This window comes from Gallinula chloropus (genome assembly GCF_964237585.1).
Source record: "Gallinula chloropus genome assembly, chromosome: 19".
Taxonomy (NCBI): Eukaryota; Metazoa; Chordata; class Aves; order Gruiformes; family Rallidae; genus Gallinula; species Gallinula chloropus.
In genome coordinates this window covers 12,833,494-12,904,321 of record NC_140104.1, presented here as the reverse complement: position 1 = coordinate 12,904,321, position 70,828 = coordinate 12,833,494, and the positions used below count along the sequence as shown (strand labels likewise).

Sequence of the window (70,828 nt, the reverse complement as noted above, 5' to 3'; positions counted from 1 at the left end):
AAACCTAGTAAAGAGGGAGTGGTCATAATGTGAGTTACATTGTTGGTGATATGAGCAGTTTATTGCTGCTTAGAAAAATCCAGTCATCAGTTTCCACACGGCATCCTTGAGCTCCTGGTTCCTCATGCTGTAGATGAGGGGGTTCAGTGCTGGTGGAATCACCGAGTAAAGAAATGACACTGACAGACCCAGAAATAGGGAGGAGATCGAGGGGGATTTCAGGTGGGCAAACACACCAGTGCTGATAAACAAGGAGACCACAACCAGGTGAGGGAGGCAGGTGGAAAAGGCTTTGTGACGTCCCTTCTCTGAGGGGATCCTCAGCACGGCCCTGAAGGTCTGCACATAGGACACCACAATGAACACAAAACACCCAAAAGCTAAGCAGAGACTGACCACAATGACAGAAATTTCCCTGGGGTAGGCATGTGAGCAGGAGAGCTTGAGGATCTGGGGGATTTCACAGAAGAACTGGTCAACAGCATTGCCCTTGCAGAGGGGCAGTGAAAATGAATTGGCTGTGTGCAGCACAGCATTGAGAAACCCACTGCCCCAGGCAGCTGCTACCATGTGGGCACAAGCTCTGCTGCCCAGCAGGGTCCCGTAGTGCAGGGATTGGCAGATGGCAACGTAGCGGTCATAGGCCATGACAGTGAAGAAAACAGAGCTCTGTTGTCATCAAAAACACAATGAAAAAGATTTGAGCCACACATCCTTTGTAGGAAATGACCCTGGTGTCCCACAAGGGATTGGCCATGGATTTTGGGATTGTGGAAGAGATCCAGCCAAGGTCAGTAAAAGAGAGGTTGAGGAGGAAGAAGTATATGGGGGTGTGGAGGCGGTGGTCACAGGCTATGGTGATGATGATGAGGCCATTGCCCAGGAGAGCAGCCAGGTAGATGCCCAGGAAGAGGCAGAAGTGCAGGAGCTGCAGCTCCTGTGTGTCTGCAAAGGCCAGGAGGAGGAACTGGCTGATGAAGCTGCTGTTGGACATCTGCTGTGGTCAAGTGTGGAGACCTGTCCAAGGAGGGAAAGGCAGTGAGAAGTTAGGGATCTCTTCTTTGAGGGAAACCTCTTCCAATTCACATTGACTGTCTGGATCCAGGAAGATTTTGTCAGGTCCCTTTTGGGAGGTCTGCTTTGTGCTGGCTTGCGCGTTCCACTGCTGGGAGGAGGGTCAGCTGTGGGCTCTCAAGAAGTCAGTCCTGCCTGGCAGCAGTCAGTAAATAGAAGGATGGTGTGATCTCAGACTAAATCCCCTGTGGATACGAATGAGCTTTTCAGAACTGTCACTGCAGTTTCACCCGAGTGCAGAGCAGAGCTTTGGAGCTTTGGTTTTCTCTGCCGGTACCTGAGGAATGTTTCTTCTGTCCGAACTGCCTGACATTGCTGCTGCAGTGCCAGTGAAACCTTCCCCTGATTGCAGAGTGGGGAGAGCTGCTTTGTCCATCAGCCCTGGTCTCAGATGTCCTGTGCTGGGCACTCTGTGATCACACCTGGTAGTTCCCTGTAGAACATCAGTGTTGGCACTACAGGGGATATCAGAGAGGTGCCAAATCCTCACTTCCATGGCATTTCTGGGGGCAGCTACCTCTCCTTCCCTGACAATGACTTTGCTGTCTGGAGCTGTCCCTGGAACTGCTTCTCTCTGTCCATGTAACCTCCTGCTCTGTGCTCACAGATCTCATTCGACCTGCCCGGTGCTCAGTTCTGCTCTGGAGACCCCTCCTGGCATCAGGGCACTTCTCCAGGGAACCTCTGTGTCTGCTCAGAGATGCTCTGACAAGTCCTAATGACCAAGGAGTTTGCACTGCCTGCTGCACAGTTATCAAGAAAAGCTCAGATCCCACTTCCCACCCAGTCCACAAGAGCAGAAAATTCCAAGCAAAGTCCCTTTCCCTGGACAGGAAAATGCATCCTTGGTGTTCTTGAAAAGTGTCTGGGAAGTTGCCAGTGATCCGCTGGAGCTGGGAGCAATCCTGTCCTACACAGCACACTGACAGCGGAAGGACTCTACTCTGTCCTTCCATGGGTCACACTTTCCACCCAGAGCTTCTTTGTGCACCAACGGGGATGGAAGCCCACCAGGCAGGCTGACTGCTGACCCTGGTAGGAGCAAAGTCCCTACCCAGGCACACAGCCCTCGTGGCACAGGGAAAGCCCTGGACACCCCTGGGTGCACACGCTGCTTCACAACTCTGCAACCATGCCCAGGAGAAGACAGCTGTCCTGCCCTCTCCCTCTGATGGGGCAGAAGGACATCCCTTCCAGGCAGCACTTTCTGGTCCTAGAGAGAACCTGTCCTCCTGACAGACCCCACACACTGCCCCATGTCCCAGCTTTAGGAGATCTCTCCAGGAACAGAACCTGCATTGCCCTGCACCCACAGACATACCAGGCAGACTGCTGTGGAGATTTCTCGTCCAGTGAGCTCTCAGCATCCATCAGCTCTCTCAGCCTCACAGGTCTCCCCTCGGTGCCTACAGGCAGTGTCCCCAGCCCTGTGTGCTTGGCAGAGGAGCTGCTCCTGGGCAGAGCTGTCTCTTGTCAGGGCAGCTGGGTTGCCATGAGCTCTTTCCATCCCAGGAGCCCAGCTGAGCTCACAGCAGAGGAGCAGGCAAATACGTCACATATTCCATTCCCCAGAGTGTCCTGTGAGGTGTCCCTGGAGCTCCAAGTAACTAACTTTGAAAGACACTAAGTCTTTACTGCCTTTCCCTCCCTTGGAAGGGGAGAAATCCTTCTGTCCAGCAGAGTTGTTTCTCCTGACCAAACCAGAGCTGGGCAGGAGAATCACCCTCACTCTGTCACCCTCAATGTGAAAATTTCTTCTGCATTTTGGTGTTGAACCTCCTATTCTCCAACTTGAAGCCGTTGCCCCTTGTCCAGTCTCCACAGATCACTTAACCTTGTAGAGGTATTTCTTTAATTAGCGGTTCCACCAGCAGTGAACCCCCTCATCTACAGCACGAGGAACCAGGACCTCAAGGATGCCATGTGGAAACTAATGAGTGGATATTTCTAAAATATAATAAACTGCTCATATCAATTTCTAAGCATCAACCAACTTATCATCTTCTTCATTATATTGCTGGCCCTGTTGATTCTATGAAATGTAATCATGGTGAATAGATTGATGGAGATGTCGCATAAAGACAACTAATATAACTTTAATATAAGAATTTTCATGTTTTTAAGAATAGATTTGTTTTGGATTTTAGTAGATGTGGTATTGCCCCAGCTGAGAGCTGAGCACCACACAGTCACTTCTTCCTTAAAAGGGAGTGTGGGGTGGGCAAGTTGTAGGGGAGAGAAAGGGAAGGGAAAGGGAAAAAAAACAAAACTGAAGAAACAAAACCCCGTAGGTTGAGGTAAGGATAGTTTACTAGAATAGCAGAAAGAGAGATATAACAACGATAACAGGACTTTGTAGCTATATATATGAAACTGGTGATACACAATGCAGTTTCTCACTGAACCACACAACTCAGGCCGTGCAGCCCAGAGCCGTCCAAGAACCCAACCGTCCTCCAAAAACTGCACGTCCTGCAGCTGCCTCCTCCTCCTCCCACCAGCACCCCCTTTTATGCTGAGCATTATGTGATTGATATGGAATAGCCCCTTTGGCCAGTTTGGGTCACCTGTCCTGGCTGTGCCCCCTTCCTTCTCCTTAGTAGGGAAATAGGAACATCTGAAAAGTCCTTGATTGCTTGGCAACAACCAGAAACATCAGGGTGTTATCAGCACTGCTCTCATCCCAACTCCCAAACACAGCATTCCATCCACTATTAGAAAAGAAATTAACTCCATCCCAGCCAACATCAGCACTCTGACATAATTTCCCTGTCGAAGGGGCTGGTTGAGGAGGTGTGGTCATGGCAAGTTGCAGCACTCTGTTATTGTTGTGTTTGTAAGGTACTCTCTATGCTATCACTGGGTGTGAGTGCAACTGAGGCTGTTATTGTTCCCCTTTTATGGTGCTTTTGTCAGAAAACTGTCCTTATCCCAACCCACAGAGACTCTGTCTGTTTCTCCTCATGACGTGAGGGAGCAGCATGTGGTGCTCAGCCATTGCTTGGGGCTGAAATACCACAGTTTCCAAGCCACAAGCAGTGAGCTTCTCTAAGAGAAAGTTCTGGGGAACTGTATCAAAGGCCTTGCTAAAGTCAAGGTAGACAACATCCAGAGCCCTTCCCTTGTCCAAGAAGCCGGTCACCCTGTCATAGAGGGAGATCCAGTGGGTCAAACAGGACCTGCCCTTATGAAGCCAAGCTGACTGGGCCTGATCACCTGGGGCTTCTTCATTAACTGGATAATGCTGCTCAGGATGATCTGCTCCATCAACTTCTCTGGCACTGAAGCCAAATTATAAGGCCTGTAATTTCCCTGATCATCCTTCTGTTCCTTCTTATATAGGGGGTTACGTTGACTGATTTCCAGTCATCAAGGACTGATGGAAAAGTGGCTTGGTGAACCCCCCTTGCCAGCTCTTTCAGCACCCTTGGGTGCATCCATAGAGTCCCACACATCTCTGCACATCTCTGGTGCAGCAGAACCATCTCCTCCTGGATTGAGGTGGGGTCATTCTGCTCCCTGTCCCTGTTTCCTAGCTCAGGGAATTGGATTCTCTCTGTACAACTGCTCCTATTACTAAAGACAGTGACAAAGATTTCATTAAGCACCTCAGCCTTGTCCTCATCTTTCAACAATGTTTCCTCCTGATAGGGAATGGAGGGTCTCCTTGGTCTTTCTTTTATTTAAATGGAGGACAGATGAATTTCTAGCTGGGCTTTGGACCAACAATGAGGAGAAACTCTCATCCTGATGTTCTTCCCTCAGCATTACAAAACCCACACTGCCCCAGGAAGAGCCTGAGCAATGCATGAGGGACAGGACCTGTCTTCCCTTGGCTGGGGGTCAGGGCTTGGCCTTTCTGCTTCATCAAACCAACCCAGGGCTTGCTCAGCATTTCAGCTGCTTGTACATTGACTTTGCCTACCAGACAACATGGCCTCCAATTACCTGTTCTAACGAGTCCCTTGGGAGGCTCAGCCAGCAGTGGCTATCAGTGGGACTCATTAATAGTTCAGGGTACTTTGGCTTCTGCTTTTGACATGGACTTCTTGTGTAATCTCCTCTCAGTACCTGAGCTTCAAGGACTCAGCACCAAATGCACCCCAGGGCTCATTAAAAGTAAAAAGCAAGCCCTAACGATCTATGTCTCTTCAATTAATTACCTTCAAGTCTTCAAGAGATGTACAGATCATTGAAGCTGTTTCAAAGGGAGCTCAGAGTAAATTTGATTTATTTTTAAGGGTGTAGGTTATTATTTTCACTGTAGAGGAGAGGTGATAACCTCTGACTGAGATTGATCCAGGGTGCCTCCTAAGGAGGTCTGGACTGGTCTGAAAAAGGGTCCGTTGAGGCAGTGGGGACAACCTTGCTGCACATCTCCACAAGCCCACCATGACTCTCACCAGCCAACTGGGACTTGCATCCCTTGTCCTTACATCAGGTCTCTCTGCTGCACTCCACAGTGGGGCATTACAGCCCCTCTGTACCAGCTCCCCTGCTTTCCTTAGAGAACTGGCTGCACACAGGCAGCACACAGGGAGTTATTTTCCCAACAACAAAAGAAACCTGACAAGATTCACCATTAAATCAAACACTCCTCACTCTGTGCCAAGTGCAATCTGTCACCACTGAGGTTCACCTGCCACAAAGCTTAACCCTGTGAGAGATGTTCTAGTGAGGAAGGAGACTATGAAATCACTGCAACTCAAGATCTGGCTAAAGACAGAATGAGTCATACAACTGCCAGAAAGGCAAGGGTTTAACTCCCTGAAACTCAGAGCAGCAGCTGGATGGTTGAGAGGTGTCTGAATGGTCCAAGGGGAAGGTGAAGGGAAATCTAGAGAGCAACCAGAAGCACTGCTGTGCAGATCCACTGTTGGAACAATGATTTCAGACATGGTCAATTGACTTTGGAAGTGTAGAAATATGTGACAGACAGGGGAGATTAAATGCACAGCTGTCCTGTTTCTGGCCAGGCAAGAGTTCACCTCCCCAAGCAGCCAGCAGAGGTGAGCTAAATTAGCAGAGGTGACCTGAGTTAGAAACAGCTGAGCTGAGTTAGTCCAGGCTGTTTTCCACACCACCTGACATCTCTCCCCCATAAAAGGGGCTGGTTGGAGAGGGACTCTCATGGTTTCCTTAATGGCAGTCTGAGTGTGGCTGTGGCATTTGGTTGGTCCTTGCATTGTGCTGTTCCTTGTGATCCTTTGGTCAATAAAGTACTCTGTGTTATCACTGGATGTGAGTGTAGTTTGCAGTGTGATGTTATCATTTTTTCACAGTGATTTTGTCAGTAAACTGTCCTCCTCCCAGCCCACGGAGGGTCTGTCTGTTTCTCCTCCAGGAGTGAGCATTATAACCTGACCCTTGTACCTGAGTGAGCTGGGAGAAATGAGGAAAGATTTCAGCTGCCTTCCAGGGGAGCACATCATCACCTGGCTACTCTGATGCTGGGACAATGGGGCACGCAGCCTGGAATTAGAAGGCAGGCATGCCAATCAGCTGGGATCCCTGTTCAGAAAAGGAGTCTTTGACAAGGTGATTGGAAAAAGTCTCAAGCCCTCAGGGTCTGGAGGCGACTTCTGTCAAGTGAGGGGGAAAGGTACCCGTTCAGTGAAGATGTCATGTGTTGGCCAGGCAAGTGCATGACCACAGAGCAGAGTATGCAGTATTTGAGGGGATTAGCCATGTGAGAGATGAATTACTATGATCCTGATGATCTGCAGCTACCCACCAATCCTGATGAAGTCAAATGTTCTTCACCCATGTGGTGTAAGTCTGTGTGGATTGCAGCAGCATCATATGCCAACTGACTGGCAGTAATTGATTGGGGAAAGGAAGAAGCACCGACAGTGACTGAGGAGCCTGGCCAACTCCATCTATTTGAAGAAAGTCTTTGTTCCTCTCTTGTCTCACCTGTGGATAAGTTGTCTTGAGAGGTCTGGCAACTCAAAGAGGATATGTCCTACTGCCCACCTGGGCAGACAACAATTTCATCCGTCTGAAGTAGGCCTTCCCCTTTCCAGAAAGAATCCCACACTACGAGGCATCCTGTGTTTCTCTCTGTATGACCATGTCAAAGACACGAGGAGGTGATAATGGGAAACCCACCTGTTGCAGTTTTGTGAGGCTGTGCTGCTGAGATGATTTCTTTAAGCAGCAGTTAGTTTTCTGCCAGCCTGAACTATAAACAACGAGCAATTCAAGGACCAAGTCGTGGCCGAGAGATACTCGAGCACCTCTGAGAATCACATAGAGGAGAAAACAACCCGTAAGCAGCTGCATTTTGCCACCAGAGGAGGAAGGGAGAAGATGTAACAAGCTGTGCAGACACAGGGCAGGGGAGGAGGTGCCTCAGGTTACAGAGAGAAAGATGCCCCTTCAGCAGCTGGAGAAACCCGTGAAAAAGGCTGAGACCCCACCTGCAGCCCGTGGAGGGACTGCACGCTGGATGGAGCAGGTAGAGACATACAGGAGATGCTGTGACCCTACGTTGGAAGAAGCCCCTGCCAGCACTCGCAGCCATGAGGAGAATCAGAGAGACAGAGATGAGTGAGAGAGAGATTTGCACTGGAACAGGTTTGCTGGGGGAGGCTTGGAACCCTGTGGAGGGACTGAGAGACACTGTGATTTATGACTGCACCCGTAGCAGTGACCCACACCAGGGCAGCTGATGAATAAAGCCCTGTGGGAAAGGACTCACGTTGGAGAAGTTCGTGGAGGACTGTCTCCTGTGGGTGAGACCCCACGGTGCAGCAGGGGGAGGGTGTGGAATGAATGCTCCCCCCGCACACCCAGGCCAAGAAGGAAACCAACTTGCAAGGGACTGACTGAAGCCCCATCTCCCAGTCCCTGCACCCCTGTGCTTCGATCGGAGGGAAGAAGGGAGTGAAATCATGACTAGAGTGAAGTCTGCTAAGAAGGAAGCTGGGGGGGAGGTTAGAGGTGTTTTAAGTTCCGAGAGAGGAAAACAGCTCATGAAGAAGTAGCTGAGAACCCCATTTTCCCCAGTCCCTGCCCCCCTACACTGCCAATGGGGTGAAGACGGGAGCAAAATTCTGACTAATGTCTGCTAAGAAGGGAGAGGTGGGGAGAAAATGTTTTAAGATTTGGTCGTGCTTCTGACTCCAGTTTCACTCTTTTTGTCATGTAGACTAAGAAATTAGACAGTTTTCCTTCTTCACTCTGTGTTGAGTCTGTTTTTCCCATGTTGTTGATGACAGGACAATCTCTCCCTGTCCTTACACTGATTCCTAAGCCTCTCAATGTATATTTTCTCCCCTGTCCAATAACAAAGGGGAGTGACACACCGCCTTTGGTGGGCATCAGGCCTCCAGCCAGCTCTAAACCACCACAATGGACCAAAAGATGTTCCTGTTCCAGAGAATCTCCTCTGAAAGCTGACCCCCTTCACACGCTGCTTGGCCGTAGCAGCAGCTGAGGAGAGAGATTTCATGGTTATTAAACTGTGTCATGTTTAACTGCTGTTTGTTGTCAGAGAAATATGTCTGTGCCTGTGAGCAGAGATGATGCCAGGAAAAGTGTTGGGAGTCCCAGGAAGAGCAAGGTTCTCCATGCAGGGTTGGATCTCAAGAGACTGCTTTTCCTGCCTGTCCAGATCTCCTTAGGAGACCTCTGGACCAGCACCCATTGCAGCATGCTGCTGAACTTTCTTCCATGGTCTGAAATATGACAGAAACATTTTTTCCTATGAAAAAACCCTCCATTGTGAAACTACTTTGAAATTTTCATCTCCAACTATTTTTAAATGTCTTATTTTTTTAAAGAAAATGACTTGAAGAGCCATGCTTCTAAGGGCTTCCTCTATGATTACTGAGCCCCATGGTACACTTTCTTCTGAGTCCAAGGACTTCAAGATACCAATAGGAAAGTGAAGAAACCTCTCAAGAAGTTCAGTCAGGAGTCATGCCCAAAGCACCCTGAAGCATTATCAGGCCCCACTGGGAGCCATTCCTGACAAATCTTCCCCATGGGCTCATTAGAGCAGACAACTGGAGGCCATGAGGACAAACACAGGCAAAGCACAGGCAGCTCTGATGCTGAGGACACCCTGGCTTGGTCTGACAAAGCAGCAATGCCAAGTGCTGACCCCCCACTCCTGGGCAGGGAGATGCTGACCCCCACCTGTGTCTCAGAACTCTTCCTTGGGATGTGGGCTGTGACACCAAGGGAAGGACAGGGGTATGACACATGGTGTCTTCCCCTGGCATGGGTTTATGGAGGCAATGATACTCTATGACTGTGAGGACAATGTGGTGTCTCTGAGGCCTCTGTGGCAGGGATATCAGCTCTAGTCAAGGAGACAAAGACCTGGCTGCCACCCTTGTCCATTTGCACCACAGGCCATCCCACACTGCCCCACTGTTTGCCTGTGCTGTTTGCCTGCAGGCTTCAGGCACCCAACCCCCTTCCCCACCTTAATCTCATTCCATGATGTCCCTGCCTGTTCTGCTGTCTTTCCCTCCTCATCAGCTCTTCCCACAAACACAAAGCCACCAGCTCATCCACATCTCCTCCAAGTGACTTTAAGCACCACAGCAGTGCCCTCAGAGTGACATTTCTTTATCCTCATGGCAAATCTGACCTTCAAAGCTGCAGTTTCACATGGACTTCCTTTCTTATGTTCTTTCCCTGTAGCACAAAGAGGGCTTCCCTCAGCCTCCCCTTCCCCAGGCTAAAGAAGCCAGGGTCTCTCAGCCTCTCCACACAAGACCCCTATCTGTATCTTGGCAGACTTTCTGCCCACATTACAGTTCCTCCCAGTCCTCCAGACTGGGGAGCCCCACACTGGGACTGACTGCTCCAGAGGTGGGCTCACCTGTGCTGAGTCCAGATGGACCAGAAGGGCCCTTGTCTGCGTGGCCACTCTCCACCCAGTGCAGCCCAATGTGCTCATGGCCAGATTCCAGTTCAGCACCTCTGACTGCTATGGCAGCCCCTGGAATGATCAAATTCTTCTCCTTGTGACCGCTTCCCCATCTAGTCATGTCTGAGCTGCCTTAATGTGCGGGTGTTGTGGTGGAACCTTTTGTCATGGTATCTCCCTTGAGATTTTAAGAGAAGGTTTAAGAAGATTTGAGAGAGAGAGAGAGAGAATGCAGCAGGGGAAGGGGGTGTGGATTTCCATCCCCCCAGCTAAGAAGGAAAACAATTCCGGAGGAACGGACTGAAACAACATTCCCCCAGACCCTGCCCCTTCCTGTGCCACTGTGGGGGAGGGATGATGGGAGAAAAATCATGACTAAAGTGAAGTCTGCTAAGAAGGGAGGGATGGGGGAAGGTGCTTTAAGACCTGGCTACTCTTCTCACTACCTGACTCTGGTGTCACTGGGTGTGTAGCTGTAGTGTAATAAATTAGTTTTCTTTCCTTTATTCTGTGTTGAGTCTGTTTTGCCCGCGACGCTAATTGCAGGGTGATACCTCTCTGTCCTTATGTCAAATCCTAAGCCTCCCACTATCTATGTTCTCCCCTTTCTGGCTGAAAAGGGGAGTGATAGGAGGATTTTGATGGGCATTTGGCCTGTAGACAGGGCCAAACCACTGCAGTTTTCAATAGACTGTGGAGGGGCATAAAGTCCCTGTATTACACATGAAAAACCTGTTGGGGAAGGCACTCTGGGTTGTTCCTTCTTCAGACAAAGGCAAACCCATTCATGGGATTGCTTTTGCTCAGGGACCTGGGCGCAATTGGTGGGGGATGCGAAAGGATGGGGAAGTCCAGTGTGTACCCCAAGGGGGTTTAGTTCTAGGAAAGGATAGCCAGGAAATTTTTGGTGTATAAATAAATCTGTCCATGGCAGAAGTTCTACATAATAGATCAATGATGTTCTGAATGTCCCCAATACTCTGAACATGTAAGATCTGGCTATGATGTAGACGGTGTAGAAAAAGGGGTGGATAATGACCTGGTTCTTGCCAGGTAAGAGTTAACCTCCCCAAGCAGCCAGCACAGGTGATCTGAGTTCACCTGGGCTATTTTCCATACCACCTGACACCACTTCCATGTAAAAGAAGCTGGTTGGGGAAGGGTATGCTCTTGGTGCCTCCAGAAGAGTTAGTCTATCTGTCTGTCAGGTATGCTGTGTTAGCAGTGGGTGTGGGTGTAACTGGCCACTCTTGTTCTACATTAATGGTGAATTTTGTCAGTAAACTGTCCTTAACCAGTCCTGTCACGGTGGGAAAGCATTGCCATTACAGACAAGTACTCCAGTTGTTCAGCTGATGAAAAGGTTCTTGTAAAATTTTTATTAATAAAAGAGTGAAAAAAAGAGGAAAATTATGGCTCTGTGGAAGCAGACGTGATGCAAAAGAGCACAGCTCATCCTTACACGGAAGAGCAGGTGATACTGCATTAGGAATGGGATGAACTTTGACCATGTTAGTATACCTTAGAAAAACTAGAGAGAAACCAAAAACTACCAACTAAAACCCCTATTAAATATGAACTGATGATAACAGGAGTTACATTGTCAGTGGTATTCAGAAGACAAGCAGTTTATTGCTGCATAGAAACATCCAGTCATCAGTTTCCACATGGCATCCTTGAGCTCCTGGTTCCTCATGCTGTAGATGAGGGGGTTCACTGCTGGTGGAAACACTGTGTAAAGAAATGCCAATACCAGGTCCAAAGATAGGGAGGAGATGGAGGGGGGCTTCAGGTGGTCAAACACACCAGTGATAATAAACAGGGAGACCACAACCAGGTGAGGGAGGCAGGTGGAAAAGGTTTTGTGCCGTCCCTGCTGCGAGGGGATCCTCAGCACAGCCCTGAAGATCTGCACATAGGACACCACAATGAACACAAAACACCCAAAACCTAAACAGGAACTGAACACAAGGACTCCAATTTCCCTGAGGTAGGCATCTGAGCAGGAGAGCTTGAGGATCTGTGGGATTTCACAGAAGAACTGGTCAAGGGCATTGCCATGGCAGAGGGGCAGTGAAAATGTATTGGCTGTGTGCAGCACAGCATTGAGAAACCCACTGGCCCAGGCAGCTGCTGCCATGTGGACACAAGCTCTGCTGCCCAGGAGGGTCCCGTAGTGCAGGGGGTGGCAGATGGCAACGTAGCGGTCATAGGCCATGACAGTGAGAAGACAGAGCTCTGTAGAGATCAAAAATAAAAAGAAAAATATTTGAGCCACACATCCTGTGTAGGAAATGGCCCTGGTGTCCCACAAGGAATTGGCCATGGATTTGGGAACAGTGGTGGAGATGCAGCTAAAGTCAAGTACAGAGAGGTTGAGGAGGAAGAAGTACATGGGGGTGTGGAGGTGGTGGTCACAGGCTATGGTGATGATGATGAGGCCATTGCCCAGGAGAGCAGCCAGGTAGATGCCCAGGAAGAGGCAGAAGTGCAGGAGCTGCAGCTCGCGTGTGTCTGCAAAGGGCAGGAGTAGGAACTGGCTGATGGAGCTGCTGTTGGACATCTGCTGCTGTCAAGTGTGGAGACCTGTCCAAGGAGGAAAAGGCAAAGAGAAATTAGGGAATATTTCCTTGAGGAAAATCCCTTCCACTACTTATGGAATGCTCTCAGGTTGACTCTAAGTATTCAGGGAGAATTTTGTCAGGTCCCGTTTGGGAGGTCTGCTTTGTGCTGGCTTGATTCTACCACTGCTGGAAAAAGGGAAGTCCTACAGATTGGGGTCCTGAAGTGAGGGTCATCTCAAGGTCAGCCCCACCAATGGACATGCCCAGAACCCCAGGTAACCAGTGGACAAAGTCAGCAAGGACAGGAGAGGAAACAGGGAGAAATGCTCCAGCCCAGGCGGGAAGTACAGGGACAGACAGACAGGTACTCAAGGGTTTTTCCTCACTGTGGGTTGGGCTTCCAAGGAGAAGGCTCAGCCTGAAACCCTGGCATTCTGTGTGCAGAGTCTGTGCTGGGTGACAGAAACCAGGGGGTTGGTGAGGGAAAGGGTCTGCATTGCAAGGAATGTCAGGGAGGTACCAAATCGCCACTGCCAGGGCATTTATGGGAGCAGCTTCTTCTCCCTCCCTGACAATGTCTCTGCTGCCTGGAGATGACCCTGCAGCTGCCTGTCTTTGCCCATGTCATCTCCTGCTCTGTGCTCACAGACCTCATCCAAACTGCCCTGTGCTCAACTCTGCTCTGCAGACCACTCCTGGCATCAGGGCACTGCCCAGGGGAACCTCTGTGTGTGCAGGGCTCATGAGAAGCTCTGACAAATCCTAATGACCAATGAGCTTGCACTGCCTTCTGCAAAGTTATCGAGAAAAGCTCAGCTCCCACTTCCCATCCAGACACCAAGAGCAGAAAATTCAAAGCAAAGTCTCTTTACCTTTCTCTTGCAGTGAGCTCTCAGCTTCCATTAGCTCTCAGCTTCACAGGTCTCCCCTCAGTGCCTACAGGCAGTGTCCCCAGCCCTGTGTGCTTGGCAAAGGAGCTGCTCCTGGGCAGAGCTGACTCTCTGCAGCGCTGCCCGGTTGCCATGAGCTCTTTCCATCCCAGGAGCCTGGCCCAGCTCAGCAGAAGACCAGTTCTTGTAGGCTCCCTCCTGGTGTCTCAGGCCTCATGGGGATCATTCTATGACCTCATCTCTGAGATCATTCTGCCTGGGAGCAGAATGATCAGCACAGGGAGAAATCATGCAGGGAGAAAGCACAGGGGGAGGTCGTGCAGCTGTTACTCTCACTGGCAATACAGACTTGACAACAACAATAAAATCAATCTAATTCATTACTCAATCCAAAGAGAGCAGAGAAATAAGAACAAAAGCTAAATAAATGAAATTTTTAAACACCCACCTACGACCCTCCCTTCATATCCCAGGGTCCAATTCACTCTTTAACTCTCTACTCTCTACTCTCTCTGACTGAGTGGCACTGGGGGACAGGGAATGGGGGTTGGGGTCTGTTCATCGCACATCGTCTCGGCTGCTCCTTCCTGGTCAGGGGGAGGACTCCTCACTGTCTCCCCTTGCTCCAGCATTGGGTCCCACCCACGGGAGACAGTCCTCCATGAACCCCTCCAACGTGAGTCCTTCCCACATGGCTTCAAAAAAGCACAAATTGCTCCAGGGTGGGTCACTTGAATGGGGTTTCGTCCTTCAGCAACAGACTGCTCCAGCCTGGGTCCTCCACAGCCCTGCCAGCAAACCTGCTCCAGCACAGGCTCCCTATGAGGTCACAGCCTCCTTCAGTGTCCTCACATGCTCAACCTTGGGGACCTCTATCGGCTGCATGTAGAATCACTGTTCCACATCATCCAACATGGGCTGTGTGGGAACAGCCCCATTCACCATGGGCTTCTCCACAGGCTGCAGGGGAATCTCTGCAATGAGGCTTGGAGGACCTTCTTCCCCTACTTCACCGATCTTGTTGTCTGCAATGTCCCTTACACTTTCTCACTCCTTTCTCTGGTGGCAAAAAGCACCTGCTGGCTTTTATTTCCCTTCTTAAAAATACTGTCCCAGCGTTGTGATTCACAGTGCTCTGTTCCACAGGGCCAAAACATTGTCACTGCACCTCTGCGAGGGCAACGCCTGTGACCATTTCTTCTGAGAAATCTCCCAGATCCTCAAGCTCTCTCACTCATGGTCCTACCTCAGTGAAATTGTAATCAGAGCATGTCTAGCTTTTGGGTGTTTTGTGTTCATCGTGGTGTCCTATGTGCAGATCTTCAGGGCTGTGCTGAGGATCCCCTCGCAGCAGGGACGGCACAAAGCCTTTTCCACCTGCCTCCCTCACCTGGCCATGGTCTCCCTGTTCCTCAGCACTGCTGTGTTCACCTACCTGAAGCTTCTCTCCATCATTTGCACCTGGTAGTGACAATATTTAGTCAGTGGTTCCTCCAGAATTAAAATTTCTCATCTACAGCATGAGGAACCAGGAGCTCAATGATGCCGTTTGGAAAGTGATGACTGGATGTCTCGAAGCAGCAACAAACTGCTCACTCTGCATAACACTGGCCATGTAATTCATGTTAGGAACAATCTCTTTTTAGTAGGGTTTTTAGCTGTTGGGTTTGGTTTTGTTTTCCCCCTCCCAGTTTGTCTCAGCTTTAATAATACGGACCAGTTTCATCCCATTGCTAATGCAGTATCTCCTGGTCTTGTGTGACCCAGACACTGTGTAATGATGAGCTGTGCTCTGTTTCCATCATCTCTGCCTGGAAAGGGGCACAACTTTTTATTCCTTTTTTTCCCCGCGATATTTATAAAAGTTTTACAAGCACGTTTCCAACAGCAGAACCACTCAACTATGTTTCTGAATGACAGTGCTTTCCCACCATGACAGAACAGGAATTTCATGGAAGTGTACCAGAGAATCATAGAATCACATAGGTTGGAAGAGGCCTTTACGGTCATTGAGTCCAACCAAAGCCTACCCCTGCCTAGTCCACCTCTAGGCCATGTCCTCAAGCACAACATCTATAAGAACCTTTTAAATCCCTCCAGGGATGGTGACTCCACCACTTTCCTGGGCAGCCTGTCCCAATACTTGACTAATGCTTCAGTAATGAAATTCTTCCTGATATCCAGCCTAAATCTCCCCTGGTGCAATTTGAAACCATTTCCTCTCATCTTATCACATGTTACCTGAGAAAAAACACTGGCTCTCACCTCTCTACATTCCTCCTTGCAGGTAGTTGTAGAGAGCGGCGAGGTCTCCCCTTCAGCCTCCTTTTCTCAAGGCTAAAATGCCCCAGTTGCCTCAGCTGCTCCTCACAGGACTTGTCCTTCAAATCCTCCATCAGCTTTGTTGCCCTTCTCTGGACACGCTGCAGCATCTCAGGGTCCTTCTTGTAGTGAAGGGCCCAAAACCCGACACAGCGCTCCAGGTGCAGCCTCACCAGAGCTGAGGATAATGGAACAATCACTTCCCTACTCCTGCTGTTCACACTATTCCTGATCCAGGCCAGGATGCTGTTGGCCTTCTTGGCCATCTGGGCACAGTGCTGGCTCATGTCCAGCCAAGGTATCCACGGACACCCCCAGATCCTTTTCCTCCAGGGAGCTCTCCAACCACTCTGACCCAGGCCTGTAGCGTTGCCTGGGGTTATTCTGATCAAAATGCAGGACCTGGCACTTGGCCACAAGAACCCTAGAACCTCATACAATTGGCCTCTGCCCATTGATCCAGCCTGTCCAGATCACTCTTCAGAGCCTACATGTCGTCCAGACAGTAAATACTCCCACACAATTTGGTGTCATCTGCAAACTCACTGAGGGTGCACTCGATCCCCTCGTCCAGACCATGAATAAAGATGTTAAAGAGGACAGGTCCCAGCACTAAGTCCTGGAGAACACACCTTTTGACCTGCCGCCAGCTGGACTTAACTCTGTTCACCACATCCCTTTGGGCCTGGCTGCCCAGACAGTTTCTAACCCAGCACAGACTGTACCCATGTAATCCATGAGCGGTTAGTTTCTGCAGAGGGGGAAATGCTTTGGGAGACAGTGATGAAGGCTTCATGGAAATCTAGGTAGACCACATCTACAGCCTTCCCCTCATCCACTAAGCAGCAGGTCACCTTGTCATAGAAGGAGATCGGGTTGGTCCGTCACGATCTGCCTCTCCTAAACCCATGCTGACTGGGCCTGATCACCTGAGTGTCCTGCATATGCTGCATGATGGGACTCATGACGATTTGTTCTATCACCTTCCCCAGCACTGAGGTCAGGCTGACAGGCCTGCAGTTCCCTGGGACCTCCCTCTGGCCTCTCTTCACGATGGGCGTTGCAGCTGCTTGTGGTTTTTTTCTCCTCTGTGTGATTCCCAGAGGCTCTGTGACCATCACAGATTCGCTCGGCCCTGGTCAGCAGCACCTATGGCCTTGAATTGGCCGATGTTTACTCTTCAGGACCTGCAGAGAGCTCTCGCTGTTCCTTACACCAGACATTTTCTGCAGCCCCAGTTCTCTCCCAGCACCCAGCTACACAAAACTGCGACAGTCACAGAATCCTTACCTCACAATCCACTGAACTCACAGTCTGTCTAATTCCTTAATTCATAAACTATCTATCAGTCAATCTCCTGACCTCACAATCTATTTCTCAGTCAATCTCTTTACCTGACAGTCTGTCTATGAATCAATCTCTTTACCTCACAAACTCCTTAACTCAAAATCCCCTTTACCTCACAATCCCCTTACCTATTAGTTACTCTCCTTACCACACAATCTATCTCAGTTAATCCTCTTACCTCACAATCTGTCTGTCAATCAATCCTGTGACTTCATAATCCCCCTCTCAGTCATCATACCTCACAATCCCCTTACTTCAAAATCCCCTTACCTCACAATCCCCTTACCTCATAATCTATCAATCTCATTAACTCACATCTATCTATCAGTCCATGTTCTTACCTCACAATCTATCAATCTCCTTACCTCACAATCCCCTTATGTCACAATCTCTCTATCAGTCCCCTTACCTCACATATATCTATCAGTGTATCCCCTTACCTCACAATCTATTTATCCGTCTACCGGTTTACCTCACTATCTATATATCAGTCAATCCCCTTGCCTCACAATCTATCTATCAGTCACAGAGTCACGGAATCATAGGGATTGGATCTCAATGATGATCTCTCAAGAGATCATCGGGTCCAACCCCCTGCCAAAGTGGGTTCGCTAGGACAGGTCACACAGGTCAACGACCAGAGGGGTCTTGAATACCTCCAGAGAGGGACACTTCACAACCCCCCTGGGCAGCCTGTCCCAGGGCTCTGTCACCCTCACGGGGAAAAAGTCTTTCTGCATGTTGGTGCAGAACTTCCTGTGCTCCAACTTGAAACCATTGCCCCTTGTTCTGTCCCCACAGACCATTGATAAGAGGCTGAAAATTTTCCCCTGTGCCCTACACTTCAGATACTTATAAACATTATTAGGATCCCCTCTTAACCTTCTTTTCTCAAGGCTGAATAGTCCCAGCTTGTTATCGTGGGTTTCCCAGTCACCAGTCGGCAACCAGTTAATTCAGTTACAAAGTTAATTTTATTAATTTAGCAGGCGGCAATTAAGCAAACAGCGCTGGGCGGCCGGAGAGTCTCAGCTCTACCAACAGCACGCACCGTCCCTTTCCGAATTCAGGTTTTTATAGTCCTTTAGTTCCGGGTCCCGATTGTTTCACTGAGGCTTCTTCTGCACATGCGCCAGTTGTTGTTAGGGGGTCGTCTTTTACCTCCTAGTGGTCGATGGGATGAAGTTGCTCCTCTTCCTCACTTGTCCCTTAGTTGACCCCTCTCCCATATTTGGTCATCTTTAACAGCAAGCTCATTCATTGGCTACTTAATTTCTATGGTTTCCACTTCTAAGTTACCTATAACTCAGTTCTATGCTTCGTTACCAACTGACAATATACGTTACACAATCATTCTTACAAAATCAGAACGTTACAACCTGTTTCAAGGTACATTTGGTTTACTGAACAAAGGCTCATCTATCACACAGCTCACTCAGCCTTTTCTCATAGGGCAGATGCTCCAGGCCCTTAATCATCTTTGTAGCCCTTCTCTGGACTCTCTCCAGGAGATCCCTGGCTTTTTTGTCCTGGGGAGCCTAGAACTGGACACAATACTCCAGGTGGGGCCTGACCAGGGCAGAGTAGAGGGGGAGGATCACCTCCTTTGACCTGCTGGCCACGCTTCTCTTGATGCCCCGCAGGATCCCATTGGCTCTCTCAGCCACCAGGACACACTGCTGGCTCATGGCCAACCTGTCACCCACCAGCACCCCCAGGTCCTTCTCTGCAGAGCTCCTCTCCAACAGGTCATCCCCCAGCCTGTACTGATTCCAGCAGTTATTCCTTCCCAGGTGATGATGTCAGGCACTGTTAGGAACGATCTCTTGGTAGGGGCAGACATCAGTCCCAAGGTTACTGGGGCTGCTACTGGGCTACCTGGCATGGTTTCAGGACAGGAACATATTTCTGCCCTCAATCCTCCTGTTTGGGAATTACTGCTGGACCTTTATCAGTTTGAAATATGGACACTGTTAGCACACGGAATGACAGAGGCATCGTTAGGACCTTTCCCTTGCCAAGGAAAGACCTGAGTGTCGTGGTTTTACCCTGGCTGAGAGCTGAGATCCAGGCAGCTGCCTGCTCTTTAAAGGAAAAGAGGAGGGGGAGAAGTGATGACCAAAAACCTCACCATTTCATTGGGCACTGGACGACCACTGGGCCCTGTGGGGTGACAGGACACATCCAAGTGGCTCCATGACACAGCACGTCTGTATCTTCTCATTTTGTCATCCTGAAATTGCTCACTCTGATTTCCTGCTCCAATCAGCATTCAGGGAGGCACGTGTCAATGTTCTGAAGGAGTTTCATCACCCACAGCCCTTAGCAGCTTCTACTAAACCTCCAGGAATCTTCATTCTTATCATGGCCCTTCACACTCAGTGACTTTCCCCTGGAAGCTTGTTAGTGTGCAGCCACTATCATCAGCTTATTCTTGCCTCTCAACTTCTGTACAGTTGCAGGGACACTTTAAGGAGACACTGTCTTCTAGAAAGAGTCTTGTTGATGTTATGATGGCAGCTAACACAGGATACAGCACAAGTCCATTTCTTTCTCAGTCGTGACTCACTAATATTTTCAGCATCAACAAACATTTTCATTTGACTGTAAAATGTTGCCCCCAAAAACTCCAATTTCATTTTCTAAAGATGGGCCTGGGGTCAGGGGACAGAGACAAGTAGAAGTGACCTTAGGAGGCTGGGCAGGGTGTTCACTAGGGACAGGAGTTGTTGTCAAGGCTCTGGGCAGGAAATTTGGCCAGGAATAAGGCCAAAGTGGGTGCTGGAGCTCTGCCAGAAAAGCCTGAGAAATTTCTTCACATTTAAAAAGATACAAGCGCATTTTCACTGACTGAATATTTCCAAGCAATCAACTGTTGTTTTCCACAATCAGACTAAATTAAGAACTCTGGGGATAAGTATGAAACGTAGTAGGAAAAACACACATCCTCCTGAGTCCTTGGGGGTGTCAGGACACTGTCACACTGTGCACTGAAACTTGCCTTTTGGGTATTTCCACCTGCCCTGAGGAAATGGACGGTGTCTCAAGGCCTCTTTTCAGCAGACTCTCTGGCCATGTGCCCTGTCATTTGCTTTTGGGAATTACTCCACCCCCTTACAGTTTTTTACTCATAGTTCGGGAATGTGTTTTATGGTTTTTTTATCATTTTTTTCAAAATGAGGAAGAATTCTGTTTCTATTCCCAGCCAGTCCTCAGGGTAAAAGGGGTGGGAATTGTGGCAAAGAAGCTGCAACATTCAGCTGCAGACTCAGAGTAGAAACCTGATGGAGGAAAAGCGTGCAACTCCCAAACATCCCTTGGAGACATGGTGGAGTTGGGGAGTTGTAAAGGTGTCTAGGCAGTGTGGGAACTGTTATGACCTTTCCACACCTCCTTAGGAGATCCTCTGGTTCAATTTTAGTTGGAGAAAGCCCTGTCACTTCTGTAAATTGAAAAACTAAAAAGCCTGAAAAATATTAAAAATTCTTTTTTATTTTTTTAATTAAGTGCTTATTGAAATCTTCCACTTTAAATAGAGTCCTGAAACCTCTCCAATTAGCTGTACAAGTCTTGAAACTCTGAAGAAAAGACACATAGCTTGTTAGGGCTTTTTCAATTTTAATGAGCCCCGTGGTGTATTTGGTGCTGATTCCATGAACTGCAGATCCTGTGAGGAGATTGAAGCAGCCTCTCCAAGAGTTAAAGTCAGAAGAAAAAGCTGAACTGCTGTAGAGTGTTAATTGGCCCCACTGAGGCCCATTACTGAGAAAGCCTCTCTTCTCATGAATGGGTTAGAGCAGAAAATTGGAGTCTGTGATTTAAGGTAGACTAAGGCACTGTGCAGGTGGATGTGATGCTGAGTAAAGCCTTGATGTATTTTATCAAGCAGAAGAGCCAGCCCCACAGAAGTGGGATTCTGCCCCCTGCACTGCCTCTGGGCTCTTCCTGGGCCAGTGTCACATGGGGTGTGTGATGCAGAGTGTGGTACAAGGGTACCACAGCTCCCAGCATCCTGAGGGGGTGCAAGGAAGCAGTGAGGCCCCAGTTCTGTGAGATTAGTATGTATGGTGGTTTAGGCCTGGCTGGAGGCCAGATGCCCACCAAAGTCGGTCTATCACTCCCCTTTTTTTGGACAGGGGAGAAAATAGATATAGAGAGGCTCAGGAGTCAAGATAAGCACAGGGAGAGATCATCCTGTAATCAACGACACGGCAAAACAGACTCAACACAGAGTGAAGGAAAGAAAACTCTCTGATTGATGACACTGCACTACACACACAGTGACACCAGAGTCGAGTCAGAAGCGTGACCAGATCTCAAAGCACCTTCCCCCACCCCTCCCTTCTTAGCAGACTTTATTTTAGTCAGGATTTTGCTCCCTTCTCTGGTGGCAAATGCAGCTGCTTGTGTTTCTCTTTCTCCTGTATGTGATTCCCAGAGGCGCTGTGACCATCACCAATTGGCTCGGCCTTAGTCAGCAGCAGCTCTGGCCTTGAATCAGCTAATGTTTACTCTCTGGGGTCTGCAGAGAGTTTCGGGCTGCTTCTTACAGCACCCGTTTTCTGCAGACCCCATTCTCTCAAACAGCCTCACCTCTAATTTTCCCCTAAATTCTCTTAAATTTTCCTCAAATTCTCATAATTATTCCACAAACTCCTTAATTATCTTTTAAATTTCCTTAATTTACCCCAAAATTCCCTCATATTTTCCACAAATTCCTTCATTTCCCTCAAAAATCCTTTATATTCCTCCAAAAACCTCTAATTTTTCCAGCTGGGACAGTGGTGGAGTCCAGAGGGGCTTCAAGACACCCGGGGGGTCCCTGCGCCTCCTCTACAAGGCCTCTGGCTTTGACTTCAGCAGCACCCACATGTTCTGGGCTCGCCAGGCCCCCGGTAAGGGGCTGGAGTGGGTCACACACATTAGCAACGATGGTAGCAGCACCAACTACGGGTCATCAGTCAAGGGCCGGTTCACCATCTCCAAGGACAACTCCCAGAGCACGGTGATGCTGCAGATGAACAGCCTCAGGGATGGTGACACGGCCACCTACTACTGAGCCAGAGCTCCTGGTGGTGCTACTGGTGGTGCTGGTGGTGGCCTTGACCCCATCCCTGTATCCCTGGATAATCGGTTTGTCCCATTCTCAATCTCTTTTAAGTCAACTTGGGGTGTTTCTAATGAAAATCTCCCCCAGTTTGCTTCAGAACCCAACTGTGGGGCCCACCGACCCCTTGAAGGAAATCTTGGCAGCACAAGAACAGGCTGTCCCAGGCTGTGGGAAGAGGAGTCAGCCAGGAAGGAAGCCAGCTTGGCTGAGGAGAGAGATCCAAGAAGTCGCCTCCACGTCCGTGTCCTCGTCCTTCAAGGGGAGCAAGTCTGGGCTGAGCCTTTGCCATGGCTCCAGGGGTCAAGGTTTGGGTTGGGGTTTGGGGCAAACACGGCCGAGCCATGAGGGTAATGGTCAAAGGACCCAGACATTACCATTCCACCCCAACACTCCACGGGTCACCCCAACCCTCCACTGGTCACCCCAACCATCTGCCCTTGGAGCGACGCGTGGCCAGGCTTTGCTATACTGCCCCCAGCTCGGCCTCCTCCAGCTCTGTCCCAGTTCTGGGTCGCTGGGTGCTGGGAGAGAAGAGAGAATGCTCAGAGCAAGTGCTGTGCTTGGGCGGGGGCTTGACCCAGAGTTTCATTCCCTTTCCCATCTTCTTACCGTGGCTTTTACATGGCCTCTGGGCAGCTGGCAGGCTTGGGGACTCATCCTGAATCCTGGAAAAGCCAGAATCAAAGCCTCAGCAGGTCTCTGGCTGACCCTCACCCCCCCGAGCAAGGGGCTGGGGGCATTTGGGGTGCCAGGACCTGCTTCTCTTGGTCTCCCAGGCAACGCCGGGTGCTGACTTTGCCCAGGTGGTGGCACGTGGTTGGCTGCCCCTTGCACCGTCACCCCTCAGCACTGTGATGTCATCACATGTCACACTCACCCTCCACTATAACTTGGGGTGTGGCGGCTGTGGGGCTGCCAGAAGCCCAGGAGCAGCTGTGGCAGCAGGAGCCATGGCTGGGTACCGCTGCAGCCACAGCCGGAGCAGCCGCCGGCAGAGACCCTGCTCCATGCGCGCCCGGCAGACACACAGCCGGAGAAGGGGGAGGCAGCCAGCTGCCAGCCACAGGCAGCAACGCCAAGGGAGGCCATGGAAATGGGGGCCTGTCCCCAGGCACCGTGGGATGTCCTGGGGCTACGGGTGGTGGGCAACTGAAGTCTGGTCACTAAGGTGGCTGGTCAGGCATGGTGGTCGTTCAGACAAGGCTTCTGGTCAGCAAGGGAACTGGTCAGGCAAGGAGACCAGTCTACATGGTGACCAGTCAGGCAAGGCATCAGGTCAGGTAGGCGGCTGGTCAGGCAGGCGGCCGGTAACCAAGGCAGCTGGACAGGCAGGCATATGATCAGGCAAGGTGGCCAATGAGGCAGGGAGGCCAGTCAAACATATTGTCTGGTCAGCAAGATGTCTGGTCAGCAAGGGAACTGGTCAGGGAAGGCGGCATGTTACCAAGGTGGCCTGTCAGGCAGACAAGCAGTCAGGCAAGGCGTCTGGTCAGGCAGACAGCAGGTCACCGAGGCGGCCGGTCAGTGAAGGTGGCCAGTGAGGCACGTGGCCGGTCAGTGAGATAGTCAGTCACTAAGGCAGCAGGTCACTCAGGAGGCTGGTTGGGCAAGGCGACTGGTCAGGCCAGGAAGCCAGTGTGCGTGGTGGCCACCTGACCCGCAACCTGACCTGACCTGTCACCTCCCCTGACACGCCGTGAACAGCAACTATGAAGCACTTCTGCGGCCATGAACAGCACCTATGGAGATAGCTCCAAGGTTCCCCGGCAAACTAAAGCCCTCAGAGCCACAATGCTAGGGGCTGCTTGTGGGCCGCCTGAGGAGGTTTCAGGCCAGCTATGTCTTTCAGTCCTGGCTCCTTTGGTTTGGAAGCTATTGCTGGACGTTCGGCATGTTTTCAATGGAGCGCTTCTGAGGCCGTTTAAAGCACCTATGGAGAGAGCTCAAAGGTTTGCTGGCAAACGAAAGCCCTAGGAGCCGCCTACCTGACCTGAACGCCGGCCTTGCCCGACCAGCCGCCTAACCTGACTGGCCACCTTGACTGACCTGACCGGCCACCATGCCCTACTGGCCGCCTCACATGACCTTACCGGCCACCTGACCTGATCGGCCGCTATGCCCGAGTGGCCGCAATACCTGACCTGACCAGCCGCCCGACCTGACCAGTCGCCTGCCCCACCTGACCAGATGCCTGACCGACCCGCTGCCTGCCCGACCGTCCGACTGACCTGACTGGCCGCCTGACCTGACTTGAGAGCCCGCCTTGTATGACCTGACCGGCTGCCTGCCCAACCCACCGCCTGACCTGACCGGCCGCCTGACCTGACCGGCCGCCTTGCCCTACTTGACCGGCCACCTGACCTGATTGGCTGCCTGCTCGACCTGACCAGCCGCCTTGCCAGACCAGCCACCTGACGTGACTGGCCGCCTTCCTAACCTGACTGGCTGCCAGTCGGGCAAGGTGGCCGGTAAGGTTGGGCAGGCGGACGGTCAGGTCAGGCAAGGCAGCCAGTCAGGTTAGGAAGGCGGCCAGTCAGGTCGGGCGGCTGGTCTGGCAGTTGGCCGGTTAGGTCAGGTCAGGTCAGGCAGCCGGTCAGGTCAGGTGGCCAGTCAGGCAGGCGGCTGGTTGGGCGAGGTGGCCGGTCAGGTCAGACAGCCGTTCGGGCAGGAGGCCACTTAGGTCAGGCAAGGCAGCTGGTCAGGTCCAGAAGCGGCCAGTCAGGTCAGGCGTCCGGACAGGCAGGTGGCTGGTAAGGTCGGGCAAGGCGGCCGGTCAGGTCAGGCAGCTGGTCCGGCAAGGCGGCCGGTCGGGTCTTGCTAGGCTGCCTGTCAGGTTGGTCGGCCGGTCAGGTCAGGCAGCTGGTCAGGTCAGGTCAGGCGGCCAGTTTGGCAAGGCGACCGGTCAGGTCAGGCGGCCGGTCAGGTAAGGCAGTCAGTCAGGTCGGGCGCCTGGTCGGGCAGGCGACCGGTCAAGTCTGACAAGATGGCCGGTCAGGTAAGTTGGCCGGTGATGTGAGGTGGCCGGTCAGGGCTGGCGGCCGGTCAAGCAGGTTGCTGGTCAAGTCTGGCAAGGCGACCATTCAGGCAGGCGGACGGTCAGGTCAGGTCAGGCAGCCAGTCAGGTAAGGTCAGGTCAGGCGGCCAGTCAGGTAAGGTCAGGCGGCCAGTCAGGTCAGGCAGGCGGCCAGTCAAGCAAGGTGGGCAGTCAGGTCAGGTGGCCTGTCAGGTTGTGCAAGGTGGCCAGTCAGGTCATGTGGCCGGTGAGGTTGGGCAAGGTGGCTAGTCAGGTCAGGCAGCCTGTCAGGCAGGTGGCCTGTCAGGCAGGTGGCCTGTTGGACAAGGTGGCCGGTCAGGTAGGTGGCCAGTGTGGTTGGGCAAGGCAGCCGGTTGGGCAAGGTGGCCGGTCAGGTCGGGCGTCCAATCAGGCAGGAGGCCGGTCACGTCGGTGGGCTGATTGGGCAAGAGGCCGGTCACATCGAGCAAGGGGGCCAGTCAGGTTGGGCCGTTGGTCAGACAGGCTGCCGATCCCGTCGGACAAGGCAGCCAGTCAGATCAGCTGGCCGGTCAGGCAGGCAACCAGTCAACTCTGGGAAGGCGGTCGGTCAAGTCAGGCGGCCGGTCTGGTCACGTCAGGTGGCCGGTCAGGTCAGGCGACTGGTCGGGCATGCGACCGGTCAGGTCAGGCAAGGCAGACGGTCAGGTCAGGTGGCCATTCTGGCCAGGTCAGGTTAGGCATCCGGTCAGGTCAGGCTGCCGGTCAGGCAGGCGGCCGGTCGGGGAATGCGGACAGTTGGATATGCAGCCGGTCGTGTCGGACAAGGCGGCCAGTCGGGAAAGGCAGCTGGTCAGGTCAGGCGGCCAATCAGGAAGGAGGCTCGTCACGTTGTGGCGCCGATCGGGCAGGAGGCCAGTCACGTCGAGCTAGGTGGCTGGTCAGGTTGGGCCGTCTGTTGGACAGGTGGCCAGTCAGGTCGGAGAAGACGGCTGGTCAGGTCAGCTGGCCGGTCAGGCAAGGCAGCCGGTCAGGTAGTGCAGCCGGTCAGGCAGGCGACCAGACAAGTCTGAGAAGGCGGCCAGTCGGGAAAGGCAGCTGGTCAGGTCAGGCGGCCAATCAGGAAGGAGGCTCGTCACATTGTGGCGCCGATCGGGCAGGAGGCCAGTCACGTCGAGCTAGGTGGCTGGTCAGGTTGGGCCGTCTGTTGGACAGGTGGCCAGTCAGGTCGGAGAAGACGGCAGGCAAGGCAGCCGGTCAGGTAGTGCAGCCGGTCAGGCAGGCGACCAGACAAGTCTGAGAAGGCAGCCAGTCACGTCGGGCGGCCAGTCAGGTAGTCAGCCAGTCAAGTCTGGTAAGGCAGCCTGTCAGGTCAGGTGGCCGGTCACGTCAGTTCAGGTCAGGCATCTGGACAGGTCAGGTCAGGTCATGTCAGGTGGCCAGTCAGGGAGTGGGCCAGTCAGGTCAGGTCAGGTCTGGCAGTTGGCCAGTCAGGTGGTCGGTCGGTCAGGTGGCCAGTCAGGTAAAGGAAGACGGCCAGTCGGATCAGGCAGGCGGCTAGTCGGGGAGGCAGCCTGTCAGGCAAGGTGGCCGGTCAGGTCAAGCAGCCGGTCAGGTCAGGCGGCTGTTCGGGAAAGGCAGCCAGTCAGAGAGGCCAGTCAGGTCAGGCGGCCATTCAGGTCAGGAAGGCATTCGGTCAGGTGGGGCAGGAGGCTGGTTGGGCAGGTGGCCGGTCAGGTGGGGCGGCTGGTCCGGCAAGGTGGCCGGAAAGGTCAAGCGGCCGGTCAAGTCAAGTCAGGTCAGGTGGCCAGTCAGGTCAGGTCAGGTTAGGCGTCCGGTCAGGTAGGCAGCCGATCAGGTTGGGCAAGGCGGCTGGTCAGGCGGCCGGTCAGGTCATGTGGCCTGTCAGGCAAGGCGGACTGCTAGGTCACGTGGACAGTCAGGTCAGGTCAGGCGGCCAGTCGGGCAAGGCAGCTGCTCAGGTGAGTCAGCTGGTCGGGCGGGCGGCATGTCAGGTCGGGCAAGGCGACCGGTGAGGTCAGGATGCCGGTCGGGCAGGTGGCTGGTCAGGTCGGGCAAGGCGTCAGGTTGGGCAGGCGTCTGGCCAATTCGGGTAAGGTGGCCAGTCAGATCAGGTCAGGTCAGGCGGCTGGTCAGGTCAGGTGGAAGGTCAGGTCGGGCGAGGTGGCCAGTCAGGTCAGGCGGCTGGTCGGGCAAGGCAGCCGGTCAGTTCTGGCAGGCGGCAGGCCAGATCACGCGGCCAGTCAGGTCGGGCAAGGAGTCCTGTCAGGTCAGGCGGCAGGTCGGGCAGGCAGCCAGTCAGGTTAGGAAGGCGGCCAGTCAGGTCGGGCGGCTGGTCTGGCAGTTGGCCGGTTAGGTCAGGAGGCCGGTCAGGTCAGGTCAGGCATCCAGTCAGGCATGGCGGCTGGTCACGTCAGGTGGCTGGTCTGGCAAGGCGGGCAAGGAGGCCTGTCAGGTCAGGTGGCCGGTCAGGACAGGCAGCCGGTCACTCAGGTGGACGATCAGGTCGGGAAGGCAGCGGGTTGGTCAGGCGGACGGTAATGTTGGGCAAGGAGGCCGGTCAGATCAGGCAGGCGTCCGGTAAGGTGGGGCAGGTGGCATGTCAGGTCGGGCAAGGCGACCGGTGAGGTCAGGATGCCGGTCGGGCAGGCGGGTGGTCAGGTCGGGCAAGGCGTCAGGTTGGGCAGGCGTCTGGTCAATTCGGGTAAGGTGGCCAGTCAGATCAGGTCAGTTCAGGCGGGCGGTCAGGTCAGGTGGCCGGTCAGGTGAGGTCAGGCGGCCGGTTGGGCAGGCGGGTGGTCAGGTCGGGCGAGGCGGGTGGTTAGGTCAGGTGGCTGGTCAGTTCAGGCCAGAGAGCCAGTCAGGCAGGCAGCCGGTCACGTCGTGCAAGGCAGCCAGTCAGTTCAGGTGGCCGGTCAGGTCACACAGCCAGTCAGTTCGGGCAGGTAGCCGGTCAGATCGCGTAGCTGGTCAGGTCAGGCAAGACGGCCGGTCAGGTCAGGCCGCCAGTTGGGTCAGGTCAGGTAAGGCGGCTGGTCAGGTCGAGCGAGGTGGCTGGTCAGGTAGGGTGGCCGGTCGGGTACGCGGCCGGTCAGGTCGGGCAAGGAGCCCGGTCAGGTCAGGAGGCTGGTCGGGCAGTGGACAGTCTGGTGGGTCAGGCGGCCGGGCAGATCGGGCAGGCGGCCGGTCAGGTTGGGAGAGGCAGATGGTCAGTTGGCCTGTCAGGTCAGTCAAGGAGGCTGGTCGGGCATGGCGGCTGGTCAGGTCAGAAGGACTGTCAGCTAAGGTCAAGTGGCCAGGTGGGCAAGGTGGCCGGTCAGCTCAGGCAGCCAGTCAGGTCAGGTCAGGCGGCCTGTAGGACAGGGGGACCAGTCAGATCGCACAGCTGGTCAGGTCGGGTAAGGCAGCCGGTCAGTTCAGGCGGCCGGTCGGGCAGGCGGCCTATCAAGTTGGACAAGGCGGCCGGTCGGTTCAGGCGGCCATGCAGGTCAGGTCAGGCGGCCAGTCGGTCAAGGCAGCTGGTCAGGTCAGGCAAGACGGCTGGTCAGGTCAGCAAAGGTGACCAGCCAGGTTACGCGGCTGGTCAAGCAAGGCCGCCGTTCAGGTCAGGTAGGCGGCTCTTAGGGCTTTCGTTTGCCAGGAAACCTTCGAGCTCTCTCCGGAGTTGCTGTTCACGGCCTCAGAAGTGCTCCCTTGAAAACATGCCGAAGTCTAGCAATAACTCCCAAACCAAAGGAGCCAGGACTGAAAGACATAGCTGGCCTGAAACCTCCCCAGGCAGCCCACAAGCAGCCCCTAGCATTGTGGCTCTGAGGGCTTTAGTTTGACAGAAAACCTTAGAGCTGTCTCCATAGGTGCTGTTCACGGTGGGTCAGGGGAGGTGACAGGTCAGGTCAGGTTGCGGGTCAGGTGGCCACCATGCACACTGGCTTCCTGGCCTGACCAGTCGCCTTGCGCAACCGGCCACCTGAGTGACCTGCTGCCTTAGTGACTGGCTGCCTCACTGACCGGCCACCTGCCTCACTGGCCACCGTCACTGACCGGCCGCCTCGGCGACCGATCGCCTTGCCTGACCTGCCGTCTGCCTGACCAGACACCTTGTTTGACCAGCCTCCCTGCCTCACTGGCCACCTTGCCTGACCATACACCTGCCTGACCAACTGCCTTGGTTACCGGCCTCCCTGCCTGACCAGCTGCCTACCTGACCTGATACCTTGCCTGACCAGCCACCATGTAGACCGGTCTCCTTGCCTTACTGGCCGCCATGTTGACCGGTCTCCTTGCCTGACCGGCCGCCTTGCTGACTGGGCCTTACCTGACCAGCCGTATGTGGGGAGATCACATGGGGAGAAAGTCAGAAGGGCTGAAGCCCAACTGGGACTCAGCCTGGCCAGTTCTGTACCAGAGAATCAAAGTCCTTCTCTAGGGAGATGAACAGGAACAGGAGGGTCAAGGGGAATCTCCAGCCCTGACTGGACACAGGGGGAACAGGAGTGACAAGGGATGAGGACAAGGCTGAGGTCCTGAATTCCTTCTTTCCCTCAGCCTTTACTAGTCAAATTATTTGCAGGAGACTGCGGGCGCTCCACTTACAGTGCCTTCCTCCTCCTCCTCCTCCTCTGCATGGGGGTGCAGCGGTGCAGGACAGAGCGGCGCCCTGGGTAAAAAGGGAATCTGTGAGTCCCCTGCCTCACTCCCTGCTGCCAGGCCACCCTTGCGTCGCCCACTGCCCGCAGCCCCAGGACATCCCACAACGCCTGGGGACGGGCCCCGTTTCCATGGCCTCCATTGGCATTGCTGCCTGTGGCTGGCAGCTAGCTGCCTCCCCCTTCTCCGGCTGTGTGTCTGCCGGGTGCGCCTGGAGCGGTGTCTCTGCTGGCGGCTGCTCCAGCTGTGGCTGCAGCGGTACCCAGCCATGGCTCCTGCTGCCACGGCTGCTCCTGGGCTTCTGGCAGCCCCACAGCCACCACACCCCAAGTTATAGTGGAGGGTGAGTGTGATGTGTGATGACGTCACAGTGCCGAGAGGTGACGGTGCAAGGGGCAGCCAACCATGTGCCGCCACCTAGGCAAAGTCAGTGCCTGGCGTCGCCTGGGAGACCAAGAGGAGCTGGCCCTGGCACCCCAAATGCCCCCAGCCCCTTGCCCGGGGGGTGAGGGTCAGCTGGGGGCCTGCTGAGGCTTTGATTCTGGCTTTTCCAGGATTCAGGATGAGTCCCCAAGCCTGCCAGCTGCCCAGAGGCCATGTAAAAGCCACGGTAAGAAGATGGGAAAGGGAATGAAACTCTGGGTCAAGCCCCCCCCCCCAAGCACAGCACTTGCTCTGAGCAGCCCCTCTTCTCTCCCAGCACCCAGCGACCCAGAACTGGGACAGAGCTGGAGGAGGCCGAGCTGGGGGCAGGACGACAAAGCTGGGCCACGCGTCGCTCCAAGGGCAGATGGCTGGCGTGACCAGTGGAGGGTTGGGGTGACCAGTTGAGTGTTGGGGTGGAATGGTAATGTCTGGGTCCTTTGACCATTCCCCTCATGGCTCGGCCGTGTTTGCCCCAAACCCCAACCCAAACCTTGACCCCTGGAGCCATGGCAAAGGCTCAGCCCAGACTTGCTCCCCTTGAAGGACGAGGACACGGACGTGGAGGCGACTTCTTGGATCTCTCTCCTCAGCCAAGCTGGCTTCCTTCCTGGCTGACTCCTCTTCCCACAGCCTGGGACAGCCTGTTCTTGTGCTGCCAAGTTTTCCTTCAAGGGGTCGGTGGGCCCCACAGTTGGGTTCTGAAGCAAACTGGGGGAGATTTTCATTAGAAACACCCCAAGTTGACTTAAAAGAGATTGAGAATGGGACAAACTGGTTCTCCAGGGAGGTGGGGATACAGGGATGGGGTCAAGGCCACCACCAGCACCACCAGTAGCACCACCAGGAGCTCTGGCTCAGTAGTAGGTGACCATGTCACCATCCCTGAGGCTGTTCATCTGCAGCATCACCGTGCTCTGGGAGTTGTCCTTGTAGATGGTGAACCGGCCCTTGACGATGACCCGTAGTTGGTGCTGCTACCATCGTTGCTAATGTGTGTGACCCACTCCAGCCCCTTACCGGGGGCCTGGCGAGCCCAGAACATGTGGGTGCTGCTGAAGTCAAAGCCAGAGGCCTTGTAGAGGAGGCGCAGGGACCCCCCGGGTGTCTTGAAGCTCCTCTGGACTCCACCACTGTCCCAGCTGGAAAAATTAGAGGTTTTTGGAGGAATATAAAGGATTTTTGAGGGAAATGAAGGAATTTGTGGAAAATATGAGGGAATTTTGGGGTAAATTAAGGAAATTTAAAAGATAATTAAGGAGTTTGTGGAATAATTATGAGAATTTGAGGAAAATTTAAGAGAATTTAGGGGAAAATTAGAGGTGAGGCTGGTGGAGAGAGTGGGGGCTGCAGAAAATGGCTGCTGTAAGAAGCAGCCAGAAACTCTCTGCAGACCCCAGAGAGTAAACATTAGCTGATTCAAGGCCAGAGCTGCTGCTGACTAAGGCCGAGCCAATTGGTGATGGTCACAGCGCCTCTGGGAATCACATACAGGAGAAAGAGAAACACAAGCAGCTGCATTTGCCACCAGAGAAGGGAGCAAAATCCTGACTAAAATAAAGTCTGCTAAGAAGGGAGGGGTGGGGGAAGGTGCTTTGAGATCTGGTCACGCTTCTGACTCGACTCTGGTGTCACTGTGTGTGTAGTGCAGTGTCATCAATCAGAGAGTTTTCTTTCCTTCACTCTGTGTTGAGTCTGTTTTGCCGTGTCGTTGATTACAGGATGATCTCTCCCTGTGCTTATCTTGACTCCTGAGCCTCTCTATATCTATTTTCTCCCCTGTCCAAAAAAAGGGGAGTGATAGATCGACTTTGGTGGGCGTCTGGCCTCCAGCCAGGCCTAAACCACCATACATATTAATCTCACAGAACTGGGGCCTCATTGCTTCCTTGCACCCCCTCAGGATGCTGGGAGCTGTGGTACCCTTGTACCACACTCTGCATCACACACCCCATGTGACACTGGCCCAGGAAGAGCCCAGAGGCAGTGCAGGGGGCAGAATCCCACTTCTGTGGGGCTGGCTCTTCTGCTTGATAAAATACATCAAGGCTTTACTCAGCATCACATCCACCTGCACAGTGCCTTAGTCTACCTTAAATCACAGACTCCAATTTTCTGCTCTAACCCATTCATGAGAAGAGAGGCTTTCTCAGTAATGGGCCTCAGTGGGGCCAATTAACACTCTACAGCAGTTCAGCTTTTTCTTCTGACTTTAACTCTTGGAGAGGCTGCTTCAATCTCCTCACAGGATCTGCAGTTCATGGAATCAGCACCAAATACACCACGGGGCTCATTAAAATTGAAAAAGCCCTAACAAGCTATGTGTCTTTTCTTCAGAGTTTCAAGACTTGTACAGCTAATTGGAGAGGTTTCAGGACTCTATTTAAAGTGGAAGATTTCAATAAGCACTTAATTAAAAAAATAAAAAAGAATTTTTAATATTTTTCAGGCTTTTTAGTTTTTCAATTTACAGAAGTGACAGGAGCTTTCTCCAACTAAAACCAGAGGATCTCCTAAGGAGGTGTGGAAAGGTCATAACAGCTGTCTCCCTGAGTTCCCACACTGCCTAGACACCTTTACAACTCCCCAACACCACCATGTCTCCAAGGGATGTTTGGGAGTTGCACGCTTTTCCTCCATCAGGCTTCTACTCTGAGTCTGCAGCTGAATGTTGCAGCCCCTTTGCTGCAATTCCCACCCCGTTTACCCTGAGGACTGGCTGGGAATAGAAACAGAATTCTTCCTCATTTTGAAAAATGTTATAAAAGAAATAAAACACATTCCCGAACTAGGAGTAAAAAACTGTATGGGGGTGGAGTATATCCCAAAAGCAAAGGACAGGGCACATGGCCAGAGAGTCTGCTGAAAAGAGGCCCTGAGACACAGTCGGTTTCCTCAGGGCAGGTGGAAATACCCGAGAGGCAAGTTTCAGTGCACAGTGTGACAGTGTCCTCACACCTCAAGGACTCAGGAGGATGTGTATTTCCCCTCCTACTTTTAATACATATCCCCAGAGTTCCTAACTTAGTCTGAGTTGAGAGGCAAGAATAAACTGATGATAGTGGCTGCACACTAACAAGCTTCCAGGGGAAAGGCACTGAGTGTGGAGGGCCATGGCAGGAAGGAAGATTCCTGGAGGTTTAGTAGAAGCTGCTAAGTGCTGTGGGTGATGAAACTCCTTCAGAACATTGACACGTGACTCCCTGAATGATGATTAGAGCAGAAAATCAGAGGGAGCAATTTCAAGACGACAAAGTGAGAAGATACAGACGTGCTGTGTCATGGAGCCACTTGGATGTGTCCTGGCACACCACAGGGCCCAGTGGTAGTCCAATGCCCAGTGAAATGGGGAGGCTTTTGGTCATCACTTCTCCCCCTCCTCTTTTCCTTTAAAGAGCAGGCAGCTGCCTGGATCTCAGCTCTCAGCCAGGGTAAAACCACGACACTCAGGTCTTTCCTTGGCAAGGGAATAGTCCTAACGATGCCTCTGTCTTTCCGTGTGCTAACAGTGTCCATATTTAAACTGATAAAGGTCCAGCAGTAGCTCCCAAACAAGAGGATTGAGGGCAGAAATATGTTCCTGTCCTGAGATCATCCCACGCAGCCCAGTAGCAGCCCCAGTAACCTTGGGACTGATGTCTGCCCCTACCAAGAGATCGTTCCTAACAGTGCCTGACATCATCACCTGGGAAGGAATAACTGCTGGAATCAGTACAGGCTGGGGGATGACCTGTTGGAGAGGAGCTCTGCAGAGAAGGACCTGGGGGTGCTGGTGGGTGACAGGTTGGCCATGAGCCAGCAGTGTGTCCTGGTGGCTGAGAGAGCCAATGGGATCCTGCGGGGCATCAAGAGAAGCGTGGCCAGCAGGTCAAAGGAGGTGATCCCCCCCCTCTACTCTGCCCTGGTCAGGCCCCACCTGGAGTGTTGTGTCCAGTTCTGGGCTCCCCAGGAAAAAAAGCCAGGGATCTCCTGGAGAGAGTCCAGAGAAGGGCTACAAAGATGATTAAGGGCCTGGAGCATCTGCCCTATGAGGAAAGGCTGAGTGAGCTGGGACTATTCAGTCTTGAGAAAAGAAGGTTAAGAGGGGATCCTAATAATGTTTATAAGTATCTGAAGTGTAGGACACGGGGGAAAATTTTCAGCCTCTTATCAATGGTCTGTGGGGGCAGAACAAAGGGCAATGGTTTCAAGTTGGAGCACAGGAAGATCCGCACAAACATGCGGAAAGATTTTTTCCCAGTGAGGGTGACAGAGCCCTGGGACAGGCTGCCCAGGGGGGTTGTGAAGTGTCCCTCTCTGGAGATATTCAAGACCCCTCTGGACACTGACCTGTGCGACCTGTCCTAGGGAAGCTATTTTGACAGGGGGTTGGACCTGAAGATCTCTCGGGGTCCCTTCCAACCCCTAAAATTATTTGACTCTGTGACTAATAGATAGATTGTGAGGCAAGGGGATTGACTGATACATTGAAAGATGAGGTAAGGGGATTGACTGATATATAGATGTGTAGCTGGGTGCTGGGAGAGAACTGGGGCTGCAGAAAATGTCTGGTGTAAGGAACAGCCAGAGCTCTCTGCAGGTCCTGAAGAGCAAACATCAGCCAATTCAAGGCCATAGGTGCTGCTGACCAGGGCCGAGCGAATCTGCGATGGTCACAGAGCCTCTGGGAATCACACAGAGGAGAAAAAAACCACAAGCAGCTGCAACGCCCATCCTGAAGTGAGGCCAGAGGGAGGTCCCAGGGAACTGCAGGCCTGTCAGCCTGACCTCAGTGCTGGGGAAGGTGATAGAACAAATCATCTTGAGTCCCATCATGGAACACATGCAGGACACTCAGGTGATCAGGCCCAGTCAGCATGGGTGTAGGAGAGGCAGATCGTGACGGACCAACCTGATCTCCTTCTATGACAAGGTGACCTGCTGCTCAGGAGATGAGGGGAAGGCTGTGGATGTGGTCTATCTAGATTTCAGTGAAGCCTTCAAAGATATCTGCCAAAGCATTTCCCCCTCTGGAGAAACTAGCCGCTCATGGATTAGATGGGTACACTCTGTGCTGGGTTAGAAACTGTCTGGGCAGCCAGGCCCAAAGGGATGTGGTGAACAGAGTTAAGCCCAGTTGGCAGCAGGTCAAAAGGTGTATTCTCCAGGACTCAGTGCTGGGACATGTCATTTTTAACATCTTTATTCATGATCTGGATGAGGGGATCGAGTGCACCCTCAGTAAGTTTTCAGATGACACCAAATTGTGTGGGAGCATTAATTGTCTGGACGACACGTAGGCTCTGAAGAGTGATCTGGACAGGCAGGATCGATGGGCAGAGGCCAACTGTATGAGGTTCTTGGGTTCTTGTGGCCAAGTGCCAGGTCCTGCATTTTGATCAGAATAACCCCAGGCAACGCTACAGGCCTGGGTCAGAGTGGTTGGAGACTCCCTGGAGGAAAAGGATCTGGGGGTGTCTGTGGATACCTTGGCTGAACATGAGCCAGCACTGTGTCCAGAAGAAGGGCAAGAAGGCCAACAGCATCCTGGCCTGGATCAGGAATAGTGTGACCAGCAGGAGTAGGAAGTGATTGTTCCATTATCCTCAGCTCTGCTGAGGCTGCACCTCAAGTGCTGTGTCCGGTTTGGGCCACTCACTACAAGAAGGACCCTGAGATGCTGGAGCATGTCCAGAGAAGGGCAACAAAGGTGATGAAGGACTTGAAGGACAAGTCCTCTGAGGAGCAGCTGAGGCAACTGGGGCATTTTAGCCTTGAGAAAAGGAGGCTGAGGGGGAGACCTTGCTGCTCTCTACAACTACCTGCAAGGAGGAATGTAGAGAGGTGAGAGCCAGTGTCTTCTCTCAGGGAACAAGTGACAAGATGAGAGGGAATGGTTTCAAATTGCACCAGGGGAGATTTAGGTTGGACATCAGGAAGAATTTCATTACTGAAGCATTAGTCAAGTATTGGAACAGGCTGCCCAGGGAAGTGGTGGAGTCATCATCCCTGGAGGGATTAAAAAGGTTCCTATAGATGTTGTGCTTGAGGACATGGCCTAGAGGTTGACTAGGCAGGGGTAGGCTTTGGTTGGACTCAATGACCGTAAAGGCCTCTTGTCAACCTAAGTGATTCTATGATTCTGTGGTACAGTTCCAGGAAATTCCTGTTCTGTCATGGTGGGAAAGCACTGTCATTCAGAAACATAGTTGAGTGGTTCTGCTGTTGGAAAGGTGCTTGTAAAATTTTTATAAATGTCAGGGGAAAATAAGGAAGAAAAAGTTGTGCACCTTTCCAGGCAGAGATGATGGAAAGAGAGCACAGCTCATCATTACACAGTGTCTGGGTCACACAAGACCAGGAGATACTGCATTAGCAATGGGATGAAGCTGGTCCATGTTATTGAAGCTTAGACAAACTAGGAGGGGGAAAAAACACAAACCCAACAGCTAAAAACCCTGCTAAATACAGTCTGGTCCTAACATGAGTTACATGGCCAGTGATATGCAGAATGAGCAGTTTGTTGCTGCTTCGAGACATCCAGTCATCACTTTCCAAACGGCATCATTGAGCTCCTGGTTCCTCATGCTGTAGATGGGAAATTTTAATTCTGGAGGAACCACTGACTAAAAACTGTCACTACCAGGTGCAAATGATGGAGAGAAGCTTCAGGTAGGTGAACACAGCAGTGATGAGGAACAGGGAGACCATGGCCAGGTGAGGGAGGCAGGTGGAAAAGGCTTTGTGCCGTCCCTGCTGCGAGGGGATCCTCAGCACAGCCCTGAAGATCTGCACATAGGACACCACAATGAACACAAAACACCCAAAAGCTAGACATACTCTGATTACAATTTCACTGAGGTAGGACCATGAGTGAGAGAGCTTGAGGATCTGGGAGATATCTCAGAAGAACTGGTCATAGGCACTGCCCTTGCAGAGGGGCAGTAACAATGTATTGGCCGTGGGAAGCAGAGCACTGTGAATCACAACACTGTGACAGTGTTTTTAAGAAGGGAAATAATAACCAGCAGCTCCTTTTTGCCACCAGAGAAAGGAGTGAGAAAGTGTAAGGGATTTTGCAGACAACAAGGTCAGTGAAGTAGGGGCACAAGGTCCTCCAAGCCTCATTGCAGAGATTCCCCTGCAGCCCGTGGAGAACACTATGGTGAATGAGGCTGTTCTCTGCAGCCCATGTTGGATGATGTGGAACAGTGATTCTACCTGCATCTGATAGAGGTCCCCAAGGTTGAGCATGTGAGGACACTGAAGGAGGCTGTGACCTCATAGGAAGCCTGTGCTGGAGCAGGTTGGCTGGTAGGGCTGTGGAGGACCGACGCTGGAGCAGCCTTTAATGATCTGAAGTTATGTGGGAAAGACTCACTTTCATGCAGGACTGTCTCCTGTGGGTGGGACCCAATGCTGGAGCAAGGGGAGACAGTGAGGAGCCCTCCCCCTGAGAAGGAAGGAGCAGCTGAGATGATGTGCGATGAACAGACCCCAACCCTCATTCCCTGTCCCCCAGTGCCACTCAGCTGGAGACAGTAGAGAGTTAAAGAGTGAAGTGGACCCTGGGATATGAAGGGAGAGTCATCGGTGGGTGTTTAAAAATTTCATTTCTCTAGGTTCTTTTCTCATTCCTCTGAGAAATCTTTGGATTGAGTGATGCAATATATTGATTTTATTGTTGGTGGCAAGTCTGTATTGCCAATGAGAGTAACAGCTGCATGACCTCCCCCTGTGCTTTCTCCCTGCATGATTTCACCCTGTCCTGATCATTCTGCTCCCAGGCAGAATGATCTCAGAGATGAGATCATAGAGCGATCCCCATGAGGCCTGAGACACCAGGAGGGACCCTACAAGAACTAGGATGGAAAGAGCTCATGGCAACCGGGCAGCGCTGCAGAGAGTCAGCTCTGCCCAGGAGCAGCTCCTCTGCCAAGCACACAGAGCTGGGGACACTGCCTGTAGGCACCGAGGGGAGACCTGTGAGGCTGAGAGTGCTGATGGATGCTGAGAGCTCACTGGAGGAGAAAGGTAAAGAGACTTTTCTTTGAATTTTCTGCTCTTGGTGACTGGGTGGGAAGTGGGAGCTGAGGTTTTCTCGATAACTTTGCAGAAGGCAGTGGAAACTCATTGCTCATTAGGGGTTGGACCCGATGATCTGGAGGTTGGACACAATGATCTCTCGAGGTCCGTTCCAACCCCTACAATTCAGCGATTCTGTGATTCTGTGACTTGTTAGAGATTCTCCTGAGCCCTGCACACACAGAGGTTCCCCGGGACAGTGCCCTGATGCCAGGAGGGGTCTGCAGAGCAGAGCTGAGCTCAGGGCAGTTTAGATGATGTCTGTGAGTACAGAGTGGGAGGTGACATGGGCAAAGAGAAGCAGCTGCAGGGACAGCTCCAGGCAGCAGAGACATTGTCAGGGAGGGAGAAGGAGCTGCTCTCAGCAATGCCTTGACAGTGGGGATTTGGTACCTCCCTGACATTCCTTGCAATGCAGACCGTTTCCCTCACCGACCCCCTGGTTTCTGCCACCCAGCACAGACTCTGCACACAGAGTTCCAGGGTTTCAGGCTAAGTCTTCTTCTTGGCAGCACAATCCGCAGAGAGTAAAAACACCTGAGTACCTGTCTGTCTGTCCCTGTATTTCCAGCCATGGCTGGAGCATTTCTCCCAGTTTCCCCCTCTGTCCTTGCTGCCTTTCTCACCCGGTTAATTGGAGCTCTGAGCACATCCATTGGTGGGGACGACCTTGAGATGACCCTCACTTCAGAACCCCCATCTACAGACATCCCACAGGACTTTCCTCTTTCCATCAGTGACAGACTCAAGCCAGCACAAAGCAGACCTCCCAAAAGGGACCTGATAAAAGTCTCCCTGAATACAAAGAGTCAACCTGGGGGCATTCCATAAATAGATAAAGGGATTTTCCTCAAAGAAAATTTCCCTAAATTCTCTCTACCTTTTCCTCCTTGGACAGGTCTCCTCACTTGACAGCAGCAGATGTCCAACAGCAGCTCCATCAGCCAGTTCCTCCTCCTGCCCTTTGCAGACACACGCGAGCTGCAGCTCCTGCACTTCTGGCTCTTCCTGGGAATCTACCTGGCTGCCCTCCTGGGCAATGGCCTCCTCATCATCACCATAGCCTGTGACCACCACCTCCACACCCCCATGTACTTCTTCCTCCTCAACCTCTCTGTACTTGACTTTAGCTGCATCTCCACCACTGTTCCCAAATCCATGGCCAATTCCTTGTGGGACACCAGGGCCATCTCCTACACAGGATGTGTGGCTCAAATCTTTTTCTTTGTATTTTGATCGTCACAGAGTACTGTCTTCTCACTGTCATGGCCTATGACCGCTACGTTGCCATCTGCCACCCCCTGCACTATGGGACCCTCCTGGGCAGCAGAGCTTGTGTCCACATGGCAGCAGCTGCCTGGGCCAGTGGGTTTCTCTATTCTGTGCTGCACACAGCCAATACATTTTCACTGCCCCTGTGCAAGGTCAATGCTGTTGACCAGTTCTTTTGTGAAATCCCACAGATCGTCAAGCTCTCCTGCTCAGACACCATCAGGGAAGCTGGGCTTATTATGGTCAGTGCCTGTTTAGCCTTTATGTGTTTTGTGTTCATTGTGGTGTCCTATGTGCAGATCTTCAGGGCTGTGCTGAGGATCCCCTCGCAGCAGGGACGGCACAAATCCTTTTCCACATGTGTCCCTCACTTGGCTGTTGTCTTTCTATTTCTCAGCACTGGTATGTTTTCCAATCTTAAGCCCCCCTCCATCCACTCCCTTTTTTTGGACCTGGTACTGACATTTCTTTACTCATTGTTTCCACCAGCAGTGAACCCCCTCATCTACAGCATGAGTAACCGGGAGCTCAAGGATGCCGTGTGGAAACTAATGACTGGATGTTTCTAAGCAGCAATAAACTGCTTACCTTCTTCTGCATATCACTGGCCCTTTTTAGTAGGGATTTTATTTATTTACAGTTTTTGTCTTTCTTCATTGTCTGAGCTATAATATGATGGGACATGTTTATCTTATTCCTAATGAGGTATCTGCACATCTAGTGTGACCCATACACTTTTTGATGAGGAGCTGGGCTCTCTTTCCATCATGTCTGCCTGGAATTGAGCAGAATTATTTTTTTCTTTTACTATCTCCTGACATTAATTAAATATTTAGAAGCACATTTGCATCAGCTGAATCAGTCGACTACTTGTCTGAAATGGCAATGCTTTCACACAATGACACAACAGGAATTTCCTGGAATTGTGCCATAGAATCATAGCACCACTAAGGTTGAAAGAGACCCTTACGATCATTGAGTCCAACCACAGCCTCACCATGCCTAGTCTGTGACCTGAAGCACAACACCTACATGCCTTTTAAATACTTTATGGGAAGCTGATTCCACCACTTCCCTGGGCAGCCTATTCCAATACTCTTCTACCCTTTAAGTAAAGGAATTCTTCCTGACATCTAACCTAACTCTCCCCTGGTGCAAATGGAAACATTTCACAGAATTGGAGAATCACAAGGTTTGAAAAGACCTTTAGGATTTTGTGACCCATGTGCAACAACACCAACTCCACTTGGTGTTGTTAAACCTCATCCCATTGGTCTCAGCCATTTGGTCCAGCCTGTTCAGATCCTTCTGAAGAGCCTCTCTCCCCTCAGGCAGATCAACACTTCCTCCCAGCTTAGTGTCATCTTCAGACTTACTGAGGGAACATTTTGATCCCTTCATCCAGGTCATTGATAAAGATGTTGAACAGAACTGGACCCAGGACTGAGCCCTGGGGGATGCCACTCATGACCAGCCTCCAGCTGGATTTGGTTCCATTCACCACCACACTTTGGGCCCAACAATCCAGCCAGTTTTGAATCCAGCTGTTCAGGCCAGTGGCAGTCAGAAGTTGTGACAGATGAAGGATCTTACAGGCCTGAAACCTCCTGAGGTTGTTGTCGTGGTTTTACCCTGTCTGAGAGCCGAGATCCACGCAGCTGCCTGCTCCTTAAAGAGCAGGGGAAGAGGGAAGGAGGGGTGGGTGAGAGGCAAGGGAAGGGAAAAGGAAGGGGCAAATAACCCCAAAACCAAGAAACTAAGAGGCCCGTGGGTTGGGATAAGGATAGTTTACTAAGATAACAGAAAGATACAATGTAACAATGCTGACAGGACTTTAGAGCAAAAATATATGAAGCTGTTGCTACACAATGCAGTTTCTCACCAAACCCACAGCTCAGGCCATGCCACCCAGAGCCGTCCCGGAACCCGACTGTCCCCCGAAAACCGCGCGTCCCAGAGCCGCCCCTGCTCTTCCTCCTCTCAGCCCCCTGTTTCCTGGGCAGGACAGAATTAGCATGGAATACTCTCTTTGGTCAGCTGGGTCACCTGTCCTGGCTTCACCCCTCCTTTCTCATGAATAGAGAAATATGAAGAGCTGAGAAAGTCCCTGACTGTCTTACAGCAACTAAAAACATCAGGGTGTTATCAGCACTGCTTTCATTTTAACTCCCAAACACAGCATTCCATCCACTGCTACAAATGAAGTTAACTCCATCCTGACCAAAACCAGGACAGTTGTGCACTAGTGGAACCAGTGAAGTTGACCCCCTTCACACGCTGCTTGGCCGTAGCAGGCAGCTGAGGAGAGAGATTTCATGGGTATTAAACTGTGTCATGTTTAAGTGCTGTTTGTTCTCAGAAAAATCTGTCCCTGCCTATGAGCACAGATGATGCCAGGAAGTGTTGGGAGTCCCAGGAGGCCAGTGAGGGCACTGCTGGGCTTGGGGAAGAGCAAGGTTCTCCAGACAGGGTTGGATCTGAAGAGACTGCTTTTCCTGCCTGTCCAGATCTCCTTAGGAGACCTCTGGACCAGCCCCCATTGCAGCATGCTGCTGAACTGTCTTCCATGATCAGAGATATGACAGAAACTTTTTTCCTATGAAAAAACCCTCCATTGTGAAACTCCTTTGAAATTTACATCATCCAAATAAAACCTCTCCAATTAGTTACACAAGTTCTATTTATTTTGAAGACAATTACGTGGAGAGCCATGCTTGTAAGGGCTTTCTGGTTGTTAATGAGCCCCATGGTGTGTTTTCTTCTGAGTCCACAGACCTCAGATACCAAGAGGAGAGTGAAGAAACCTCTCAAGAAGTTCAAGTAAAGAATAATGCTCAAACTGCCTTGAAGCATTCAGGAACCCTAGTGGAAGCCATTCCTGACAAAGCCTCCCCATGGGCTCCTTAGAGTAGACAACTGGAGGCCATGAGGACAAACACAGGCACAGCACAGGCAGCTCTGATGCTGAGGACACCCTGGCTTGTTCTGAGGAAGCAGAAATGCCAAGTGCTGACCCCCAGCCCCTGGGCAGGCAGATCCTGATCCTCACCTGTGTCTCAGGGAAAGACAGGGGTAACACATATGGTGACCTCCCCTGGGGTGGGTGCAAGGAGGCAATGATGCTCCATGGCCATGAGGACAATGTGTCTCCTCTGAGACCTCTGTGGCAGAGCCATCAGCCATAGCCAAGGGGGCAAAGACCTTGTTTCTCTCAGGACCTTTTAGCCTGGGCAGCACCCTTGGCCATCTGCAGGACAGCCCATCCCACACTACCCCATGCCTTTGCCTGTTTTCCTTCAGGCTGCAGGCATCAAAACCCCTCCCCCACCACACTCTCACCCCACAATATCCCTGCCTGTTCTGCTGTCTCTCCCTCCTCGCCTGCTGTTCCCACAAAGACCTCGTATCTATCAGGTGCTTTCAGCCTGGCTGGCACCCTTGGCCATCTGCACCACAGCCCACCCCACACTTCCCTCTCCCTCCTCACCAGCTGATCCCAGAAACACAAAGCCACCAGCTCACCCACACTTGCTCTTGAGTGATGTTCTGCACCACAGCCCTATCCTCAGAATGAGATTTCTTTATCTTCATGGCCACTCTGACCTTCAAAGCTGCAGTTTCACACGAACTTCCTTTCTTGTTTTCTTTCCATGTTGCACAGAGTGGGTTTCCCTCAGTCTCCCCTTCCCCAGGCTAAAGAAGCCAGGTCTCTCAGCTTTTCCACACAAGACCCCTAGCCATATCTGGGCAGACTTTTATCTGACAACGTGACAGTTCCTCCCCTTCCTCCAGACCAGGGAGCCCCACACTGGGACTGACTGCTCCAGACTTGGCCACACCAGTGCTGAGTCCACATGGACCAGAACAAGCCTTGTCTGTGTGGCCACACTCCTGACAGTGCAGCCCAATGTGCCCATGGCCAAATTCCTGTTCAGCTCCTCTGACTGCTATGGCTTCCCCTGCAATGCCCAAATTCTTCTCATTGCAGCCAGTTCTCCACCCATCATCTCTGAGCTGCCTTGATGTGGGGGTGTTGTGCTGGAAACTTTTCTCATGGTTTCACCTCAGGGGGGCGACAACATGAAAATAAATTCCACCCCAGATAATTAAGATCAGAATAAGAAGATCTCTTCTGGATGGGAATCTTCTTGATGTTTTTATTCAAATCTAATCCCAGAGTTTCTCAAGGTTTGTTTGAAGTGACGCTCCATTGTGTTAATGGTTCCTGTGTGCTTACAGATGGCTCTCCAACTTGTGGTGCCACTAACAAAGTGACAGCAACAGGTGTTAAAGAAGGTGAGAAATAAGAAATTAAACCAAGAGATCCTTTCTAAATGACATTGCAGTGGGCCACTGGAAGAAGCCTCATCTTCTCACAGCCTGCTCTCCCTTGTCTTGGAACAGAACCACAGTTGTAGCTGCCTGAGGGTCAAAACAGGAGGGCTCAACTCATGAGAATTCTTTTGGAGGATAGTGATGATGTTACTAGACTCAGACAATCACAGAGTACTCGGCTGAAAGGGAACTCAGGGTCTATTTGGTCCAACCATTTTTGGCAAGGGCTCAGTCTCAAGAAAAGCACCACACAGACCAAATGGCCCCACCCCCATCCCACGGAGTCTTACAAATGTCTGATGTTGGGGAATCCGTCACTTCCCATGGAACATTGTGCAAACCCTGGTTCTCAGGGTAAAAGTTTCTTCCTATGTCCTGTGGGAATCTCTCCAGCAGGAACTTGCACCCACTATTCCTCAGCTTTTCTATGTGATTCCTTCTAAAAACAGGAGTCTCTCCCTTCTTTGTAGACAGCCTTTCAGTACTGGCACCTGGTAATGAGGTATCCCCTCACCACCTCCACACCCCCATGTACTTCTTCCCCCTCAACCTCTCTATCCTTGACCTGGGATCAATCTCTATGTTAGTTCCCAAATCAATGATCAATTCCTTGTGGGACACCAGGGCCATCTCCTACACAGGATGTGCTGCACAGCTCTTTTCTCTTATCTTCATGGTATTAGCAGCATATTCTCTCCTCACCATCATGGCCTATGACCGCTACGTTGCCATCTGCCACCCCCTGCACTACGGGACCCTCCTGGGCAGCAGAGCTTGTGTCCACATGGCAGCAGCTGCCTGGGCCAGTGGGTTTCTCTATTCTGTGCTAGACACAGCCAATACATTTTCCCTTCCCCTCTGCAAGGGCAATGCTTTTGACCAGTTCTTCTGTGAAATCCCACAGATCCTCAAGGTCTCCTGCTCAGATGCCTACCTCAGGGAAATTGGAGTTATTATTTTTGGTGTCTGTTTATGTTTTGGGTGTTTTGTGTTCATTGTGGTGTCCTATGTGCAGATCTTCAGGGCTGTGCTGAGGATCCCCTCAGAGCAGGGACGGCACAAAGCCTTTTCCACCTGCCTCCCTCACCTGGCCTTGGTCTCCCTGTTTATCAGTACCGTCACAGTTGATCACCTAAAGTCTCCTCCATCTCCTCATCATCCCTGGACCTGGTGTTGGCAGTTTTATACTCAGTGGTGCCTCCAGTCATTAACCCCTTCATCTACAGCATGAAAAACCACAAGCTCAAGAAGGCCATTGGGAAAGTCTTTCAGTCACTTCCTTGCAAGTTGTTTTCCTAATTATTTGGGGGATGTGGAGGGCGAGTTGGGGGGTGGGCACTGCTCCCACCCTTCCCCTGCTGCACCGTGGGGTTCCACTCACAGCAGACAGTCCTCCATGAAGTTCTCCAAGGTGAGTCCTTTTCCATGGGGCTTCAGCTATTCCCCTGCTGCCCCAGCATGCGTCACTGCTATGGGTGCAGTCATAAATCACAGAATGTCTCAGTCTCTCAGGCTCAGACTGCACCAGCCTGGTCCTCCATAGAGTCACAAGCCCCTCCAGTAAATCTGCTCCAGCGTGGGTCGGTCTCTGTCTCTCCCTGTCTCTCCATGGGCTGCAGAGCCAGCAGATCTGCTGGCAAGGGCTTTCTCCAATGCGGGTCAGAGCATCTTCCATATGTTTCCACCCACTCCAGCATGGGGCCTCTGTATGGGCTGCAGGTGGGGTCTCTGCTCCTGTACAGGCTGCAGTGGGACAACTGGCCTCACCATGGTCTTCTCCACGGACCGCAGTGGAATCTTTCTCTCCGATGCCTGGACCACATCCCCTCCTCCCCTCTTCTTCTCTGATCATGGTGTCTGCAGAGTCTCTTAGATCTTCTCACTCCCTTCTCTGGTGGCAAAAGGTGTCTGCTTGCATTTGGGTTTTATCTCCTCAGTGTGGTTCACAGAGGCGCTATGATCATCTCCTGATTTGCTCGGCCTTGGTCAGTGATGACTCCAACCTTGAGTCCAGCTGGTATTTACTCTTTGGGCCTAGGGAAAGCTTCTATGTGCTTTCTGCAGAAACCACCCCTGCACAGCACCCTCCTCCACCAGAACCCTGCTACGCAAAACCACAACACTTATGTTCGTAAATAAATCCTTAGATCCATCTGTCCTCCTCTAAGGAATGAACTTGCTCTGCTTAGCTGTGTGCTAGAGCTCCCTGGAGATATTTGTGGTTGGCAGGGACTGGCCTCACTCAAAGGTGAGCAATTTACCCAGCTGGATTGAACCCAAGAATAATCTGCTAGGGACAAGGATGGACAGAGTTGAAAACTCACAGACCAGCTCCCACCAGGCAGTCGTTCTATCCCTCCCTTTTTCAACTGGACAGGAGAGAAAATAGGTATTGAGACACTTAAGAACCAAGATAAGGACAGGAAAACTCATTCAGCAATCAGCATCGTGGGCAAAACAAACTCAACCCAGAATAAAAAGAAAAATCTATTTCATAAAACACACACACACAATGAAAACAGAGTAGGATAATGAGAAATAAAACCCAATCTTAAAAAACTTCCCCCCACCCCTCCCTTCTTCTTGGGCTGAACTTTATTCATGATTTCTCTCCCTTCCTCCACCTTCCAGGTGGCACAAGGGAAGATGGAGAATGTGGGTTTCGGGCAGTTCATCATGAGCTGTCCTCCTTCTTGGGGGGACATTCCTCTCACTCTTCCTCTGCTCCAGCATGGGGTCCTCCATGGGATGCAGGTGGGATCGCTGCACTCCATCGTCTTCCATGGGGTGCAGGGGACAACCTGCTTTGCCATGATCCGCAGGCTGCATGGAAATCTCTGCTCTGCAGGGAAATCTCTCCTGGACCACTTCTTCTTTTGTGTCCCTCCCATTTCTGAGCCAGTGCTGCCTCTGTCTGCATCCTCTGAGCAAGCCTGGGAGACTTTCCCTGAGGCCCTGTACAAGGAGACCGGGTACAGCCTGGCGTGAGGAAGCAGGCAACGTTTAGCATCTCAGGTGGGTGAAGATCGCTCATGGGGGCACATCTGCTGAGCTTTTTCCTCTGCCCCCCTCACCCTCCAATAGGGCTGACCACCAGCAGCCCCATGGTACCTGCAGCACTGGAGCCGTGGCTTCTGTGGGGAGAGAATCCAGGTCCTGGCTTAGGGGAGGAGCTTCCTCCTCACCCACTCTGCCTGTCCCAGCCAGGGACGGCCCCTCCCTGCCTATCCCCGCATCCCAATGGACACCTGAGGAGTGAGGGAAGGGGATGTCTCTGTGATTCAGTGATGTGAAAGACCATACCACACTGAATACAGAGGAGAAGACCTGAATCAGTAAGGAGATCCTTACTTGCAGAATTACATATCTCTAGGAAAGCAGTTGAAACAAACTAAGGTGCATTAGGGACAAGGGCCAAAGGCTTAAACTGTACACCCTTTAAATCCTGGAGACTGGGACAACTCCCCACTGCAAAAATCTTATGCTGGGGGGAAGCTGCAGTGATGTCAAGTATCCCAACATCATGTAGTTGTACAAATAAGAAATTAAAGAATGGGGCCAATCCCAAGTTAGAGCTGCAAAAATTGGGAAAAGCCATAATTATAATGCAAAATGATACAAGTGCCTTAAAATTAGGAGACTTTAATGTCAATTCTACAGCCCTAAATGGGAGTTTGTGTTTTGACCCATGGAAAGAATCAGAATCATAGAATCATAGAATGGCATGGGTTGGAAGGGACCCCAAGGATCATAGAGTTCCATTCCCCCTGCCACAGGCAGGGACACCAACCTCAGGCCTGGGCCCCATCCAACCTGACCTTGAACACCCCCAGGGATGGGGAATCCACTACCTCTCTGGGCAGCCTGTTCCAGCCCCTCACCACTCTCTCTGTAAAAAACTTCCCCCTAATATCTAATCTAAACCTTCCTTCCTTTAGCTTTAATCCATTCCTCCTTGTCCTGCCAGTGTCTACCCTTCTAAAAAGTTGATTCCCCTCCTGTTTCTCTGCTCCCTTCAGGGACTGGCAGGCTGCAATGAGGTCCCCCCCACAGCCTTCTCTTCTCCAGGCTGAACCAGCCCAGCTCCCCCAGCCTCTGTCCGTAGGGGAGCTGCTTCAGCACTCTAATCATCTTTGTGGCTCCTCTGAAGCCTCTCCAACAGTTCTATATCTTTCTTGTGTTGGGGCCCCAGATCTGGACACAGGACTCCAGAAGGGGCCTCATGAGGGCAGAGCAGAGAGGGATAATCACCTCCCTATCCCTGCTGCCACCCCTCTTCTGATGGAAAAGGAAAAACTTCCCGTCAAAACACTCCTATACTAAGTGGGTGTCCACTCCCTGTAATGTCCCCTTTATGCTGAGCATGTTGTAATTGGCAAGGAATACCTCTTTGGCCAGTTTGGGGCACCTGTCCTTGCTGTGTCACCTCCCAGCTTCAAGCTGTCCCCCACCTTCTCCCTTCTCAGTAGCAGGGCAGTATGAACAACTGCTTGGCAACAACTGAAAACACCAGTGTGCTATCAGCACTGATCTCATCCCAACACCCAAACACAGCATTCCACTGGCTGCTAAGAAGAACATTAATTCTATCCTAGCCGAAACCAGGAGAGGCCCCAAAATGCCATGAAATGAGCTCTTTCTGGTCAGCTGTGCTGCCTTGTCACACACACTCAGGTCAATTGTTCCTGGGGGTTTGGCACCCTGCAGTGAAAGACTGTGTCTCGTGGCCCATTCTGGTTCCAGGTGATTTTGGTGAGGGAATAGCTGAGGCACCATCTCATGGCCCTTGTTGCCTGTGCACAGCTTTGGACAGGCCTGTGTCTCCCTGGTACCACTGGCAGGGGTGGGACACAGACATTAAACCTTCAGGAAAAAGAGGTGGGTACTGGCCCCATCAGTCCCACCTCAGCATGGCTGTGCCTGAACTCAGCAGCTCTTGATTCCTCTGCTCAAGCCAGCGGTGATGGGAGAGGGAAAAAGACCTGGAGACAGGGCCTGGATAAGAAATGCCACCCCACCAGATGGAAGTCCCCAGGCCTTCCAGGCTCATCCAGCTCAGACAGCCCTACCTGCTGCCACTGAGGGGTATTTCCTACCTGGTATGTCATCTTCACCAGAGCTCATGTCCAGCACCTCTGGGAGGTGGTTCAGCAGGGGCAGTGCACATAGCCCTCCTCACCCCACACACAGGCCCTGGATGGTCAGGGCAGGCCCACAGTGCCTGAAGAGGACAAGTGCTCCAGTTTCAGCTTGTACCTGCCTGGGGCTGGGGACTCAGGGATAAAGCACACTTGGAGATGCCAGGGACCAAACCCAGGACCTCCCATGTGAGAAGTGGGTGCTCTGTTGCTGAACTATATCCCCTTCATACCCACCAGCAGGAGAGATGAAGCAGTGCTGATATCCACACACTATCGTGGGTGATCCTCAACACAGCTTTCTCAGTTGTCCCAGGCACATCAGAGGTCTGGCTGCAACAGAGCTCTGGAGGAAAGGTGCTGCCACTCAGGCCTCAGCTTCAGGGAATGCCTCTGACTGGGATGACAGTGTCCTCTGGTCTGAGAGCCAGCTGAAGGGGGTGTGTGAGGAGAAAAGCAGTCTGTGCACGATGGAGTCTTTGCAGAGACCCTGCAGTGGAGAGATCTAGATCCCTGTGGAGCAGGGAAGGAGCGAGAGCTGGACACCAGCCCAGAGGAGCACTGAATGGAGAATCCTGCCAAGGAGATGCTGAGGACTCATGGTGCTGGAGGAAGGCTCAAAGCTGCAAATCTACAGCCATAGACCAGGGACAGTGGTCTGGTAAGAGGTGAAGGAGAAAGCAGGGCTGGGTTCTGTCCAAGTCAGAGGTAACCTCCCCAGGCAGCCAGCACAGGTGATCTGAGTTAGCCTGGGCTGTTTTCCACACACCTGACATCAGTCCCCCATAAAGGGGCTGGTCAGGAAGGGGCTCTCCTGTGCTGCTCTGGGACAGTTCAAGTGTGGCCAGAGCATTGGGTTGGTCCTCATGTCAGTGCAGTGCTCAGTGTTATCATCTCATTGGGTTGGTAAAGTTGAACCAGGGACCTTTAGATCTTTGATCTAACACTGTCCCAGATGAGCTATTTCAGCCCTGCCCCCGCAGCCCTTGTCCCTGTGCCACCTGTGCCAGGTCATAGGTGAGGAGTGCTCCTCAGTGAGGTCCCCAGGGGAAAGCTGTGCCCAGCCCCAAGCAGAGAGGACCTGGCTCCTCCTGGCCTCCAAGGCCAGGCGGGCTCCAGCTTTGGTGGAGGCTAGCTTACAGATCTCCCTGTTCTACTGCAGATTGGCTCAGCCCATGGCAGATGGTGGGGCTGTGTTCCACCCCTGAGGCACTTGATTCCAGGTGTACTGGATTCCCTTTCAAGTGAAAGCAAGCTGTGACCTGTGAGTGCCCTGGTGCTGGACATGTTAGAACTCCAGAATGAACTGGAGTCAAATATAGCCAAGTGGCATGGCAGAGTCGACATTGCAAATGCTTTTTTCTCAATTCCTTTGGCGGTTGAGTACAACCACTGGCTGGCTAAAAACATATCCTGTGCCCCATGCCATTGCCCAGAACACTATCCTGGGTCTTGAGAAGCCAGTCCTCTGGCAACATGGCACTGCAGAGGGAATTGAGTCAGACAATGAGACTCATTTCTGGAATAATCTCACCTGGGCCAAAGACCATGGCAGCGAAAGGATGTAGCATATTCCCATGCACCAACCTCCGGGAAAACGGAGAGGTACAATGGACACTAAGAACTGCAATACGAACCATGGATGGTGGAACCCTAAAAAACTGGGATATGCGTTTAGCCATGTCCACCTGATTAGTTAACTCCAGAAGGTCTTCCTTCCAAGGTCTTCCTTCCTCCAATCAAACTGTTCCTGCCCAATCAAAACTCCCATGTAGTGTATTAAGGGATAAAGTCCCTGTAGTGCACATGAAAAATCTCTTGGGGAAGAGAGTCTGGGTTATCCCTGCTTCAGGCAAAGGCAAACCTATCCATGGGATTGCTTTTGCTCAGGGACCCAGGTGCATTTGGTGGGTAATGTGAAAGGATGGAGAAGTCCAGTGTGCACCCCAAGGGGATTTAAATTTAGGTGAGGACAGCTGCTAAATTGCTGCTGTATAATGGATCAGTCCATGGCACATGGTGTAAATCACAGAATCACAGTATCACAGGGGTTGGAAGGGACCTCCAGAGATCATTGGGTCCAACCCCCCTGCCAAAGCAGCTCCCTAGGACATATCACTCAGATAGGCGTCCAGATGAGTCTTGAATATCTCCAGAGATGGAGACTCCACCACTTCCCTGGGCAGCCTGTCCCAGGGCTCTGGCACCCTCACTGTGTAAAAGTTCTTCCCCATGTTGGTGCGGAACTTCCTGTGCTCCAACTTGCAGCCATTGCCCCTTGTCCTGTCCCCACAGACCACTGAAAAGGGGCTGCCCATTTCCCCTTGCATCCCATACTTAAGATATTTATAAGCATTAATAAGGTCCCCCCTTAGTCTTCTTTTCTCCAGGCTGAACAGTCCCAGCTCACTCAGCCTTTCCTCACAGGGGAGATGCTCCAGGCCCTTCATCATCTTCGTATCCCTTCTCTGGACTCTCTCCAGAAGATCCCTGTCTTTTTTATCCCAAGGAGCCCAGAACTGGACACAACACTCCAGGTAGGGCCTGACCAGGGCAGAGACTTCCTTTGACCTGCTGGCCACTCTCTTTTTGATTGCCCCCAGGATCCCATAGGCTCTCTTAGCCACCGAGGCAGACTGCTGGCTCATGGCCAACATGTCACCCACCAGGACCCCAAGGTCCTTCTCTGCAGAGCACCACTCCAGCAGGCAACCCCCAGCCTGTCCTGATTCAAACAGTTATTTCTTCCCAAGTGCAAGACTCTACACTTGCTTTTATTGAACCTCATTTGTTTCTTACTGCCCAGCTCTCCAGCCTGTCCAGGTCTCACTGAAATATTGTATAAATTACATGAACCAGCCAAATCAACTGAAAGTGTAAGATCCAGGCATGATGTAGATGGTGTGAAAAAAGGGGTGGATAACGTCCTGGTTCCGGCTAGGATGGAGTTAACTTGCCCAAGGAGCCAGCACAGGTGAGCTGTTTTCCACACCAGGTGACATCACTGCCCCATAAAAGGGGCTGGGAGGAAAGAGGCAGGCCTGCATGGCTCTGGGACAGTCTGAGTTCCATCTGGCATTACGTCAGGGGTTGGGTTGGTGCAGTGTTCTGTGTCATCACTGTGCCTGTATTTTGTCATGGGCTATGTTGATCTTCCCCTTTCACTGTCCTTATCCCAACCCAGGGGGCTATGTCTGCTTCTCCTCCCAGGGGAGGGGGTTAGTGAGTGGTGTGTGGTGCTCAGCCATTTCCTGGAGATGAAACACGACCCCAGGAAAAACCTGAGCCATGCATGATGGACAGGCTCTCCCTCCCCGAGGGCAGGGAGTCAGGGCTTGGTGTTTGGCTTGATGAAACACATCAAGGCTTTTCTCAGCATTAGAATCACCTGAACTTTCTTCTGCCTGCCTCTGAAGAGGGACCTTGAACAAAGATGTCCCTCAGGCACTGTACCCTTACAATCCAACCTGCCCTCACCTCAGCCTCACACAGCACTTCAGACCAGTAGTAATAGTAAGGACAGGGGTCTTCTGGCTTTTTATTGGGTTTTGGGTTTTGCTCTTCTGTTACTGAGCTGTTTTGAAATGGTCATCTCCTGATACAATATGCAGTGATCCTACACCCTGTTTCACACCCTCTTAGGTTGGCTTCAGCTGATGAGCTTTTTGGCATGTTGCAATACAGTTGTTACAGAAGAAGTACCAGGGCTTATCAGCTTTGTTCACTCCAGCTATTAATGTTTACATTGCTAGTGCTAAGTTCCAACTAATGTTTTCCAAAACACAAGTCCATGGGGAAACTTTGTTGGTAACAGCCCTCAGGGGGATAAATCAATACTCCAAGAAACTTCAGTGTTTGCTTCTGACTTTGCCTTCTTGAGCAGCTAATGAAATCTTTCATCACTGTTAAGCTAACCCTAATATAACAAGGGAGATTTCAGTGCACATTTAATGGAAGAGGATTTTTGCTATTTAAAAGGCTATTTATAAATGTTTCTTTTACAGAGAAGAGGTGATAGCAACATTCTCCAGTTCATATAGATCCACATGATCACTTAACGAGGTAGGAAAAGCAGTCTCCTTAGAGTCCAACACAATATTAAAAACCTTTCTCCTCACCTCCCCAACACCACCATCTCTCTCACTGGCCACCTGGGATGGGCATCACTTTTCCTGACATCAGACTTCACTGAATTGCACAGCTAGATGCAAGAGGTCCTTTGAACCAACTCCCACCTGCTTTCCCAGAGAGCTGCCTGCTCACAGATACAGAGATTTCTCTCATTACCAAGAATCCAAAGTTAAATAGGATTCAGTCCAGGAAACCATAAACCACAGACTGAAACTGGATGTGCTAAGTGCAAGCAGTACCTGCTGAGCTGGGCCTTCCACAGTGACCATCCATGAAAGAGAGAGAGGAAAGGACACATATAAACACAACACAGAATTGGCTAAAGAGGCACTGAGAAAGACTACTGGAAGATGGGGAAATTTTTAGCTCCCTGAAACTCAAAGCAACAGGTCCACAGTTTCTTGAGCTTCTTCAGTGCATCTTTGATCTCCTGGTTCCTCATGCTGTAGATGAGAGGGTTCACTGCTGGAGGCACCACTGAGTACAGAACAGTCACTATCAGGTCCAGGAATGGGGAGGAGATGGAGGGGGGCTTAAAGTAGGCAAACATGCCAGTGCTGACAAGAAGGGAGACCACGGCCAAGTGAGGGAGGCAGGTGGAAAAGGCTTTGTGCCGTCCCTGCTCCAAGGGGATCCTCAGCACAACCCTGAAGATCTGCACATAGGACAGCACAATTACAATAAAACACACAAAGAATAAACATGCACTAAGTACATTAGGCCCAACTTCCCTGGCATAGGAATGTGAGCAGGAGAGCTTGAGGATCTGTGGGAGTTCACAGAAGAACTGGTCAACAGCATTGCCCTTGCAGAGTGGCATTGAAAATGTATTGGCTGTGTGCAGCACAGAATTCAGAAATCCAGTGATCCAGGCAGCTGCTGCCATGTGGACACAAGCTCTGCTGCCCAGGAGGGTCCTGTAGTGCAGGGGATGGCAGATGGCAACGTAGCGGTCATAGGCCATGACAGTGAGGAGATAAAACTCAGCTGAAATGAAAAAGACAAAGAGAAAGGCCTGTGCAGCACATCCTGTGTAGGAGATGGCCCTGGTGTCCCACAGCGAAATGATCATCGATTTGGGAACGGTGGTGGAGATGGAAGCCAGGTCAAGGATAGAGAGGTTGAGGAGGAAGAAGTACATGGGGGAGTGGAGGCGGTGGTCACAAGCTACAGCAATGGTGATGAGGCCATTGCCCAGGAGAGCAGCCAGGTAGATGCCCAGGAAGAGGCAGAAGTGCAGGAGCTGCAGCTCCCATGTGTTTGTGAATACCACAAGGAGGAACTGGCTGATGGAGCTGCTGTTGGACATTTCCTCTTTCTAGGCATGGGGCACTATTTAGGAGGAAAACACAGTAAGATTTCTCTGAATGAACTCAAGTGCAAGTCCCATGGATACTCCTCCTGCTTCACACACCTCTTTTTCCAGGATTTTCCTCTGCTCTGTGGCTGGTGTCCTGGTTGATGCTGGCTGAGTGCTCCATGAGGAGCAGGGTCTCTGGTCTCAGTATGGTGAGGAGTCAGCCCTGGCACTGGGGCTCTGGCTGCAGATGAGTTGGTTCATGTCTTGGAACCCACAACCCTGAGGGCAGAGGTTTTGCTTGGAGGAATAGGGCTTTCTCATAGGAAGGTGTCTGCAAGGGAAGGGCTGATATAGGGTTTCCTGAATTCTCCCACCACCAACATTTCTGGGTTTGGTTTCCTCTCATTCCCACACATTATCCCTGATGCCTGGAGATTTTCCTCTTGGCAGATGTTTCCCTGTCACATGGCTTTTTCCTGTCATCTCTCACAAACCCCATCACAAGCTCTGTGGACTCACCTTGGCCCTAAAAACACATCTGCCCTGCTGAGGGTTGGTCCTTACACCCAGAACCTCTCCCCCAGTACTGTTGCAGGTTCTCCAGGAAGCTGAGAGCTGAACCTAGCAGGCATCAGAGTCCTTTCCCCAGGACAAAGCCCCCCAGGCCACAGGAAAGCTGCTCAGGAAAGTGCTGAGATCTCCGGGGGTACACCTGGCTACCCCTGCAGCCTACCCCGGGAGAAAGAACGGGTCATATCCTTGGTCCTTCTAATAGTGAAGCAGCAAATCCTTGTCCTTCTGCTCTACACCAGCCGTTGGATGTGCCAGCTCTGGGACATCCCTTCAGGATTCTCTTGTGCGTTGCCCTACACACAGAGACATAACATGTCCACAGCCATGAAGATTTCTCTGTGAGCTCTGGGCATCCTCCCACCCAGATTGCTTTTAACCTCTCTCTGTCTGCCTTGGAGCCTGCAGGCAGTGCCCTCAGCCCTGCTGCGCTTTGCAGAGGAGCTGCTCTTGGCAGAGCTGCCTCTCTTCAGCACTGCCTGCTTGCCAGGAGCTCCCTCCACCCCAGGAGCCCAGCCCAGCTCAGCAGCAGCAGACCAGCCCAAGGCACCACTTTCTCTGCCCGCTCTGGGCTCACTGCAGATGTCTCATGGGCTGGCAGCTCCTGAAAGGCACCAGGGTCACCCCTGGGGAACATGCTGCAACATCGCCTGATGTAATAACTCACAGTGGAGAGAGACTGATTCTGGCAGCATGGCTTGTCCTTCCAGAGGGAAGTTCTCTATGGAAGGTGTGAGTTTCCTTCTGGACACTGATATTCTTTATCCATAAAAAAGACAACACACAGATAGGGTCAGGGAGAGGTCTGCTTCCCTTGTGCAGAGCAGGGATTCAGCAGAGGCAATGCAAGCATCTCATCCTGACTAGGAAGCCCTTGGGTTGAAGCAAGTTTCAGCTCTCCACTTTGACCTCAGACCAAGAGGAGCTGGGAATCCTCCTGGTTGGCTCCAGGTGAGCACAAAAGAGTTACCAATGAGTGAGGCCCTGCTCTGAGACCTTTACCTTTATTCAGCAGGGACTCAGGTGCTCACATACAGATACTTTGTGATGACCGAGGTATCAGGGGTGGTCCAAGACACTATCCAGTGTTTACAAGGTATGATGGAAAGTCTCTGAGAAATACACCTCCTTCCTGAGCATCAGCTGAGGGCGAGAGGGAAAGGAGGATATCCTTGGCCACCCACAGTGACCCCAGACTTTTAGGGCACCTGAAAGTGCTTTGTGAAACTTCTTCCTGAGATGATAAAACCAAGGAGTGCCCCAGGTCTCTCTCTCTCTCTCTCTCTCTAGTGTATTCAGGAAGCTCAGCCACTATAAAGATAATGCACATCCACATCTCCGTACTGAAGACTTTTGTGTCAGAGCTCTCATTTTTATGCCATTAAATAATTAACCAAAAAAACCCGTCTAGTACCATGCCAGGTGCCTGGGTGCCCTAGACAACTCCATTCAGTGGGCAAACACAGCACCAAACCTCCAGGAAAGCCTAGAGCTGGTGTGGGGCAGACAGCCCAGGGTGTCCCAGAGGGGTCTGGTGACCTGAGTGAAAACACCATGACACAGATGCAAGGTCCATGCCATCTACACTGAGGGTGATGTGAGGCTGGGAGGCAGGTGATGCCAGGATGCCCTTCCTTGTACCTGTGTTTGCAGCCCTTGACTGTTCTCCTCACTCTGAACCTTGGCTCATGAACTTGGTGCCAAGAAGAAAGAAGTTGATAAGAACGGAATCAGAATTATCTAATGGTTTTGGTTGGAAACAACTCTTTGAAGATCACCCAGTCCAACCCCTCAGCCATGGTCAGGGACACTATCCACTAGACTTGGTGTCTCAAAGCCTGTCATAGGGGTTCAAACCAGGGAGATTCAAACTGGACCCCCTTGCTTTCTAAACTCCTTCTTAGAGAGGAGTCTGGTTGTGGCTGGATCTAATCCTTCTCTCAGACCTGCCTTTCCCATCCTAGCATAGAGTTAACCTTTTCTACCCACCCTAGGGGCAAGATTTACCCTTGCTTAACTCATTTATTCTAATAACTACACCAGTGAGGTTAGCTTCTGTACTCCTGTGTGGTGCTCAGGAGTAACAACAGGACGTCCAAGCAAAGCACAACTGTCGTGATGAGAGGGAAGAATGCTGCCAATCAATGTGATTGATAAAGCACTTCAACTTCATTGCAAGCACACACTTCCTTTTATACTATTCCTTCCACGGGTTATACTTGTTGTATTCTAATTGGCTCTTAACTAAAGGTTACATTTACACACTCTACCCATCCTGCAGCCTGGGGATCATGTCTCTTTCTCAGTCCCAGGAGCACTGAATCCTTATCACACCTCCTGCTCCCACATCCCGTGGCCTTGCTGCATGATACAGAAGAGTATGCTGACCGATTGTTGACCCTTCTGTTCTCACCAAGACGGCGTGGGGCCTGGTCTTACTAAGTTAGAGAGGCGACTGCTTGAACAGCTGCTCCACAGGCTCATGGCCTTGCTTCTCAAGCCATTCTGCAACAAAGATACATTGATACAAGTCTTCTTCTCTGAAGACATTCAAAACCCACCCGGATGCATTCTTGTGTGATTCAGTCTAGGTGATCCTGCTCTGGCAGGGGAGGTTGGACTAGATGATCTTCTGAGATCCCTTCTAACTCCTAACACTCTGCAATTCTATGATTCTGGGATTCCTATGCAAGGGAACCATCCTAAAGTCTCCTGACATCATTTTCAGGCTCTACCTGTGTCCACCTTAGCAAGTGCTAAATATCCAGGTACCGATTCAAATCAAAAGGTTTGAGTGCTGGTAGATGTTCCTGGCCTAAAACCTCCCCAGCTCCAGTACCCTTAGGACTCAGGCCTTTCAAAGACAACAGAATCATGCCAACAGTGCCTGATGTCATCTTCAGGCTCTATCAGCGTCCAGCTTTGAAACTGCAAAATGCCCAGCAATAAAACCTCCAAAAGAAAATTGAGGGCTGAAAGATCTTCCTGCCCTGAAACATCACTAGGTAGCCCACTAGCTGCTCCAGTTCCATTTGGACTCAGGTGGGTCCTTATCAAGGGAATGGTTTTAAAAGCGCCTGATGCCATTCACAGGCTCTACCAGCGTCCGTCTTCTAAACAGCTAAACATTCAGCAATATCTCCCAAACAAAAAGTGAGAGGGCTGAAAAAAAGTTCCTTGGAATAAAACCTCCCCAGGTAGCCAACTAGCAGCCTTAGTAACCTTGGAGCTCAGGATTTTGCCCGCTTGGAGAACAGTCCTAAGAGTGCCCAATGTAATTTCTGGGCTCTACCATCGCCCTGGTCTGATCTCTGCCTCCTTAGCACACAAGAAGCCCCTGTAACCTCGAGGCTCAGGGCTCTCCTTTCCTAGGGAATGGTCCTAAGAGTGCATGATGTCATTTTCAGACTCTACCAGCATCCACCTTTGACCCTGCTCAACATCCAGCAATAGCTCCCAAACAACATTTGCAACAGCGTAATAATCTTCCTGGCTGGAAACCTCCCACTGTAGCCCACTAGTACACCCAGTAGCCTTGGGGCTCATGGCTTTCAAAGATCACTGAATGGTCCTAAGAGTGCCTGATGTCATTTTTGGGCTCTACCAGCATCCATCTTCAAAACTGATAAATGTCCCATGAAAACTCCCTAAAGACATGTGCAAGAGCTGAAAGATGTTCCTGGTCAGAAACATTCCCAGGTAGCCCACTATCAGCCCTTGAAACCTTAGGATCAGGGCATTGCTAGCCACAGGAATGGTCCTCACAGGGGCTGGCATCATTTTTGTGCTCTACCAGTCTCCAATTTCAAAACTCCTGAACCTATAGCAATATCTCCCAAACAAAAGGTGACGAGATGAAAGGTATTCCTGACCTAAAACCTCCCCAGTAGCCCAGTAGCAGCACCAGTAACCTTGGGGATCAGGGCTTTACTTTGCAAGGGAACAGTCCTAACAGTGTCTGTGTCATTGTCAGGTTATACTCTCGTCCAACTTGGTGGCCCTGCCCTGGACTCTTTCAAGGAATTCTCTGTCCTTCTTGAACTGAGGGGCTCAGAACTGCACATAACATTCCAGGTGCGGTCTCATGGTGGCAGTTTCTACTTAGTAGGGCTTTTAGTTGTTTTTTTTTTTTCCTTCTAGATTGTCTAAGCTATAATAACATGGTGCATGTTCATCCCATTCCTAATTCAGTATCTCCTGGTTTTCTGTGACCAAGACATTTTTTAATGATGAGCTGTGCTCTCTTTGCATCATGTGTCCCTTCAAATGTGCACAAATCTGTTTTTCTTTCATTTCTCCTGACATTTATAAAAATTTACAAGCACCTGAATCACTCGTCTACTTGTCTGGAATGGCAATGCTTTCCCACCATGCCAGGTACTGCACCTAATATAAGAGACTGACCCCAACCTCTCTACATCCTCCTTGATGGTGGTTATAGAGAGCTACAAGGTCTTCCCCAAGTCTCCTTCTCTCAAGACTAAAAAGCCCAAATTTCCTCAGCCACTCCTCATAGGTCTTGTGCTCCAAACCCTTCACCAGATTCGTTGCCCTTCTCTGGACATGCTCCAGCATCGTAAGTTCATTCTTGTAGTGAGGGGCCCAAAAGTGGACACAGTACTCAAGGTGTGGCCTCACCAGACATGAATATGATGGAACAATCACTTCCATTCTCCTGCTAGTCAGACCATTCCTGATCCAGACTCTTGGCCTTCTTGGTCACCTGGGCACAGTGCTGGCTCATGTTCAGCCAGGTCCTTTTCCTCCAGGGAACTCTCCAGCCACTCTGCCCCTGGCCTGTAGTGTTGCTTGGGTTTGTTGTGACCAAAGTGAAGGACTCAGCACTTCTCCTTGTTGAACCCCATAAAACTGCCTTCTGCCCAACGATCCAGCCTGTCCAGGTTGCTCTGCAGAGCCTTCCTGCCTTCCAGAAGGTCAACATTCCCACACAATTTGGTGTCATCTGCCAACTTACTGAGGGTTCACTTGATCCCCTCATCCACATCATTGATAAAGATGTCAAAGAGTCCCAGCACTTAGCCCTGGGGAACACCACTTGTGACCTGCCGCCAGCTGTATTTGACTCCATTCACCACATCACTTTGGGCCCAGCCCTCAGGAAGTTTCTCACCCAGATATGAGTATACCCATCTAATCCATGAGCAGCTAGCTTCTCCAGCAGGATGCTGTGGGAGACAGAGTCAAGGTAGACAGTCCAGGTAGACCACATCCACAGCCTTCCCTTCATCCACTAAGCAGGTCACCTTGTCATAGAAGGAGATCAGGTTGGTCAAGCACGATCTGCCTTTGCTAAACCCCTGATGACTGGGCCTGATTGTCCTGCAAGTGTTGCATGATGACACTCAAGATGATTTGTTCCCCAGCACCGAGGTCAGGCTGACAGGCCTGCAGTTCCCGGGGACCTCCTTCTGACCCTTCTTGTAGATGGGTGTCACATGTACCAGCTTCCAGTCAGGCGGAACCACCGCGGTCAGACAGGCATGTAGGTAAATAAGGGAAAGTGGCTTGGAGAGCACTTCCACCAGCTCCCTCAGGACACTCAGGTGTATCCCCTCCGGAGCCATTGACTTGTGTGGATCTAAGTGGCTGAGCAGGCCACTTACGAATTCCCCTGGGATTCTGGGGGCTTTGGTCCCCTTCCATCCCCATCTTTCCTCTCAGGGGTCTGGGTATCAGAAGAGAAAGTGGTCTCTACTAAAGTCTGAGGGAAACAAAGACATTAGCACATCAGACTTTTCTTTGTCCTACATCACAGTGGTTCTCCCCACGTCCAGTAAAGGTGGGAGATTCTCCCTGGTTCTCCTTTTGTTAGTAATGTATTTATAAAACTAATAACAACAGGAGGGACAGGGAGAATCTCCCACCTTTATCATAGGTCACAAACAAATGTTAAGAGGGCTGAAAAAGTTTCCTGAAACCTTCCATGGAAGGTCACAAACCAAACCAGTTACCTTGGGGGTCAGGGCTTCGATAGCCAAGATAACAGTCCTATCTGCAACCTGGGGTCTCAGGGCTCTCATAACGATCCCAACAGTGTCTGACTTCATTTTCCAGCTCTACCAGCATCCACCTTTGAAATGTCCGAACACCCATCAATAGCTCCCAAAAAAATGGGGCGACGGAGGAAAGATGTTCCTGTTTTTAAACCTCCCTATGCAGATTACAAGAGGTCCCAGTCATCTTGGCACTCAGGGCTTTTGTAGCCCAGAGAACGGTCCTAACATGATGACGTCATTTTCAGGCTCTTTCAGGATCGAATTTTGAAACTTCCAAATATACATCAACAGCTCGCAAAGGAAAGGTGTGAGGGCAGAAAGATGTTCCTGGCCTGATACCTCCCCAGGAAGAGTACAAGCACTCCAGTAACCTTTGATGTCTGAGCTTTCCTAGGAGAACGATCCTCACATTTCATTTCCCAGCTCCACCAGCGTCCACCTGTGAAATTGCTAATGGCACAGTACTAGCTCCAAAACAAAAGGTGCGAGGGTGGAAAGATGTTCCTGGCCTGAAACCTCCCTTGGTAGCCTAATAACCACCAGGAACCTTGAAACTCAGGGCATTTCCTAGGCATGAGAACAATCCTGATGTCATTTTTGATGTCAGAAAGCCCTTACAAGCATGTCTCTCCAACTCATTGTCATTTAAAAAACTCAGCCTTTTACAACAACTTGTATTTCTGTTAGGTCCTGGTGATGACGACTTTGAGGGATTTTCCCCGAAGGACCTTTTTTACGTCATGCGTATTTTGTGTCATGGCTCAGTTGATAGAAGTGACAGCAGCGTTCTGTCAGGGGTATTGTCTCATAAGGAGATCTGGAAAAGCAGTTTCTTCAGATCCAAGCCTGTCTGGAGAACCTTGCTCTTCCCCAAGCCCAGCAGTTTCTCACTGGCCTCCTGGGAGTCCCAACACTTTTCCTCAAATCATATGTGCTCACAGGCAGGGACAGATTTTTCTGACAACAAACAGCTGTTAAACATGATGCAGTTTAATGACCATGAAATCTCTCTCCTCAGCTGCCTGCTACGGCCAAGCAGCGTGTGAAGGGGGTCAACTTTCAGAGGACATTCTCTCCCAGAACAGTTTGAATCAGATACATAGAAAGGTCATTTATCAACACACTGCACTTCTGACAGAACAGTTCATTAGACTTCTGAGGGATGGGACATTTTCTAACCCTGTGAAGCTGAAAGCAGAAACCAGAGAGTTGAAAGGCATCTGAATGACCACGAGCAAGCAGATATGGAAACCAATGAGCAAAGTGAAGTGCAAACATCTGTCTAGTTTGCTGAAAAGATGTCCTTAGGCATGGCCACTGCATCAGGAGAGGTGGAAACACCTGAATGACGAGGGAGATGAAAGAGACAGACTAATGCTAATGCAGCTACAGGGGAAGGTGAGTATTTCTTCTCCTGCCATTGGTACAACTCAATTATAAAAAATTACAGTACAATTATGATGTGCTTTTTTATAATTTCAAAGAAACAAAAAAATTGTGGCTGTTTGCAGGCAGATGTGATACAAAGAGAGCACAACTGGTCATTACGCAGTGTCTGGTCACACAAGACCAGGAGATACTGCATTAGGACAGGGATGAATGTGCAACATGTTACAGCTTAGAGACACTAGAAATAAGAAAAAACAAACCAATTACTAAAAACCCTATAAATACACAGTGGTACTAACATGACATGCATGGCCAGCCATATGCAGAAGATGAGCAGTTTGTTACAGTTTAGAAACACGCAGTCATCAGTTTCCACATGGCATCCTTGATCTCCTGGTTCCTCATGCTGTAGATGAGCGCGTTCAATCCTGGCGGGAACAGCGAGTAAAAAATGTCCCAACGAGGTCTGAAAATGGTAAGGAGATGGAGGGGGGCTTCAGGTAGGCAAACATGGCAGTGCTGACAAACAGGGAGACCACAGCCAGGTGAGGAAGGCATGTCAAAAAGGCTTTGTGCCGACCCTGCTCCAAGGGGATCCTCAGTACAGCCCTGAAGATCTGCACATAGGACACCACAATGAACACAAAACAGCCGGAAGCTAAAAAGGTGCTGACCACAGTGAGTCCAATTTCTCTGACATAGGTGTCTGAGCAGGAGAGCTTGAGGATCTGGGGGATTTCACAGAAGAACTGGTCAACAGCATTGCCATGGAAGAGGGGCAGCGAAAATGTATTGACTGTATGCAGCACAGAATTCAGAAACCCACAGCCCCAGGCAGCTGCTGCCATGTGGACACAAGCTCTGCTGCCCAGGAGGGTCCCATAGTGCAGGGGGAGGCAGATGGCAATGTAGCGGTCATAGGCCATGACAGTGAGGAGGCAGAACTCTGTGACGATCAAAAATACAAAGAAAAAGAGTTGAGCCACACATCCTGTGTAGGAAATGGCCCTGGTGTCCCACAAGGAATTGGCCATGGATTTGGGAACAGTGGTAGAGATGCAGCCAAGATTAGTAACAGAGAGTTTGAGGAGGAAGAAGTACATGGGGGTGTGGAGGTGGTGGTCACAGGCTATGGTGATGATGATGAGGCCATTGCCCAGGAGAGCAGCCAGGTAGATTCCCAGGAAGAGGCAGAAGTGCAGGAGCTGCAGCTCCCGTGTGTCTGCAAAGGGCAGGAGGAGGAACTGGCTGATGGAGCTGCTGTTGGACATCTGCTGCTGTCAAGTGTGGAGATCTGTCCAAGGAAAGATAAGCAGTGAGAAATTAATGATTCAATGAGGCTTCATGAGAGGCCTCTTCTTTGAGGAAAACATCTTCAAATTCTTAGGGAATACTCTCAGATCAACTTGCTGTATTCAAGAAGAGTTTTGGCAGGTCCCTGTTGGGAAGTCTAGCTCCAGCATGCCACTGTTGGGAGAAGGGTCAGCTGTGGGCTCTGGAGAACTCAGTCCTGCCTTGCAGCAGTAAGTAAAAAGGATGGCATGATCTCAGACTAAATCCCCTGTCAATAGGAATGAGCTTTTCAGCACTGTCATTCCAGTTTCACCCGACAGCAGAGCAGAGCTTTGGAGCTTTGGTTTTCTCCTCACTGCAACTGAGGAGTGTTTCTTCTGTCAGAACTCCCTGACATTGCTGCTGCAGTGCCAGTGAAACCTTCCCCTGAGTGCAGAGTGGGGAGAGCTGCTCTGTCCATCAGCCCTGCTCTCAGCTGCCCTGTGCTGGATGCTCTTTGATCACACCCTGGTGTTCCCTGTACAAGAAACTGGACCCCACAGAGAGCTGAGGAATCCAGTCTCCCAGGGCAGAGCTCCAAAGCCCTCCTGCGGTTTCATCCTACCCAAGGAGGATCTCAGCTCCCCGCTCCCAGCCAGGGACACACAGGGCTCATTGCAGCTGCCCACACACAGGTGATGAGCTGCATTGCCATGGCCTCAGTGTTGAGATGACTCCTGCATGGGGCTACTCATTGTAGGAGGCAGCCGGCAGCCCTGCGGGAGCCTCCGGGAAGTCCTCAGTCCTACAGATGGGACCCCTGCAGTGAGGGTCAGCTCAGTGCCAGCCCCATCAATGGTTGTGCCCAGAGGCCCAGGTAAGGGTGAGACAAAGGAACCAAGGGCAGGAGAAGAAAATGCAGTAAATGTTGCAGCTAAGGCTGGAAGGAGAGGGACAGACAGACAGGCACTCAGGGGTTTCTCTTCACTCGGGTTCTGGCTACAAAAAAAAGGGCTCATCCTGAAACCCTGGAACTTTGTGGTCAGAGTCTTCTGGGTGGCAGAAACCAGGGGGTCACTGTGGGCTAGCGTCAGCACTGTGGGGGATGTAAGGGAGTTACCAAAACCCCACTATCATGACATTTCTGGGAGCAGCTACTTCTCCATCCCTGACAATGTCTCTGCTGCCTGCAGCTGTCCCTGGAGATGCTCCTCTTGCCCGTGTCACCTCACGCTCTTTGCTCACAGACCTCATCCTTGTGCTCATCTTCCTTGTGCTCAGCTGAGCTCTGCAGACCCGTCCTGGCACCAGGGCTCTGCCCTGGGAACCTCTGTGTGTGTAGGGCTCAGGAGAAGCTCTGACAAGTCCTAATGACAAAAGAGTTTGCACTGCCTTCTGCAAAGTTATCAAGAAAACCTCAGTTTCCACTTCCCAGCCAGTCCACAAGAGCAGAAAATTCAAAGCAAAGTCTTTTTACCTTTCTCCTCCAGTGAGCTCTCAGCATCCATCAGCTCTCTCAGCCTCACAGGTCTCTCCTTGGTGCCTACAGGCAGTGTCCCCAGCCCTGTGTGCTTGGCAGAGGAGCTGCTCCTGGGCAGAGCTGTCTCTCTGAAGCACTGCAGGTACCAGGAGCTCCCTCCATCCCAGGAGTCCAGCCCAGCTCAGCAGGAGAAGACCAGTTCTTCTAGGATCCTTCCTGGTGTCACAGGCCTCATGGGGATCACTCTATGATCTCATCTCTGATGTTCCCTCCCTTGTCTGGGGAGAAATCCTTTTGTCCAGCAGAGTCATTTCTCCTGATCAAACCAGAGCTGACCAAGAGAATCACCTTTCCTTCTCTCCTCAGGAGACAGGACACCCAGGCAGGGACAGGGAGGGGACTCTTTCCCCCCGTGAAAGGAAGGGGTGTAGGTGAGCATTTGGGCATTTCTTCATGTTTCACAAGAACAAAATCAGGATAAACAAATCTACAAAGCTCTGCTCTGCAGTTGGGTGAAGTGGAAACTACAATCTAGAAAAAAACATATAGATCAAAAAAGACAGACCTTCCTGAAAGGGCTGAAACCTGGAGAGCTCCAATCAGAGCCCCATACAGCCAATGGTACCCTCAGCCAGCAGGAAAGGCTCGTCCCCAAAAGGACCTTTTCCATATGTAATAGAACAGGGAGAGGCAGTCCTTTTGATTTTTTTAATGAAAGTGACTTGAAGAGACATGCTTGTAAGGGCTTTCTGGATGATAATGAGCCCCATGGTGTCTTTACTTCTGAGTCCACAGACATCAGATACCAAGAAGAGAGTGAAGAAACCAATCAAGAAGTTAAATCAGCAGTAAAGGCAAAGTACCTTGAAGCACTAACAGTCCCCACTGGGAGCCATTCCTGACAAAGCCTCCCCATGGGCTCATTAGACCAGACAACTGGAGGCTATGAGGACAAACACAGGCAAAGCACAGGCAGCTCTGATGCTGAGGACACCCTGGCTTGGTCTGATGAAGCAGCAATGCCAAGTGCTGACCCCCAGCCCCTGGGCAGGGAGATCCTGACCCTCACCTGTGTCTCAGGGCTCTTCCTTTGTGTGACTCCAAGGGAAGGACAGGGTTATGACACATGATGTCCTCCCCTTGGGTGAGTGCATGGAGGCAATGATGCTCCATGGCTGTGAGAACAGTCAGTGTGTCTCCTCTGAGACGTTTGAAGCTTGAACATCAGCCATAGCCAAGGGGGCAAAGACCTCATTTCTATCAGGCCCTTTCAGCCTGGCCAGCACCCTTGGCTATCTGCACCACAGCCCATCCAGCACTGCCTCGAGCCTGTGCCTATTTCCCTGGAGGCTGCAGTTACCCAACACCCTTTCCCTCCTTGATCTCACCTCACCATGTCCCTGCCTGTACTGCTGTCTCTCCCTCCTTGCCAGATGTTTCCACCATCACAAAGCCACCAGCCCATCCACACTTCCTCAGAGGGACATTTTACATCACAGCACTACCCTCAGAAGGGCTGGTCTTTATTTTCTCATCATCTCTGACCTTCAAGGTGGCAGTTTCCGTGATTTAATTTCTTGTGTTTTTTCTCTGCAGCACAAAGAGGGCTTCCCTCAGTGTCCCCTTCCCCAGGCTAAAGAACCCTGGGTCTCTCAGCCTCTCCACACAAGACCCCTAAGTATTTCTTGGCAGACTTTCTCTGTCCTCATGAGTTTTCTTCACTCTTCTACCAGACCAGCGAGCCCCACACTGGGACTGACTGCTCCAGACATGGCCTCACCAGTGCTGCGTCCACATGGACAAGAAGGGCCCTTGTCTGTGTGGCCACGCTCCTCCCAGTGCAGGACAATGTGCTCATAGGCAGATTCCTGTTCAGCACCTCTGACTGCTATGGCATCCCCTGCAATGCCCAAATTCTTCTCCTTGTGGCCTGTTCTCCACTCATCATGTCTGAGCTGCCTTGATGTGCAGGGTTTGTGCTGGAAACTTTTGTCATGGTTTCACCCCAGCCAAGATCTGAGTACCACACATGCCACTGTCTCTCTAAGAGTCTGTGTAAAGGGTGGGGGGTTTGGGAGTGGATTGGGGCGGGGTGAAGGGAGGAGAAAACTGAAAAAACCTCACGGTTTGGGATAAGGACAGTTGATTGGGAGACCAGAGAGAGAGAAACAACAGTAGGAATTTGTAGGAAAATATACAAAACTGGTGATGCACAATGCAGGTTCTCTCCAAACAGCAGAGCTCAGGCTGTATAGCTCAGAGCTATTCCTAATCTGGACAGTCGCCAAAAACACATGTTCTAGATCTGTACGATCCTCCCCCCATCAGCCTCAGTTGTCACCTGAGCATTAACTCTCTCCTGGTGGAAATCAGGCCAGCTTTGTAGACAACAAGTACAACACAACGTTGGGCTCACTCCTGTAGTCATACAGTATGGATGATCCCTTTGGTCAGTTATGGTCAGCTGGGCCTGTTCTGTTCCCTTCCAGGCACTTGTGCACTCCCAGGTGACTCATTTCTGGAGCAGAATTAGACAAAAGCCCTTGATGCCGTGCAAGCCCTGCTCAGCAGGGAGCACACATGTTTATTTAGACTTTTTTGCTTACAAATACAAACCTCAGATCTATAGACACAAACAACATTAAAATTAACTTCACCCCAGCCAAAACATGGTCAGGAGAAGAATACCTCTTCTGATTGGAAATTTTCTTCATGTTCCTGTTCATCAAATCCCAGAGTTTGTCAAAGTCTGTTTAAGTGAAGCCCCATTTTTTTAATGGTTCATGTGCACTTGCTGGTGGCTCTCCAAATTGTGGTGCTTCTAACAAAATGACCGCAATAGGTGTTAAAGAACCTGGGACTCTATTGCTAGATGGTTAGCATGTTCAAAGGTTGATGAAGGTAGAGGGTGAAAATGATGTCAAGAATTGTTAGGATCATTCTCGTGGCCAGGAATGCCCTGAGCTCCAAGATTAATGGTACTCCTAGTGCAATGCCTGTGGAGGATTCAGTCCAAGAACATCTTTCAGCCCTCTTACCTTTTGTTTGGTTTATTCTGCTGGACATTTAGCAGTTTTGAAGGTGGGCACTCTTAAATCCAAAAATGATGTCAGGCAGAATTATAGCCACTCCCATGACGAAAGCCCTGACACCCATGTTAATGGGGATGCTACTGGGCTACCTGGAGAGGTTTTAGTCCACAGACGTCTTTCATTGCTCACACCTTTTGCTTGGGATGGATTGCTGTACATTCAACATGTTCAAAGGTGGTCGCTGGTAGAGCCAGAAAATGACACAGTCAGGATATTTCCCTTTGTCTATGACAACCCTGAGCCCTAAGGTTACTGGGTCTGCTAGTGTGCAACCTTGGGCTGTTTCAGGCCAGGAAGATTACTAGACCCTCCCAACCTTTGTTTGGGAGCCATTGCTGGATGTATAGCAGTTGTAAAACTAGAAGCTGGTAGAGTTAAATACTGATGTCTTGCATTTTTATGACCATTCCATTGTCTATAAAATCCCTGAGCCCCAACGTCACTGGTACATCTTTTGGGCTACCTGGGGATGTTTCTGCCCAAGAAGACCTTTAGGCCCTTGTACCTTTACATTGGGAGCTATAGCTAGATGTTTAGCATTTCTGAAGCTGGACTCTGTTAGAGCAAGGTAATGACATCAGGTTTTTATGAATGTTCCCTTGACAAGGAAAACCCTGATCCCAGAGGGTACTGGGGCTGGTTGTGGGCTACATAGTCAGGTTTCAGGCCAGGAACATCAGTCACCTTTTGAGCCTTTAATTTGTGAGCTATCACTGGATGTTTAGCTGTTTCAAAGATGGACACTGGTAAAGCCCAAAAATGATGTCAGGCACTGTTAGGACCGTACCTTGGTAAGGACAGACCAGAGTCTCAAGGTTACTGGAGCTCCTAGTGGGCTACCTACTGAGGTTTCAAGGCAGAAATATCTTTCAGTCCTCCAATATTTTTTGGGGGGGATTTTTTACTGGATGTTTTGCAGTTTCTAACCTGGATGATGGTAGAGCTCGAAAATGATGTCAGACACTGTTAGGACGATTCTGTTTTCTATGAAAGCTCTGAGCCCTAAGGATATTGGGACTGCTCATGGGCTACCTGGGGAGGTTTCAGGCCAGGAACATCTTTCATCCTTCAAAGCTTTTGTTAAGGATCTATTGCTGTTCATTTAGAAGTTGGAAAGTGTGTGCAGGTAGAGCCAAAAATGACATCAGGATCGTTCTCATGCCTAGGAAATGCCCTGAGTTTCAAGGTTCCTGGTGGTTATTAGGCTACCAAGGGAGGTTTCAGGCCAGAAACATCTTTCATACTCTCACACCTTTTGCTTGGGATCTGTTACTGGACATTTTTAGCAGTTTTGAAGGTTGACACTGGTAGAGGTGGAAAATTATTTCAGGCAGAGTTTAGGACATTTCCCTTCTCATTGAAAGCCCTGATCCACAAGGCTACTGGGGCTGCTAGTTGGCTACCTCAGCAGGTTTCAGGCCTAGAAGGTGTTTCAGCCCTCAAAAAGTGTTGTGGATCTATGGCTGGGCATTTAGCATTTTGTAATGTGGACGCTGGTAGAACCTGAAAATCACGTCAAGAAATGTTAGGACCCTTCCCGTGGGTAGGATTGGCTTGAGCCCCAAGGGTACTGGATCTATATGTTGGCCACCCGTGGAGGTTTCAGGCCAGGAACATCTTTCCACCCTCGCACCTTTTGTTTTGGAGCTAGTACTGTGCCATTAGCAATTTCACAGGTGGACGCTGGTAGAGCTGGGAAATGAAATGTGAGGATAGTTCTCTAGCTAGGAAAGCTCAGATCTCAAAGGTTACTGGAGTGCTTGTAGCCTTCCTGAGGAGGTATCAGGCCAGGAACATCTTTCTGCCCTCACACCTTTCCTTTGCGAGCTGTTGATGGATATTTGGAAGTTTCAAAATTTGATCCTGAAAGAGCCTGAAAATGACGTCATCACGTTAGGACCGTTCTCTGGGCTACAAAAGCCCTGAGTGCCAAGATGGCTGGGACCTCTTGTAATCTGCATAGGGAGGTTTAAAAACAGGAACATCTTTCCTCCGTCGCCCCATTTTTTTGGGAGCTATTGATGGGTGTTCGGACATTTCAAAGGTGGATGCTGGTAGAGCTGGAAAATGAAGTCAGACACTGTTGGGATCGTTATGAGAGCCCTGAGACCCCAGGTTGCAGATAGGACTGTTATCTTGGCTATCGAAGCCCTGACCCCCAAGGTAACTGGTTTGGTTTGTGACCTTCCATGGAAGGTTTCAGGAAACTTTTTCAGCCCTCTTAACATTTGTTTGTGACCTATGATAAAGGTGGGAGATTCTCCCTGTCCCTCCTGTTGTTATTAGTTTTATAAATACATTACTAACAAAAGGAGAACCAGGGAGAATCTCCCACCTTTACTGGACGTGGGGAGAACCACTGTGATGTAGGACAAAGAAAAGTCTGATGTGCTAATGTCTTTGTTTCCCTCAGACTTTAGTAGAGACCACTTTCTCTTCTGATACCCAGACCCCTGAGAGGAAAGATGGGGATGGAAGGGGACCAAAGCCC

At 51.1% G+C, this 70,828-nt stretch overlaps 2 protein-coding genes and 1 pseudogene across 3 annotated transcripts; 1 reads left to right on the top strand and 2 right to left on the bottom strand.

Annotated features, from left to right (window-relative positions):
• Window positions 1-11,564: 11,564 nt before the first annotated feature.
• On the bottom strand, window positions 11,565-12,524 carry LOC311199086 (olfactory receptor 14A16-like; the record flags this gene model as incomplete). Its single annotated transcript, XM_084273125.1, has 1 exon — window positions 11,565-12,524. The coding sequence occupies one exon, from the start codon at window positions 12,522-12,524 to the stop codon at window positions 11,565-11,567; it is 960 nt and encodes a 319-aa protein (XP_084129251.1).
• Window positions 12,525-39,262: 26,738 nt separating this feature from the next.
• LOC311199085 (olfactory receptor 14A16-like) lies at window positions 39,263-46,936 on the top strand (annotated as a pseudogene). Its single transcript has 3 exons — window positions 39,263-39,568; window positions 44,616-45,211; window positions 46,580-46,936. The product of its transcript is annotated as an olfactory receptor 14A16-like (transcript).
• A 6,621-nt stretch (window positions 46,937-53,557) lies between these two features.
• Window positions 53,558-54,526, bottom strand: LOC311199084 (olfactory receptor 14A16-like; the record flags this gene model as incomplete). The annotated part of the gene is made up of 1 exon (XM_084273124.1): window positions 53,558-54,526. One exon carries the CDS (start codon window positions 54,524-54,526, stop codon window positions 53,558-53,560), a length of 969 nt encoding a protein of 322 aa, XP_084129250.1.
• Window positions 54,527-70,828: the final 16,302 nt, after the last annotated feature.